At 45.3% G+C, this 60948-nt stretch overlaps 1 protein-coding gene across 1 annotated transcript; it reads right to left on the reverse strand.

Annotated features, from left to right (window-relative positions):
• Positions 1 to 23039: 23039 nt before the first annotated feature.
• On the reverse strand, positions 23040 to 58212 carry LOC127576388 (zinc finger protein 271-like). Its single transcript, XM_052026905.1, has 4 exons — positions 58081 to 58212; positions 56673 to 57389; positions 42136 to 42975; positions 23040 to 24737 (listed from the first exon to the last, which is right to left on the reverse strand). The coding sequence occupies exons 1-4, from the start codon at positions 58210 to 58212 to the stop codon at positions 24204 to 24206; spliced, it is 2223 nt and encodes a 740-aa protein (XP_051882865.1). The 3' UTR covers positions 23040 to 24203.
• Between the last annotated feature and the right edge of the window lie 2736 nt (positions 58213 to 60948).

Consider the following 60948-nt stretch of genomic DNA (forward strand, 5'->3'; position numbering starts at 1 on the left):
GCTTTCCCTATGTTTCACCAAGCAACATCTTTCATTCCCATTGGAAGCACCTATTTAAAATGATTGATTTATCTGGACTATTTGTTCAGAATTATTCACAATGTCCATGATGCCGGATTCTATTTTAACCATTTTCTCAACCTACCCTGCCACTTTCAATTAACTGTGCAAACATATCCACAGGTCTCTCTGATGTTGTACCCCTTTTAGAACTGTGACCCCTCTAGTTTATTTATTAATCCTTTCTGCCAAAATGTAACACTTCACATTTCCCAGTTTCAAAATTCACCAGCTTCTCTATACCTCCTTAAAGTCGCCTCACGCTCACTCGGCCTCTATGAACCCACATGCATTATCTGCGAAATAAAAATGTATATTGCTGAAATATTCAGGAGGTCAGGCGCCATCTGTGGGAAGAGAAACAGTTAACATTTCAGATTGTAGACTTCCCGTCAAACTGGGAAGGAGACAAGAGACGTTTGTTAAGCTGCAGGGACGGTGGCGGACGAGGATGTCTCTGACAGGGTAAAGCCAGGATGACCATGAGGATAAGGTGCAAACAAGGTTACCTGGGAGCAGTTAGAGTGAGGACATACACAGAAGAATATAGGAGTTGCAAACTAGAGCAGGAAGAGGACCCGCGGGCCAGACTGGGTGTGTTCTCCAGTCCCAAAGGAAATAAAAGGGCGGAAAGCAACAAACAATCCGAGCCAATGCCACAGACGGACGACTGATGCAGGCAGAGAAATTAAGTTACCTGAGGTTTTAGAATTCAGGATTAAGTTCAGAACGCTGTATTGCGCCCAGACAGAAGATAAAGGGCTGTTCCTCAAGTTTATATTGGGTTTCATTGCAACAGTGAAGACCTCCTGTACTGTTACAATGAGGTTGGGAGTGGGATGGGGAATTATACTGGCAGGCAACGGAAACAGCACGGTCACCCCTGCAGTCTGAACGCAAGTGCTCTGCAAAGCAATCGTCCGATCTATTTTGGTTCCTCCAATTTTAAAGTCATAGAATTACACAGCACAGAAACCGGCCCTTCATCCCAACTCATCCATGCTAACCAAGCTGCCTAACTGATCCAGTCCCATTTTCCTGCGTTTGGCCCATATCCCTCTAAACCTTTCCTCTCCGTGTACTTGCCCAGATCTCTTTAAAACGTTGTAATTTTACTCGCCTCTACCACTTCCCCTGACAGTTAGTTCCACGTACCTACCACATTCTACCTGTAAAAGGTGCCCCCAGATCCCCTTTAAATCTTTCCTCTCTGACTTTAAGCTAATGGCCTCTAGTTTTAGACACACCCCCTACACCATAAAAAAGACTATGACCACTCTCCTAATCGAAGCCCCTCATGATTTTTACTATACCTTGTCATTGCAGCTGCCAACAAAGTGTCGCCTCTCCCCAGCACCATCTTTAGAAAAATCACTATCGCAATGTAAATCACAAATCACAAGGAAAGCGCGCCAGCGTTTTTACTTTCTCAGAAGGACTAAGGAGGTTCGGCTTGTCACTGAACACTCCAGCAAACTTTTGCAGATGTCGAAACTGTCCTGACTGGTTGCATCATGGTCTGGTACAGCAGTTCAAATGTGCAGAAACATAAGAAGCTGCAGACAGTAGTGGACTCTGCCCAATACGTCATGGGTACATCCCTCCCCCCCCCCCAATCGATAGTATCTACAGGAGGCATTGCCTCAAGACGGCAACGTCCATCATCAAAGATCCCCACCATCCGGGCCATGCCATCTTCTCGCAATTACCATCGGGCAGGAGGTACAGAAGCCTGAAGTCCCACACCATCAGGTTCCAGAACAGCTGCTTCCCTTCAATCATTCGGTTCTTGAACCAACCGACACAAAGACCACTTTGATCACTTTGCACTAAAATGAACGTTTTTTTTCCTTTTGTTATAATTGTGTTCTTTCTTCTAAAAATTGTGTTTAATTTTTGTTTAATTTAGGGTTAGGGTTTTTCTTGCGAATGCTGCTTATATGATGCTATTTGCCTGTGATGCTGCTGCAAGTAAGTTTATCTTTGCACCTGTACATTCATGTACTTGTGTCATCTGACAACAAACTTGACTTTTACTCTTCCAACCAGCTCGGGAATTTTAATTGGGATGTGATATTATATTCATTTTTACTGGTTCAAATGTCACTGGAAGGCCAGCATATATTGTCTTTTCCTATCTGTGCTTGCGAAGGTGATGGTGATCCATTTTGTTGAACCACAGAAATAATTTTGGTTGGGATTCTCCCACAATGCTGTTGGGGTCACTGTTAAAGCAAGAGATTAAGGATCGATGATATTTTTCGAAGTCAGGATGGTGTATGACCTGGAGGTGATGGTGTTTCCAAGTGCTTGTCGACTTTATCATGGTCAGAGTCAAATGCACAGAAACACGCTCTTGGCCCCACCATCACTACATCAACCATCTGCATGCATCCCATTTACCAGCGCTTATTCCATAGACGACCATGCCCTGTTAATTCCAGTGCTTGTCTAGATACTTCATCAATGTTGTGAGTACCCACTTCCACCATCCACTCAGGATGTATGCCCATATTCCAAGCGCCCTCTGAGCGAAAAAGTTCTTCCTCAGGTCCCCTCTAAATCTTTTATTCTAACCCGGTGCTCTCTAGTTTTTGACACCTTTGTTGTGGAGGACAGTTTCCTAACATTCATCCTGTCTATGCCCCTCATAAATGATGTATAGTTTTATCCTTCTTAGTGGTAGGATTGCGACTTTGGAAAGTGTTGTCTGTATAACTGCAACATATTTTGTGGGATTCACGTACTTGGGCAAGTGAAAAGAATTCCATCATTCTCATGACGTACCTGTGGGTGGTGGAAGGGTTTTGGGCATCAGGAGCCACTCGCTACAGCATAACTGCCCTCTGATTTGGTCTTGGGACCCAATATTTGTGTATTGGTCCATTTGAGTGTTTCATCAATTGTGACATCCAGAACATTGACAATGTGGAACTGCATGGTACTTGACATTCAATGGCATTATATATGGTTAGCCTGTCTCTTGCAGGAAATAGCCATTGCATTGTCCGCCACTTGTGTGGCACAGTGTTATTGCCACTATTCATTCCATGTCCAAATGTGCGGGTCTTGCTGCGTGGATTGTTTCATTTGCTGAGGAGTTACAAATGGAAATGAACATTGTGCAATTATCAACAAACTTCCCTAATTCTGCGCACATTATGGAAGGAAGGTCATTAATGAGGTAGTTGCATATGGTTAGGCCTTGGGCACGGCCATGAGATCTCCCCCTGAGGTGCTAGAGGCTGGGATGATAGATGTCCAACAATCACATCTTCCTTGGTGCAAGGTTTGGTTCCAGTCTTTGGGGTGCATTCCACTTGATGTCTATGGACTTCAGTTTGACCAGGCTCCCTGCTACCCTACTTGGTAAAACGGCATCTTAACACCAAGGGCAGTCAGTACTTTTGGAACAAGTATGCAATGAGGTTTGGTAGGTAATGATGCGGGGGAAACATAAATCAGGCACTGGTGAGGAAGTAATGGCGAACAAATGCCAACTAACTGCACTGACGACACTGAAGCTTTTTTTTTGTGTGTTGATTTAGCTCATGTTATTTTTTTTAATTGTAACAGGCTCTAATTACAATGATCGCAAGAATAATTTCCAGGAAAGAGGGAACATAGAACAGTATAGCACTGGACAGGCCCTTCGGACCGCGTTGTTGTGCTGAGCTTGATGCCAATTTTTACTAAATGTCCTCTTCATGTGTGTCATCCATATCCCTCCGTTGCCTTAATATACTTGTGTCTATCTAAAAGCCTCTTAAACTTCGCCAAACTTCCTGCTTCCACTACTACACCCATGTTGCAGCTCTTAAGTAATGTATTGGTGCATTATCTTATCACAAAATAGTTGCAGCACAAAAGTACACCGTACGGTCTATCATGACGACTGACTCCTGAGCAGGGCGACTATCTACTTCTACTATCCTTGCGCTACATTACCCCTGTAGTACATTTCTACTCAATATATATATATATAGTCTCGCCCAGTTTAGGGGGGAAAGCCTGCATGCATTCACTCTATCTATACCCCTCATGATTATATATATTATAGAGTCATAAAGTCACAGAGTACGACAGGACAGAAACAGGCCCTTCGGCCCATCTAGTCCATGCTGCCTGATCTTCTGCCTAGTCCCATTTACCTGCACCCGCACCATATCCCTCCAAACCCCTCCCATCCATGTACCTGTCCAAACTACTCTTAAATGTTACAATTGAGCCCGCATCTACCACTTCCACTGCCAGCTCGTTCCACACTCGCACCACTCTCTGAGTAAAGAAGTTTCCCCTTATATATTTCACCTTTCACTCTCAACCTATGTCTTCTAGTTCTAGTCTCACCCGGCTAAGGGCGAAAAGCCTGCATGTATTCACTCTATCCATAGCCCTCATGATTTTGTATACCTCTGTAACATCTCCCCTCATTTTCCTTCACTCCAGCGAATGAAGTCCTAACCATTTCAACCTTTCCCTAAAACAGGTCCTCAAATCCCAACAACATCCTTGTAAATTTTCTCTGCACTCCTTCAAGCTTATTGATATCTTTCCTGTAGGTAGTTGACCAGAACTGAACACAATACTCTAAATTCGGCCTCACCAACGTCTTATACAACTGCAACATGACATCCCAGCTCCTGTACTGAATGCCCTGATTTCTGAAGGCCAAAGTGCCAAAAGCTCTCTTTACCACCCTATATACCTGTGATGCCACTTTCAAGGAATTATAGATGTGTATTCCCACATTCCTTATTGGATCCACGTCGTTATTATATATAAAATGTTCCAATTTCCTCTTTAAAGCCACAATGGAACCTATCTCCTTCATCACTGCAGGATATATATATTCCACATTTCATCGCTGCATAAATATTCCTCTTTGTGTCACTAAAATTCTCTTCCCCGTTATTTTATAGCTGTGCCCTCAACCCCTCCACCAACAGGTGCATCCTCCGGTTATCCACGATATCCGGTCCCCTCATCAATTTACATACTTCTATCAGATCTCCCTTCACCTTTTTTAAAACTGTCCCATCTATCATTGTAATGTTAGTCCCTCGCCTCAGGCAACATTGTCACAAATCTTTTCTGATCCCTACCTAACATCTTCACGTCCTTCCTAGAATATCAAAAGTGAACTCAATTCTCAAGTTGAGGCCAGACCAGTGTTTTATAAAGGTTTATACATGACATCCTTCCCTTTACACTCTGTTTCTATTGATAAAATCCAATCATATGCCTTATTAACTGCTTTCTCATCCTGTCCTGGCACTTTCAATAACTTGTGCATTCATGCCCCGTGGCCCCTCTGCTCCTGCACACTTTTTAGAATAATATCTTCTTCACTGAGTATCCTCATTCTTCCTACCAAAACTCATCACCTCATTTTTCTCTGCACTAAATTTCATCTGCCACAGGTCTGTCTATTCTACCACCCTGTTTATAGTCTGCTGCAATTGATCACAATCTTCTTCCAAGTTCACAATACTGCCCACTTTTGCAACATCTGCCAATTTAGGAATTGGGGCTTGCACCTCCAAAACTAATTCACTGATGTGCACCAGAAAAGTTAATCAAGGACTTGTATGCAGATCCCACCAGACTTCACTTCCCTTGTCCAAAAAATATTCACCATGCCATTTTGTCATCACTCCTCCAGCCAATTTCATATCCATGCTCTCAATATCCCTTTATGCCAAGTTTATTCAACTTTAATGACAAGCTTGTGATGCTGCATTTATCAAAATCCTGTCCCAGATTAATGTTCCTAAAAGCTTTCCTCTCACTGAGGTTAAACTTGACTGGCCAGTAGTTGATGGGCTCCTCCATACTATCTTTATGATCAAGGCAACAATCCAGTTCTAAGAAGAACTGTAAGTTCGCAGTCAGTGCCATAACGATTTTCTCCCAAGCTTCTCTCAATATCCTGGGATACATCCCATCTGGTCCTGGTGACTTACCCACTTTAACTTATCTCATTTATCAAGAGACCCAAAGCAAACTAAAATTGGAATTCAAAAGTGGCTGACGCACTCCTGAATCCGATCATCCTCGGACTCATGAATGGTACAGAGTGCAAGTTCGCATTCTTACAGCGAAGGGCCAAGGGGTAGAACTAGTTGGAACATGATAGGCCAAATGGCATTCTTTTATGCTCTAACCATTTTGTGATAACTAGGTATTGGTGCAGTAACGACGGAACTACAACATGTTCCCTCTTTCCTGAGGAATGATATTTGGATAATTGTTAAAAGCCTGTTTAGCTTAGTCATAGAATATTCACAAGACAGGAAGTCATTTGGCCCATCATCTCCATGCTATCGAAAAAGAGCTACCCAGCCAGCCAGCGCTTGATCTGTAGCTGAGCTCTTCAAATGAACATCCAGGCACATTTTAAATGTGAAGCAACACACAAAGTGCTGGAGGAACTCAGCAGGTCGGGCAGCATCTATGGAGGGAAACAGACAGTCGATGTTTCGGGTCGACACCCTTCATCTGGACGGGAAAGACAGAGGAGAGATAATCAGTACTATAAGGTGGGGGGAAGGGGTGGAGCAAGAGCTGGAGGGTGATTGCTTGATCCCGGTGAGGGGGGGATTGATAGGCAGGTGGGAGACAGGAAGAGTGGGAATGATGTAAGAAGCTGGGAGGTGATGGGTGGAAGTGACAAAGGGCTGAAGATGATGGAATATGACAGGAGAGGCAAATGGACCATGGAGTAAAGGGAAGGAGGTGGGGAGGGCAACCGGTGGGAGGAATGAGTGGATGATGGGCATCTCGAGAGAGTAGGGGAGAGGAAAGAGATGGAGTGATGGGGGCCGGTGGGATCAAGGGAAAAAGGGGGACAGAGAGGACTGGTTACCATAAATTAGAGAAATCGATGTTGAGGCCGTCAGGTTGGAGATTACCAAGGTGGAATCTGAGGTTATGTTTCTCCAAGTCTAGCCTCAACTTGGCAGGAGAGGAGAATGTGGACAGACATGTTGGTGTAGGAATGGGAAGTGGAATTAAAGTGGCTGTCCACCGGGAGATCCTGGCTGTTGCGGTGGACGGAGCAAAGGTGGTCGACGAAGTGGTCCCCCAATCTGCATCGGGTCTCACTGATGTCGAGGAGATCGCACCGGGATCACCATTTTAGATGTGATGCACTTTGTAGCCAGCAACCTGGGTTCAATTCCGGCCGCTGTCTGTCAGGAGTTTGTTCTCTCCGTGTCTGCGTGGGTTTCCTCTGACTGCTCTGGTTTCCTCCCACATTCCAAAGACATACGGGTTAGGAAGTTGTGGGCATGCTATGTTGGCGCTGGAAGCATAACAACTTGCGGGCTGCCCCCAGAACACTTTACACAAGAGATGTATTTCACTGTGTGTTTCGATGTACATGTGACGAATAAAGAAATCTTATCTTACCTTACCTCTATAAGATGTCCCCTCACACTCCTGCGCTCCCAGGAATAAAGTCCTAACCTTTTCAACCTTTCCCTAAAACTCAGGTCCTCAAGTCCCAACAACATCCTTGTAAATTTTCTCTGCACTCTTTCAAGCTTATTGATATCTTTCCTGTAGGTAGTTGACCAGAATTGAACACAATACTCTAAATTCGGCCTCACCAACGTCTTATACAACTGCAACATAACATCCCAATTTCTGTACTGAATGCCCTGATTTCTGAAGGCCAAAGTGCCAAAAGCTCTTTTTACCACCCTATATACCTGTGACGCCACTTACAAGGAATTATGGATCTGTATTCCCGGGTCTCTTTGTTCTACCATACACCTCGTGCCCTACCACTCACTGTGTAAATCTTACTCTGGTTTGTTATCCTCACAATTGTCTGCATTCCTCACTGTCCATTAAACCTCCAATCTCGGTGTGCTCTCCGCAAATGTGCTGATCCAGTTTACCACATTATCATCTAAACCATTGATATAGATGACAAACAGCAACAGGCCCAGGACTGATCCCTGCGGCACACCACTAGTCAAAAGCCTCCAAACAGAGAGACAACCATCTACTACCACTATTCTTCCGCTAATCCAACGTTGAATCCAATTGACTACTTCACCCTGAATGCCAAGCGACTTAACCTTCTGGACCAGCCTCCCATGCGGGACTTTGTCAAAGACCTTACTAAAGTCCATGTAGACAACATCCACCACCTTCCCTTGATCAACCTTCCTGGTAACCTTCTCGAAGAACTCTATAACATTAGTTAGACATGACCTGCCACGTACAAAGCCATGTTCACTATCCCTAATCAGGCCCTGTCTATCCAAATACTTAAATATCCTGTCCCTCAGAATACCTTCCAATAATTTACCCACGACTGATGTCAGGCTCACGGGCCTATAATATCCCAGCTTTTTCTTAGACCCTTTCTTAAACAACAGAACAACATTAGCGATCCGTCAGTCCTCCAGCACCTCACCCGTGGCTAAGAACGTTCTAAATATTTCTGTCAGGACCCCTGCAATTTCTGCACTGGCCTCCCACAAGGTCTGAGGGGTCACCTCATCAGGCCCTGTGGTTTTATCCACCTTCATTCACCTCAAGACAGCCAGCACCTCCTCTTCTGTAATCCGGATACATGACCTCACTACTCTTTTTCCTCACTTCTATAGACTTTGTGTCTGTCTCTCGAGTAAATACAGATGTAAAAAATTCATTTAAGATATCTCCCATCTCTTTCAGCTCCAGAAGTAGTTGCCCACGCTGATCTTCAAGAGGACCAATTTTGCCCCTTGCTATTCTTTCGCTCTTAATATAGCTATAGAAACCCTTGGGATTCTCTTTCACCTTGTCTGCCAGAGCAACCTCATGTCCTCTTTTATCCCTCCTGATTTCTCTCAAGTGTTCTCTTGCATTTCTAATACTCTATAAGTTCCTCATTGATCCTGCCTACAGCTGATATGCACTTCTTTTTTCCTTTACCAGGGCCTCAATATCTCTCGATAACCAAGGTTCCCTAAACCTCCTAGCCTTGCCTTTTATTCTAACAGGAACATACAGATTCTGTCCTCTCAATATTTCATTTTCAAGGGCCTCCCACTTACAAAGTATCTCTCTGCTGGAAAACAACCTATCCCAATGCACACCTGCCAGATCCCTTCTGATACCATCAAAATTGGCCATCCTCCAGTTTAGAATCTTAACCCTAGGACCAATTCTATCCTTCTCCATAATTATCTTAAAATTAATGGAATTATGATCAGTAGATCCAAAGTGTTCCCCTACACTCACTTTGGCCACCTGCCCTGTCCCATTCCCTAAGTGGAGATACATTATCGCACTCTCTCTAGTTGGGACCTCTGCATATTGATTAAGGAAAACTTCCCGAACACATTTGACAAACCCTATCCCATCCAGTTCTTTAACAGTGTGGGAGTCCCAGTCAATATTTGGAAAGTTAAAATCAACTACCATCACAACTTTATATTTCTGACAAGTGTCAACGACTTTGGGAGGTCGATAATATAGTCCCATTAACATGGTTATCGCTTTTTTATTCCTCAGTTCCACCCAATTGAGCCCTCCAGTAGGTCCTCTCTGAGCACTGCCGTGACATTTTCCCTGATGTGTAAGACCACCCCACCCCCTCTAATACTTCCCCCTCTATCATGTCTAAAATAATGGAACTCCGGAATATTGAGCTGCCAGTCCTGCCCTTCCCGCAACCGTCTAACTAATGGCTTCAACATCATAATTCCACATATGGATCCATGCTCTAAGTTCATCTGCCTTACCTTCAATACATCTTGCATTGAAATAGTCCCACAGAATATTAGTCCCACCACACTCAACCTTTCACTTTCCATCTTTGCCTGCAATCTTAACATCTACTTTCCCCACAGCCTCTCCACTTGCTGCTCTGCCACTCTGGTTCCCATTCCCCTGCAACTCTAGTTTAAACCCCACCCCCACCGCACCCTGAGCAGCACGAGCAAACCTCCCGCAAGGATATTGGTCCCCCTCCAGTTCAGGTGCAAACCGTCTGGATTGTACAGATCCCACCTGCCCTGGAAGAGAGTCCAATGATCTAAAAATTTGAAGCCCTCCCTCCTGCACCATCTACTTAGCCATATGTTAAACTTCACTATCTTCCTATTTCTTGCCTCACTTGCACATGGCACAGGTAGCAATCCTGAGATCACCACCCTGGAGGTTCTGTCTTTTTTTTAACTTAGCACCTAACTCGCTGAACTCACTTTTCAGGACCCCGTCACTTTTCCTGCCTGTGTCATTGGTACCAATGTGTACCATGACCTCTGGCTGCTCACCCTCCCCCTTAAGAATGCTATGGACTCGATCCTACATCTTTGACCCTGGCACCTGCAAGGCAACATTCCAAGCGAGAGTCTCGCTCTTGTCCACAGAATCTCCTGTCTGCTCCCCTAACCAGTGAATCCCCATCACTATCGCTTGGCTCTTTTCCCCCCTTCCGTTCTTAGACAAAGAGCCAGAAGCAGTGCCTGAGGCCTGACTGCTGTGGCTTTCCCCTGTTATGTCGTTCTCCACACCCCCCATCCCAAAAAAATCTAAAATGATATGTTATTTGAGGGAAATGGCCACAGGGGTAACCTGCACTGACTACCTATTCCCTTTCCCACTCCCTACGGTCACCCAGCTACTGCACCTTAGGTGTGACTCCTTCCCTGTAACTCCTGTCTATCATCTCCACGGTCTTCCAAATGATCTGAAGGTCATCCAGCTCCAGCTCCAGTTCCCTAACAAGGTCTGTAAGGAGCTGCAGCCGGATGCACCTCAAAGGTATAGTCATCTGGGAGACTGGAGGTCTCCTTGACTTCCCACGTCATGCAAGAGGAGTACACCACTGCACTGGGAGTCATTCCCGCTGCTCTAACCGTGCAATAATAAAGAAACAAAGAGAACAGAACCTCACCTTCACCTCCGCTTCTATTCGCTGAAGCCTCTTGAGCCAAAGCCTCAGTCCCCCACTCTATGATTACTCCCAATGAACCATCCCTGTACCAGGACAAATGTAGAGTGTAAGATAAGGGCAGAGCACCAATATTGCCCTGCTCACGCTGAACTCCACAACAAAACCACCAGCAGACAGCTAATCAAAGCCAAACAACTGGCGACGTGACTTCTCCATTTCTCCTCACTCAGTCGAACGTCACCCCCTCCAAACGCATTGCTCTCCGCCATCTCCGTACCAATCCCAACCTCATCAACAAACCTGCAAGCAGTTTTATTACCACAAAGCTAAACAACTTCCCTACTTTGCATAAAAATCATGAAAGGAGAAGGTCCTGAGACACCAAATTCAGGGACCCCTTACACAGATACATTAATGTGGGGGTGACTAACATTCTGCCACCTGATACAGGGGCCACCAATGCTGTGACACAAAATCCGAGGAACAATTACACAGAAGCACCAACTGCAGGGACACTGACATTGTGACACCAAATCCAAAGAACAGTGACACTGTTACATAAAATACAAGTAACATTTACTTTAAGACATCCTGTACAGGGATCATCTACAATTACACTAAATCCAGGAACCACTGTCACAGTGACACCAGACCCAGGGACCACTGACACAGTGACGCCAGATCCATGAAGCGCTCACGTGCTCGGTGTGTGGACAAAGTTTTGGATTGTCATCTGACCTGGCATGACACATATGTGGCCATCCCAGGAACAAACCGTGTGGATGTGGGGATTGTGGGAAAGGATTTGGTTCCCCATCTGAGCTGGAAACTCATCAACATACTCACAGCAGGAAGAGAGCTCATGCTTGTTCCATATACGGGAATGGGTTCAGAACATCGAGCTACCTGCAGACTCACAAGTGTGTTCACACAGGAGAGAGGTTGCTCACCTGCTGTGTATGTGGGAAGGGTTTCAAAACATCTGGCTGCTTGCAAAGACATTGACGCAAGGGAGACTGGGCTCACATGCTTCGTGTGTGGGAAAAGATTCATGCAACCTGCACAGGCACCAGCGCATTCACACCAGAGAGAGGCCATTCACCTGCTCTATGTGTGGGAAGGGATTCAATAACACATCTGGCCTGCAAAAGCATGAGATTGTTCACACTGATGAAAGACCATTTGAGTGCCCCAGCTGCGGGAAGAGACTTAGGCACTCTTTCCATGCACAAACACACTAGCGCACCTACACTGAAGAGAGGCCATTCACCTGCTCCGTGTGTGGTAAAGGGTTCACTCAGTCCACTGACCTGCTGGAACACCAGTGGGTTCACAAGGGAGAGAAACCAATTAAATGTCCCGCGTGTGGGAAGAGATTCACTCACTCCTCTCGCATGATGGTGCATCAGTAAGTTCACGCAGGGGAGAGGCCGTTCACCTGCTCTGAATGTGAAAACACCACCATAATCATATGTGTCTTGAGGGATTGCATTCAGCTGCTATTAATCAGTGTTTGTACCTCCTGGTATCTAAATTCCGTGACTATCAAATAAAGAAAACGGTGAAGAGCCTCACTTTAAAGGGATCATTTCTAATCTGCACAATATCATGAATGTGATGAATCTCTGCAAAATGATTGGAAAATAAATATCACGTTCATAGCTGGAGCTTGCATTTGGATCACTGTGGAAACTGGCAGCAGATGGGAACTGTGGCACCACCTGTAGGCCGCCGAGGGCACTGTCGCAGTTTACACTGAGAATTAAGGAGGATGCTTGAAAACAACCCGGAGTCAAACACTGTACAAGCTGTTTCCAACCCCCGCCCCCCACCTCCCATCCCCACCCCCAGCTGGTCAGACACAGAGCAGACCTCTATCAGAACTCCTCTAAGAAGCCCAGTGCTGTCAACTCAAAGCTAGCACTAAATTCAGGAAAGAAATTCACATTTTCCCGTCAGGTTTCATTGACTTGAACCATTAATTGTTTCTCTCCTCAGAGATGCTGCCTGATCTGCTGAGTGTGCCTGGCATTTACTGCTTTTGGTTCAAATTTTCTTTCCTTGCACTTCCTCGCAGAGGGCTGTGCACACACCTGCCATGGCTCTAAGCCCCTGGGATACTCAAGTGTGCGGCTTGCAACACCGAATGCAGCAGAGGATGCTGGAAGTGCCCGGCAGGTTTCATATTTCCTTCCAAGTCAAGCAGCATCAGAACTGGAAAAGTGAGAAAACAAGTAAGTTTTATTTAAAAGGAGGGCGAGGGGGTGTAGAAAACAGTAAGAACGTGATGGGAGCAGACCAATGTTGCTAAGGTAACAATGACTTTACAAGGCGGCAGCTGGAGCAAAGAAATGCAGAAACAAATTGGAACATAAATAACAAAAGGGACACCCACAACTGTCAAGAAGAGGGGTGGGGAGTATTACCTGAAGATATTAAGTTCAAGAATTGTAAAGTGCTTACAAGAAGATGTGGAGACACAAAAAATCCTGCAGATGCTGGAATCTGGAGCAATACATAAAAACTGCTGGAGGAACTCAGCAGGTCAGGCAGCATCCACAGAGGGAAATAAACAGTCGACTTTTCGGGCCGAGACCCTTCATCAGGGCTGCAAAGGAAGAGGGCAGAAGCCAGAATAAGAAGATATCGTGCTGTTCCTCAATGTTGCACTGATCATTGTGGTAGGAGGCTGAGGACAATTTTCCTTTCAAAAAACTGCAAATGCTGGAAATCTGAAATGGAAGCAGAAAATGCTCGAAAATCTCAGCAGGTCAGGCAGCATCTGCGGACAGCGAAACAGTCAATGTTTCAGGTCTGTGACCCTTCATCAGAACCGGGAAAGAGGTAGTTTCCAGTTGGAGAGTAGATGAGGAAGGGATGTGTAGAACAAGGAATATCTGTAATAAAGACATCAAAATGGCTTAGTGACAGCAGTTACCAATATATTAAGCTGCTTGGTCTGTGTAATGAGTTATTAATGGTACGGTGGTAGGACCTGCCTGACAGGCTATAGACTTAAAAGAATAACATAACGAATACTGAGCCAACATGATATAAAAATGGAAAATGCTAGAAAAACTAAGCAATTCAGACAGCATCTGTTGAAAGAGAAGCCGGTAATATTTCAATGAGGGACTCTTCATCAGTTCTGAGAAAGAGAGAAATAAGTTAGCCTGCATAAGAGCAAAATGTGGGAGGAACAAACAGAGGGAAGACATGTGGCAGGTAGGGACATGCTATAATGGCCGTGTAATTTGTTGCTGATGTGGTTCTGGCCTACAGAAGGCCGGACTATACATGGAGAGAACAAGGGAAAAGATTGAAAGGCAAAAATAGTTCATATGTACACAAGAAGAAAAAGCGTGTTATCCGAAGTTAGTGAATTTGATATCGAGTCCAGAAGGATGCAAAGTGCCCAGACAAAGATGAGGTTATTCAGGAGGGGCGGCAAGGATAAACCAGATAATTACAGGCCAGTTAGTCTAACAACAGTGTAGGGAAATTATTGGAAACAGTCCAGAGGGACAAGGTTAATCTACGCCTGGAAAGAGAGGAATTAATAAGGGATAGTCAGCACAGATTTTTTGGTGGGAGATCCTGTCTGACTAATTTACCCGAGTTTTGTTGAAGAGGTAACTGGAACACTGTGGTTGATAGGGTTTACATGGACTATAGTAAGGTCTTTGGCAAAGTCCAACATGTTAGGCTGGTCCAAATGGTTAGAACGTGTGGGATTCAAGGCAAGTTGGCAAATTGGATCCAAAGTTGGCCTGGCAATAGGAGGCGGAGGGTGATGGTGGATGGCTGCTCTTGTACAATACACCCTCTGGGTTGCAGAAGGGTTGCGTTCCTAGAAAACTATCTGTATCGCAAATTTCCGTAACACAAACCCTTAATGAAATTTGTTGTTTCTTTTGCATTTTGTGTTTATTTAATTTACTTTTAACCACATAATTTCACTAAGAGTGAATTTTTGTTCCATTTCTCAAATCTTTTGGTAGTGATTTGTGAATTCTGTAAGGGTGACTTTCCATTACCTGAACTGCCATAATGCAGGGGACTGTAGTAGCCAGAGAGATGTCAAGCAACCCAACAGGTTCTGGGAGGACACCCTGCTACCTAGATAGAGAGAGCTGCTGGGAACCACAAAACAAAGAGCACAGTGGAAGGAAGCTCCTTAACTGATTGCGAGCACAGAACAAGCAGACAAGGATGTTCTGTGAACTGATATCTTGTGCCAGGAACAGTCTGATGAATTGCAAAAGCACAAACTTGCACTTCTTTAATTAAAGAACCAAATGGTTCAGGTAATTGTCTAATGCTACCAGTATGGATTTGAAGGAGTTTACACGTACTTTTATGGATATGGACTGGACTTATAGCTGTATAATTGGCCATAAAGAACTAAGCAATGTCTGGAAGGTATGCAAAGAAATGTATAAAAAGGTGCCTTCTGAGATGACTGGGGTCTGTGACTCCAGAGACCAACCACCCTGAGTCAGGGACTCAGAGAAGAACTCACCTAATATCTAAATACAGGTTCGGAGCTTTGGAAGTTGTGAAACTAACTAAGGAGTAGTTTAACTAAAGGGTTAATGACTCTTGTTTGAAACTACGCAGTGAATCTTTGAGTTGTTTGAACTAATCATCATTAATGAAGTGTTGGGCAAAGTCATTGGCGTGTTCTATCATGTGCTGCATTTAATTGGAAGCAGATACACTGCAAATGGAAGCCTGAGGTCAGTGGAGTACCACAGGGATCAGTTAAGCCTTGCTATGTGTTATATACATTAACGACTTGGATATGAATGTCAGAGGCACGATTAGTAAGTTTGAAGATGGAACAAACAATGGTGGTGTTGTTGACAATGACCAGGGTGGTCAGGCTACAGAATGATATTGATCAGTTGGCAAGCTGCACAGAGGAATGGGAAACAGAATTTTGTCCTAAGCATGAGGTAATGCATTTTGGGGAGTTTAATAAGGATCCGGCGTACACAATGAACAGGAGGTCACCAGACAGCATTGACTAACAAGTGGACCATGGTATACAAGTCCAAGGATCTCTGAAGGTGGCAGCACAGGAAGATAGGATGGTGAAGGCGGCATTAAGAATATCTGCTATCATTAGTCAGGGTATTGAATAGAAGAGCAGGAAGGTCTTGGTACAACTTTATAAAACATTGGTTAGGCCACATTTGGAACATTAGAAACATAGAAAACCTACAGCACATACAGGCCCTTCAGCCCACAAAGCTGTGCCGAACATGTCCCTACCTTAGAAATTGCTAGGCTTACCCATAGCCCTCTATTTTCTCAGCTCCATGTACCTATCCAAAAGTCTCTTAAGAGACCCTATCGTATCCGCCTCCACCACCGTTGCCGGCAGCCCATTCCACGCACTCACCACTCCCTGAGTAAAAGACTTACCCCTGACTTTTCCTTTGTACCTACACCCCAGCACCTTAAACCTGTGTCCTCTTGTGGCAACCATTTCAGCCCTGGGAAAAAGCATCTATCTACCCGATCAATGCCTCTCATCATCTTATACACCTCTATCAGGTGTTCAGTCTGATTGTGTTCAGATCTATTGTGTCTATCAGGTCTATTGTGTTCAGTTCTGATGGCCACACTCCCAGAAGGCCGGGATTGCATTGGAGAGGGTGAGGAGAAGATTCACGAGGATGTTGCCTGGGATTGAATGTTTCTGCCATGAGGAAAGATGAGAGAGGCTGGGTTTGTTTTCCTTGGAGTGAAGGAAACTGATAGATGTATACAGAATTATGAGAGGCACAGAGAGAGTGGATGGCAGGAAATTTTTCCCCACAGCAGAGATGTCCAAGACCAGAGAGATTAGGTTTAAGGTGAGAAGTACGGAGGTTACAAAGGGATCTGAGGAAGTATTGTCTCACCGACAGTGTAGATGAAATCTGGAATGAACTGTTTGAGAAGGTGATGGAGGCAAGTTTAAGAAGTATATCGACGAGCATTCAAATTGCCAAGGACACAGACCAAGTGCTGGCAAATGGGATGAGTATAGATAGATGTTTGATGGTCAGCATATCTATGGTGGGCCAAAGGGCCTGTCTCTGTGCTGTATGACTGTAATCTGTTTCTTTCTACCTCGACGTTATTCTTTATCCCCTTGCCCAGTCTGTTCCCTCTTACATCACTGAGAGCTCTGATATCTTTCAACACCTTGACCTTCATAACGGACATCCAATCCATCCCAACCTAGGTCTGAAGGCGCTTTACTACTTCTGTAAATAGGAGACCAGGTGAGTCCCCCTTCCACAACCTGTCTGAACTCGTTCTTCCATCAATCAACAAGTTCTTCAGCTCCACTCAGTTTCTCCAAGTCAACGTTTTGGCTATGGGAACTCACACGGACCTTGCTTCAGTCCTGCTCTCAACTCTTTTTCTGTATTGGTGTCACTTTCTGCACTCATACAGAACTCAAAATGTCATCACCTTTGCTGCCAATTTTTACCCTATCCTCACGTTCACTTGGTGTGTAAACACAAGTGCTTTAAGCCATCATTCAGAGCTAGAAACTACACAAGGTGTTCATTGCTATGACCAGTACCAGACTGCACACTGCGCTTGCGTGCTGTTTAATCTCTGGTGTCGCCTCCGGCGCGCACAACGCACACCCTGCATTCAGCCCACTCATGCACCTGCGCTGACCTCCAGTTTGTGCGATCAGCCTCTTTCTTCCCTGCTAGGCCTGTTGGGTAAAAGCACCTCCATTGATGCTGATGCCTGGAAATGTTTCTCTATGATCGCTTTGCGTACTAAAACAAGTTCATTCAGGCTGTTGCAATTATTTCACCTAACCTTACTTTTCCATATATTTGCACTGAAGGTTAATATTCTGCATAAATGTTGGAATTTTGGAATCACAGTTATAAGAATATTTGACATTCTGTTGCCGACTAATATATTTGTGTCTTTTCTCACTTAATATTATCTTTGTTTTCAACTAGATCAACTGTTAAATCAAACTCCAAGCTTTTGATTACAAAACTTGTAGACATCACTAAATGAACTACACTCTTCTAAAATTCCTGTGAAACACCTGTTCAAGAACTAACTTGCACGAGGTTAGAAACTTGATATTTCTTTTGTGCAATTTAATAAACATCCTCCAGGCATAATGTATTTGTAAAATCTTTGTGGATTTAATCTTTGAATTCTAGAAATAAACAGGCATGCTAGTGCTCAGTCCCATGTTCCCAATTTTGCCTTAGAAAGTATCTATGGAATCATTTTCCTCCACCTTTTCAGGGACAGAACTCCACATCCTGATAACACTATGGAAAGATATTGTATCCATGATCCACTTGCCAGAACAAACAGATTTTCCTCTATCTCTAATGTCTTTTCCTTGATTAGTTCAACTCTTTAACAAAAAAGAACACAAAAAATGGTAGAAGTACTTAGAAGGTCAGACGGAAAGAGAAAAACTATTAATGACCTTTCATCAGAACTTTCAGAACACCTTTTAACTGACTGTTCCAAGGAGTGAGTATTTTCAATTGCCTGAATAACTGAAATCCCTCGTACTTGGCAATAACCACTGTAATCTTTTCTATGTCTTAATCACCTAGAATATATATTTCATCCTTGCTTGGTGTGCTCAATATGTACTGAGTACTGTATAGCACTAATAGTCAATTCTCAGAATGGAAGAACTTAAGAAACAGGAGCAACATTTGTCCGTACAGCTTTGCAGGCCAGCTCTCCCATCCAATCAGATCATGGCTGATCCGACATTTGGCCTCAACTGCACTTACCTGTCTGATCCCCATAACATTCAGTCCATGAATCTAAACCTGTAGTCAGATATCCAGAGTACTATTGATATACATTCATGATCTCATCTCCTTTGTCTGTGCAAAGCAGAGAACAGGGTACCTCAGAGATGCTGTTCTGGTAACAATTTTCAAAGAAAGCAGACAAATCTGATTATGGTAATTACAAAAGTGTCTTCCTGCTGTCCGCCATAGGGAAAGTCATCACAGAAACCCTCCCCAACCACATCCCGCAAGCTCTTAGAGTTGCAATGATTCTGTCCAAGAACAGGAAGAAATAGATATGATTGTAACTGCGCAATAAATCGCAGAAAAATTAGGGTGCAGCATCAACCACCGGAAATAGTTGTGGTTGACTCACGAGAACTTAAGACAGATTGTAAAGTATCCTTCTCAGTTTTTGCAGCTACTAAAGTTCATTAAGATCTACAACTGCCCCCCCAGTTCTCACCAACATCCTCCACAGAACCAATCCCACAGTAGACTGGGATCAAGCAAGGTCATGTTATTGTACCAACTCCCTTCACAGTCTTTTCTATGATACAATTCATCACTAGAATGGAATTAATCTACAGGATGTGTGGGAAACTGTTCAACCTTCATCACCACCATTTCAGAATCGAGAATATTCAGTCATCAATGTGCAGTGTGTGGATGACACTGTGTAGGCTGCACACTTGGGAGGCTGTGCAATCCAGCATTGATTATTTTGTTGAAGTGTGAGATGGGATAGGCCTCAATCCAACTATCCATAAGACACAGGTCCTTCATCATCCCTGGAAATTAACATCCATGTCAAGGTCCTAGACAATGTGGATCAACTTATACATCTCAAGTGTCAGCTCTCGGTGAGAGCAGACGTTCACTAAAAGATTCACCACCGTCTCCAGTGCATCAGCACAGCCTTCAGTCTCCTGAGGAAAAGTCAAGACCGAGACCTCAGACCTGGCACCAAGCTCATGGTCCACAGCAGCAATGATGCCTGCTCTCCTGTACGTTTCAGAGACATGGACAATGCAAGCACCTCAGGCACCAGTGGCAGAGTCTACAGATCCTGCATGGGTGTCAGCGATGAACTCACAATGCACAGATTTGTAATGAAAGTAAATCATCCTTGATCCCAAGGGAATGGCTAAGAAGAGGACTCTCGTATATCTGGAAAGATAGTCTAGGGACTCCCAGACTCTAAGAGTAGAGACGCAAGAGACTGTAGATGCTGGAATCTAGAGCAACGCAAAAAGTGCTGGAGGAACTCAGCAGGTCAGGCAGCATCTATGGAGGAACATGGACAGCCAACATTTTGGGTCATCAGTCCAGATGCAGGGTCTTTAGCTGAAATGTTGACTGCCCATTTGCCTCCATAGATGCTGCCTGACGTGCTGAGTTCCTCCAGTACTTTTAGTGAAACTCCAAGAATAGTTCCTCTGTTGAATCCTGACAATAAATCTTGGCTCAAGGCAGGAAATACGTTTCAAGTTTTGGTCTTTGGGGCAACAGATTATTAATTATGATTGGGTTAAGTGACAGAGGCTATTGGTTAATGGTTGGGATTGGCGTGAGGGACCATGATACATCAATGGGAAAACAAACTTTGGAGCTAGTGAGCAAGATCAGTAGCCACTTCTGATAAAGCCAATGTTCCTGGAGTCATCCTTTTATCATTTTCATGTATTTTAATCTCACACAGATGATTCCAAAACCACCTCATGAATTAAAAACAGAAAATGCTAGAAACACTCAGCAAGTCAGGCAGCTCCTGCCAAAGAGAAACAGTTTCAGGTCGAAGAACCTTCTTCAGAACTGGGAAAGAGAGAAAACAGGTCAGTTTTTTGTTGCAGAGGACGTGGGGGTAGGGTAAGGTTAGAGTTACTTTGCGGATAAGTATTGGTCCTTGGGTTAATGGCAGCAACCTTGTGGATTGATCATTCAGGGGATTTTTTTTTATTCTTCCGTGCCGACTATTGCTCCTCATTTTCATATTTATATATTCTCCTCAAAAGACTTTGTAATTCTGGGACAAGACTGGAGTTTATGTGGTACGCTGGTTATAACTTAATCATTGGCCTACCCAAAATGGGCTTCTACAATAGTCTGTCACTAAGCCAGACCAGTCTCCAGCTGTTATTACAGACACTTAGTGTCTCAGAATAAGTGAATCTTGGATTTTTTTTAACGTTTTAACTGAATTTCGTTTCTCATCATCAATGGACCCTCAGTGGCAGTAGACCCTGGAATTGGTGGCTCAGTACCAGTGGTCCCTGGAACTGGTGCCTCAGTGTTGGCAAATCCTGGCTTTTGTATCTGTGTTAATAGAACCTGGCTTTGGTCTCTCAACAAGGAAACTCAGTGGTCCCTCCTCCGTAATCCCAGTCTTTCTCTCAGCAGCCTTTAATCTTAACCTAGCACCTCCTTTACCAACCTTTTCATTTGGTCCCTTTGTTGTGAGGTGACATTGTGCACTCTCGGCTGCTGACCCCTGGCAGACATTTCAAGGGAAGTCTGTGCAGAGGAGCGGAGGGCCCACTGCAGACAGTGAAGTGTCTGTGCAGGGTTGAATCCTCGGCCCCAATCGCAAAAGTGCAAGCTTCCCGTGAGAGTGGAGGAGAAGCATCTTCTGACTGCAGAAGCACCCAGGACAAGCAGTGCAAGGACCCAAGAAAGACCAAGAAAAAAATCTTTCAAACAATTTTCTTGACATTTTTGGGGTTTATTAACCTGCTCCCTCCCACAAACTTACCCCCTCCTGTCCAAATGCTCAGGGACAGTGGACTCTCCTGATCCTTACAGGCTGCTTTCTGCTTTGTGCTCCACGCTAGACAGATGTAATCTCCAATGTAAAACCCAAAAATGCAATGGTGGGCAAAAGTGTAATAAATCTCCACTTCTCAAGGCACAGATCCACGGTGTGTTCAAAATATAGCGGATTTATTGGACAATTATCCAGAATGTTAAAACTCCAGCCATTAAGTATTTACAGCAAAGAAGCAGGCTACTGGGCACAACAGGTCCAGCGTTTACACTCCATTTTGTAGTAACAGCTGAAACAAACCCCACCTGACAAAATCAATGTACCTCAGATCAGGACGTGACCAACAGCAGAAGGCAATGCCTGCAGTCACTTGTGAACTTGACTCGTGGGGGTCAAATAGATCGATCTATTCTCCCGTACACAGAGCAAGTGAGCAGCTTTACTCCACATGAATTTGCTGGCATTTCCAGGAGTTCACTAAAGGAGGCTGAATCTCAGTCCATCAGGTCAACACTGACTCTTTCCAGGAGCAGTCCAGTTAGTCCACACCTCCGCACTTTGCAAAATGTTTTCCTCCCTTGAGTGTTTATCCACTTCCGTTCTAATGGCCACAAGGGAAACTTAATCCACCACCTGAGCAAGGAGGACATTGTGAATCCTAACCAATCCCAGTACAAAAATGATTTTCCTCCTGTTGTGTCTGCCAATCACAAACTGTGCTTTCTCATTATCAGCACTTCGACCATTGGAAGCATTTTGTCTTTATATAAACCTTCTGCGATTATCTCTGCTCGATGGAGAAAAATTCCAACGGTCCACATTTATAACACCCAACCCCCGGAATCATTCTAGTAAAGTTCTTCTCAACCCCGCCCCCCCCCCCACCCCACAAAAACCCTGCACATCCTAAATTACTGTGCCAAGAATTGAGCATAATACCCTCACTGGATTGGATCGAACTGAACTGGCCTAACTTGCTGCCCTTTGTACTGTTTTAAGATTTACTAGTCACATGTACATCGAAACACACAGTGAAATTCATCTTTGCGTAGAATATTCTGGGGGCAGCCCAAAAGTGTCACCACGCTTCCGCCGGCAACATAGCATGCCCACAACTTCCTAACCCATACGTCTTTGGAATGTGGGAGGAAACTGGAGCACCCGGAGGAAACCCACGCAGTTTCGTAAGGGGAAACCCAAGAACATACAAACTTCTTACAGACAACGGCTGGAGTTGAACCCGGGTCGCTGGTGCTGTAATAGCACTATACTAACTGCTACACTACCGTGCCTGCCTCGCACGCACGCCTCTGTGGAGCCTTAATCCAGCACCTGAGACCGCTCAGCCACACTGTATCCCATGTTTTATTTACTTTTGAGTTAATCTGTCCTGCAATGTTTGAAGAAAGCAGCGTACAATAAAATCTTTCCATTCTTGCACTTTAAAATTGACCCCATTGGCATCTATGGTCTTGTTACGGACTTGGTGAACGTCCCTTTAAGATTGTGTGTGTGTGTGTGTGTGTGTGTGTGTGTGTGTGTGTGTGTGTGTGTGTGTGTGTGTGTGTGTGACGTGCTTACGTCAACAGAAGATAAAGGACGCAATGACGTTGTCGAAGAGGGCAGTCAAAGTCAGACAGAGAGAGAGAGAAGGGAGAGAGGCACCAGTCTGCTAGTTTTCTCTATCGATGGATGAGAAACAATAACTGTGTCTGTCACTGCAATCCACATATGGAAATCTGAAGTAATCTGGTGGAGTTCACTTTGTTGCTGACCTGTAGAAGGAAACAGGTATTTGTGTGGACAACCACGAGTCGGATGCTTTTCGGCGTGAGTAAGTCACTACCAAGTAAACACTGAGGTGTCGTTTGGGTTCCATCGTGGAACATTTGGACTTCATAATTACTCTATGTTCTCTACATCTACATCTTATCTTCAGACAACGGTGGTTGTTGAAGAAGCCTTTGCTCATGTTTCACCTTATGGCTTGCCAAACTGAACTTTAAGAACCATTCCTGGACTTGGAGTTTGGGACTTTGCCACACACACACACACACACACACACACACACGAAGAGTTTAGTTTTTTGGGTTAATGTTCAAGGTTTAACATTTTTACTTCTAACATACTAACATTTTTACTTTCATTTTTGTTATTATCATAAGTAGTGATTAATAAAATAGTTTTTAACGCTGAATCATGACTCAGTGTGTTCCTTTTGTTGCTGGTTCGTGACAGGCCTCTTATCATTCTTCCCACCAAAACATGTCATAGAAATCTACAACAGTGCAGACCACTCAACGCATCATGTTCAAGCCAGGACAAAACAAAAATATTTCTACTATTCTCAATTTCTAGTTCTTGGTCCTTAGCCTGTTAAGTTATGACATTTCAAGTGGGTAGCCAGGTACTTAAAATATTGAGGGTTTCTACCTACACCATCCTTTTCAAGCAGTGAATTCTAGTCCCCATGACTCTGACCTCACATATTCCTATGTCATGTAATCTTCCCATTCCATCAACCTGTCTTGTCCTCTTGAGGTTTCAGCACTTTTTTTGTGGTTTTAAAACTTTTCTTGCAAGTAAAGTATTTGCAAACACTTGTGAACAAGTTGGTATACAGTGAGATAAGTAAACACATAACAGGACATATTAATAGCAGCATTATTAAACACTTCTAAATGTGTACACGCCGGTGTCTCTGCAGATGTGACGAATGAGTGAATCCTTTTCCACAGATGGAACAGGCAAAAGGTGTATCTCCAGTGTGAATACCTTGGTGAGTCAGCAGCCTAGATGAAACAGTGAAACCCTTCCCGCACACATTACAGGTGAATGGCCTTTCCTCAGTGTGAACCCTCTGGTGTGTCAGAAGATGGGAAGAGTTAATGAATCCCTTTCCACACACAGGGCAAGTGAAGGGCTTCTCTCCGGTGTGCACTCGTTGGTGAGTCAGAAGACGGGAGGAAGAAGTGAATCCATTCCCACATTCAGAGCAGGTGAAGGGCCTTTCCCCTGTGTGAATACGTTGGTGTGTCACAAGATGGGAGGAACAACTGAATGCCTTCCCACACTCAGAGCAGATGAAGGGCTTCTCCCCAGTGTGAATACGTTGATGTGTCAGAAGGATAGATGACTGAGTAAATCCCTTCCCGCACACAGCACAGGTGAATGGTCTCTCCCCTGTATGAATGCGCCGATGAGTTTCCAGCTTGGATGGGTAATTGAATCCCTTCCCACAGTCCCCACATTTCCATGGCTTTTCCATGGCCCAAGTGTCCTTGTCTCCAAGTTCAACAATCAGTTGGAACCCAGTCCAGACACGGAATGGGTGCACAGTCTCTCCCCACTGTGTAATTGGCACAGTTCTCTTCACAGTCAGTGCAGTGGGTCACTGACTTGCTTTTGTATGTCTCAATACTTTTCCAGGCACGCTGAATCTTGAAACCACTCAATACACCTTCCAATATTCAAAGGCAATAATGATCAGGTCCACATGGTCTAAGTCAGCACTTGACATGGCTTGGATTGGTTTTTTTCTGCAAAATGCCTCCAGCACCTATCTTTGTCATACCTGTAAATTGCAATTTACCAGAGGCACCATCGTAAGTGCAGTGAGTGTATTAAAAACGATTCCAGTTTCTAGGGAATATTTACCCCCCGCCCCCAAAGCTGGACACCCGCCTCTCTGTTTCGAAACCCAGACCCACCACACTATTTGCACATTCTCACCTTCTGCTACTCGCCCGCCCCCGCATACGCCCTCAGCAGAGTGTCAATCAATTCAATAAGCCAATCGCTTTCTCCGCTGCTCACCGGCAGCACAAGGTACCACCCACCCATTGTTCCAGAACACGCATGCGCGCTGAGCTCTCCTTTTCCAAGATGGCGGTGGCTACTTCGGACGCTCCAGATGCCGACCTGCCACTGGGCAGAGAAAACGGAATCTGTGGCCTTTCTTGGGTCCCGTGGGTTTTTATTCGGGTCCTGAGGCCTACATCAATTAATCATGAAGATACTCAGCTCACCCGCTGCCTAGTTCCTACCCCACGCTCACGGTTTCCTGCCGGATCCCGACCCTCCCACCTCACCACCGTTAACCGCCACCACACGCACTGCGCATGATCAGAACACTGTCCAGTTCTGCGCCTGCGCGTTCGGCTCCTGCAGTGCTGCATGGGGCAGTTTCTGCGCGCAGGGATTTCTGGGCTCATTGACGGCCATTGGAAGCAGGAAAAGGTAAATACAAAATTATATTTCGTCACAGCCGAGTTGACTGAATCTGTGCTGTATTCTAATGAAGCAAGGGTGGATTACTGCTCCAACCTACGGGACCCTAACCGTTCACTCTATTCCCCAGCCACGAACTTCTTCATCTTCCTGGCCATCCTATCACAATAGTAGTTTGTATTTATATAGCCTCTTAACTCCTTTTTCACACCTAATGTCCACACCAAGCCACATTTGGTCAGCAAAGAGGGGGAAGCCGTTCTCAATAGCGCTGCCAAAGCAGCACTCACCAGTAACCTATTCATTGATGCCAAGTCAGAGTAGCATCAGGAACACACCATTCCAGAGTTCATTACAGCTTTGGCTTAAACATGGACTAAAGAGTGGAATTCCAGAGGTGAAGTGAGAGTGCCTGCCTCTGACACTACAGCAGTTTTTTTTATATATTGTTTATATTATGGCATAGAAAAAGGATATTTCAGAGTCTATGCCAGTTTACAGAACACTCCCATTTTGCCACTAATTTTCCCTGTAACCTATTCACCCCACAGTTAACCACGTGCATCATCAAGAAGCCCTAGTAAAACTGAAGTCAATAGCCATCAAATGGAAACTACTTCAATGGCTGGAGTCAGACCTCACACAAAGAAAGACGCTTATGGTTTTTGGAGGTCAACCATGCCAACCCCAGGAGATCCTCAGAACAGCTTCTTGGGTCCAAATGTTTTCAAACACTTCACCATGAGCTGCATCAAAGGTTGGAAGTGGGCAGTTGGCCAATCATTACAGTCTAATACCATCTTTTGGTATCTGGGCACCCCTGGCAAGATCAGTGTTTATTGTCCATTCCTAATTGCCCTTTGAGAAATCAGTGGTGCCAATCATTTTAGAAGGCATTTAAGAGTCAACCACAGAGGGTGGATCTGGAGCCATACATAAGACAGATGAAGTAAAAATAGCAAACTTCCTGCCCTAAAGAACACTGACGGGCTTTTACAACAACCCAACAGTTTTTGTGGCCATCATTTTCCTGGCTAGTTAGTGGTTTTCCAAATGCAGATTATTGAGAGATTTTTAAACTTTCACGGCTGCTTAGTGTGGTTTGAACTCAGATCATTGGATTGTTAGTTGAGGTACTTGAATTACTAATCTGGTACCTTAACCTCTGCACCACCACCATTTGCAACTCCTCCACAAATGAAGCACTCCATGCTGCATGCAACCAGACCTTGAATGACATCCAAGCATGGTCTGATAAGTGACAAGTAACATGCTTTGCTACAAATGTGCTAGACAGTAATGAAGTCCACCTGGAAAGACACTATCCTTGATACAATCAGCAGTTGCCCCAGCATCAATACTCTGAGGGTTACCATTGACTTGAGCTCAACTGGAATGCCACATAAATAACACAGCTGCAAGAGTTTTCTTCAGAGCTTAATTTCTAATACCCCAGTGTCTCTACACTAGCTCCAAGGCATGTCAGGAAGATGATGGAATAACTTTCACTTGCCTGGATGTGTGCAACTCCATCAGTATTTATGAAGCTCAACACCATCCAAAACAAAGCAGCCATTCTTGACAGGCACTCCATCCATTACACCAAATGGAGGTTAATTCAGATAAGAATCAGGGTAGGCCTTTCTCAGTGAATGGTAGGACCCTGTGGAGTGTGGTAGGAGTACAAGCACATGGTTCCCTGAAAGTGGTGTCACTGGTAGACGGGGTGGTGAAGAAGGCTCTTGGCATGTTGGCCTTCATCAGTCAGGGCACTGCATATGGAAGCTAGGATGTTATGTTGCAGTTGTTCAAGACGTTACTTAGGCTGCATTTGGAATATTGCGTTGTATTCTTTTGGTCACCCTGCTCTAGGAAAGATGCCATTAAGCTGGAAAAGGGTGCAGTAAAGATATATGGGGATCTTGCCAGGACTCGGACTGAGTTATAGAGACAGGTTGAGCAGGTAAGGACTTTATTCCTTGGAACATAGGGGTCTGAGAGGTGATCTTATAGAGGTGTATAAAATCATGAGGGCCATAGGTAGGGTGAATGCACTCAGTCTTTTCCCAGGATTGGGGAATCAAGAACTAGACAACATAGGTTTAAGCTGAGAGATTTAATAGGAAAATGAGGAGCAACCTTTTCAGCTCATTCCATATACTGACCAGAGGGTGGTCAGTATATGGAATGAGCTGGCAGAGGAAGTGGTTGAGGCAGGTACGTTAACAGCATTTAAAAGGTGCTTATAGGTACATGGATAGGAAAGGTTTAGAGGGAATATAGGCCAAATACAGGCAAATGGGACTAGCTGAGATGAGCATCTTGGTCGACATGGACCGGTTGGGCCAAAGGACCTGCTTCCATACTCTATGACTCTAAACATATATTCCCTCCACCCCCAACACACCATAGCTTCAGTGCGTACCTGTCGACAAAATGTGTTCGCCTTGATTCCTCTGACAGCAGCCCCCATCAAACCCACAACGTCCACCATCACGAGTATAAGAGCAATAGAGCCATTGGCATACAGCAAGCAAATGTGTTCTTCAGCCTAACTGGTCTATGCAACCAGGATTTCCACCTAAGCTAGTCCCATCTGCACATGTTTTGCCCAGATCCCTCTAAACCTTTCCTATCCATGTACCTGTCCAAGTACCTTTTAAATATTGTTAACATACCTGCCTCAACCACTTCTTCCAGCAGCTCATTCCATACACTGACCACCCTCTGGGTGAAAAAGTTACTCCTCAGTTACCTATTAAACCTGTCCTCTCTCACCTTAAACCTATGTTGTCTAGTTCTTGATTCCCCAACCCTGGGAAAAAGACTGAGTGCATTCCACCCCATCTATGCCCCTCATGATTTTATACACCTCTATAAGATCACCTCTCAGATTCCTATGTTCCAAAGAATAAAGTCCTTGCCTGCTCAGTCTCTCTATATAAATCAGTCCTGGCAAGATTTAAGATATCTTTATTAGTCACATGTACATCAAAACACACAGTGAAATGCATCTTTCTTGCGTAGATTGTTCTGGGAGCAGCCCGCAAGTGTCACCACGCTTCCGGCACCAACATAGCATGCCCACAACTTCCTAACCCATACGTCTTTGGAATGTGGGGGGAAACCAGAGCACCCAGAGGAAACCCACGGAGACACGGGGAGAACGTACAAACTCCTTACAGACAGCAGCCGGAATTGAACCCAGGTCGCTGGCGCTGCAATAGTGTTTTGCTAGATCCCCGCAAGTCTTTTCTGCACACTTTTCCAGCTTAATGGCATCTTTCGTATAGCAGGGTGATCAAAACTGAACACAATATTCCAAATGCTGCCTCACCAACGTCTTTTACAAGTGCAACAACGTAACATCCCAGCTTCTATATGCATTGCCCTGACTGATGAAAGCCAACGTGCCAAAAGCCTTCTTCACCATCCTGTCTACCAGTGACACCACTTTCAGGGAACCATGTACTTGTACTCTGACAACACTCCACAGGGTCCTACCATAGGGTGAAAAATTTGCCCCTCAGGTTCCTATTAAATCTTTCCCCTCTCACCTTAAACCTATGCAATCTAGTTTTTGATTCCCCAACTCTGGGAAAAAGACTGCACATTCACCCTATCTATGCCCCTCATGATTTTATTCACTTCTGTACGATCACCCCTCATTCCCCTATGCTCCTACGCTGAGGTTTCCCTCCAATAGCAACTTTATCATCAGTCTGCCATCATCATTGGGTCTAAATCCTGGACCCAGCGGCACTGTGGGACAATCTTCACTAGAACAGTTAGAGTGGTCCAAATAGGTAGCTCACCACTGCCCTGCCAAGGGCAATCATGATGGGAAATACATGTCAGTGTTGCCCACATCCCAAAAAGTTAATATATATTAAATAATATGTTGTGAAAAGCATAATTAACTGGTGGTTTTAAGGACCGTCCTGAGGGAAGATAAGGATGAGAAACTAAAGGACATAATTAAAGAGCCTCAATAGTTGTAGAACTGAATGGGTTTACACAAAATCAGTCAGAATTCTGAAAGTTTGTGCAGGATACAGAGAGTTGGAGGGATGAGTCTGTGTACATATTTGAAAATCAGAATGAAAATTTTTACAAAGGGAATAAAACCAGAAAATGTCGAAACACTCAGATCAGGCAGCATGTGTGAAAGAGAAATGTTAACCTTTCAGGTCCGAGACCCTTTGCTTCTCTTTCCACAAATGCAACCTGACTGCTGAATGTTTCCAGCATTCGTGTTTTTGTTTCCGGTTTCTAGCAGCTGCAGCTTTTTTTTATTATATTTTCATTTTAAAATCGTGGTTTTGTCAATCTGGGAATCAGAGCAGGCCAGCAGGGGCAGAGGTAATGGATAAGTGCAAAAGTGCAAGTTAGGATAAAGGCAGCAGCAGATTTTCAATTTAAGGAGAACTCAATTTAAGGAGGGTGAAAGGTGGGAGAGAATTGAAACAGTCACACCCAGAGATAATAAAAATAAAGGAATCATTATGTCTGTGTTGGCTCGGTAAAGGAGCTGCCCAGTTTAGTTTCAAATCCTAGCATCGTTCACATAATTCCTGGAAATTATTTATTCACTTTCATTCCCAATTGTCCATTGAAAGTTACAATGTAATCTTCTTCCACTAACCTTTCAGGTAGGGTTTCCAATCAGTGTAGATAAAGTAATCTTTTTCTCCCACTTCACCAATATTATGGAAGTCTGTGTTGTCTGGTTACTGATGAAGAGGAAATAGTTTCTACAGCTCGTTCAATGAAAATCCCTCAATATTCTGAATATCCCCTTTCAGTCTACTTTAATCTCCTCTACTCTGAGGTGAGTAGTCCCAGCCTCTTCAGTCTCCCAGCGTGACTAACTCCTGCATCCTTGGTATTATCCTGATGTATCCACATTGTATTTGCTCCAAGGCATCGCTATTCCAAATCCGCCGTATAAAGGCTGGAAAACAACACAGAGATAACGAGAGCATGAGACCATGTCGATATATGAAAACCAGAAAGAGAATGTTAAAATGAGGAAAACATACAGTTACAAGGATGCTGACTGGACTGGAGAATTATGGTTATGAAGAAATCTGACCTGGGATTGTCCCCCGTGGAACAATATGGGCTAATGGTAGATTTAATTGGGATTCCCTCATCACTGCAATGGAGTTACAGTCTTAAGTGTTCGTGTTGAAGTATCTGGAATTGGATTTGAATGTGAAATCATCTGATTCAGGGGTGAGAGTGAGTCATAGCTCACATTGAACGGCTGTGGATCAGTTCCTGGCTGAACTCTGACTGCCACCCCTCCCCTCTCCCCACTTTCCACCCCCACCTGCTCCCCAGCAAAGCTCTGCCCATGATTTCAAACCCAGAACAAAACTCATTGTCTACTAGGCAGAAATGGGCCCTGCCCTCCTGTCTGCTTCTGAGACATGGACTATCTGTAGAGGGCATCTCAAACCACCAGATGGACACCACCAGTGACACCTCCACAAAATCCCCTGGCAGAATGAGCAAACCCACCACCGGTGGCACAATCCATGAGTCCCCCACTGCCCTCAGTCGTCTCAGATCTTCCATGAAAGCAAGTCACCCTCAGTCCTGAGGGTTCACTGCTTAAAGATAATGGGGTCACCCATTAAAGATGATGAGAAGTATTTTTTTCCCTTCAGAGTCACAAATCTTTAGAACTCCTCTTCAAAGGCCAGCAAAAGCAGAGCCTCTTACGGCAGAGGCAGATAGGTGCTGATAAGCAAGTGGGTGAACAGTGACTTTGTGGACTGACAAACGTGCAGGGTTGAGGTGAGAATCAGATCAGCCATAATTATATAGAACAGCAGCGAGAGGCTGAATGGCCTGCTCCTGCCCCTGATTCGTATGTTTGTAAACCCTGCCTGATGAGACCAGAACCAACATCAGAAAGATAACAAACCTGCGGATGCTACAAATCTAAAACAGAAACAGAAGGTGCTGGAAGTACGCAGCAGGTCAGGGCTGCATCTGTGGGAAAAGGAATGAAAGTCAACATTTCAGGTTGTAGACCCTTCATCTCCGGCTTGAAACATTGACTCCATTTCACTTCCCCCAGATGGGACTGGAGCCAACTTCCCAGGGCCGTAGGGATGGCAAAATGAGGCAAGTGTGTACGAGAAGGCAGGACAGACCCACAATACAGGTCTAGTCCACTGAGCAACACCCAAAATGCTGGAGGAACCCAGTGGGTCAGGCAGCAGCTGCCTGATGTGGAGATGGCATATTCCAGCATCTGCAGTCTCGTGTGTCTCCTGACCAACTGGCACAACCCCAATCACTACAGTTTAGCAACACAATGACCACTTTGCACTAAAATGGACTTTGTATATTTTTTTTGTTCTTGTAAAAATTATGTATAATTATGTTTAATTTGTTTTTCTTGTGAATGCTGCTCATATGATGCTATGTGCCTGTGATGCTGCTGCAAGCAAGTTTTTCATTGCACCTGTGCACACATGTATCTGACAATAAACTCAATGACTCAGTGAGGACAGCAGGTATTAATAAACCAGGTGGGTTTTTACAAGTGCAGTAGCTTCACTGTCATTATTACCATACTAGCCCTTTAAATTCAAATTTATTAATCATTTGAATTAAAATTCCCCATGCTACTTATTGGCACTTGAAATCATATCTCTGAATAAATGTTCCAAGCCTCCTGATGTAAGTTTGGTAAGAAGCAATATGCTAATCTACACAGAATCCTATGGCCCAATTCACTCAGAATCACCTCTTGGCTAAGCAATCCCTCAGTTTTAAAGGTCTCTCATTTTCAAGTCCCTCCCTGATCACTGTCATTTAGCAGCATTTGAGAGGCATTCAGACAGGGGCGGGAACAGGCAGGGAATGGAGGAATATAGACCACATCCAGGCAGATGTGCAGTTTAAATTGCCATCACAGAACGGCCTGTTCCTGCACTGTTAAGTCCCAAAAATCTCCAAGATTTTGGAGTTTCTCCAGTTCCCAAACCCCAATCGTTCCACTTTGGCTGGCAAGCCATCTGCTACCAAGACCCTAATCCCTGGAATTCTCCCAAAACTTCTCTGCCTGCACACTGATTGGAGGAAGGTATGAGGGGGATGTCAGGGGTAAGTTTTTTTTTTACACAGAGAGTGGTGGGTGTGTGGAATGCACTGCCTGCAGAGTTTGTGGGGCAGATACATTAGGGAAATTTAAGACACATGAATGATAGAAAAATAGGGGGCTATGTGGGAGGGAAGGGTTAGCTAGATCTTAGAACAGGATATAATGTCAGCACAATACTGTGGGCCAAAGGGCCTGTACTGTGCTGGAGTAGTCTACGTTCCTTTAGGATGATCCATAAAAACTGATGCCATGAGCCAGCTTTTGATCATTTGCGCCAACATACAGTTGAGTATCAAATTTAGTTGGTGAAACAGTTTGAATGTTTTCGCCACATTAATGATGCTGTACGAATTCAAGTTGTGGATAAACATGCAAACAACTTGGACACAGATCAGGGACCTCAGAGGCTGGGTGATGCAGTGGGGTCCTGAGAAGAGGAATTGCCCAAACATAGAGCTTATTCCATTTAAGTCGGCTGTGACTAACCTGTGGCCCAACATCATCTTTGCTCCAGATCCATAATTCAGCTTAACAAACATCTGTTAATCTTAGTTTTAAAATTAACAACTGGCTCAGCATTGACTGCAGTTTATGGGAGTGAGTTCCAAACTGCCTTCCGCCTTAGCTGCAGAAAGGCAGTTACGATTTAGACTTCTTTCCCCCAGCCCAAGACTCCCTAAGGGCAAAAGTTTCTCTGTCTCATACTGGGCAGCGCAGTGGCACAGTAGGTGCTGCTGCTGCCAGACAGCTCCAGTGACCCGATATTGACTCTGACCTCTGGTGCTGTCTGTGTGGAGTTTATATGATTTCCCTGTGACCATGTGGTTCCCTCCCACCCCCTCCAATGTTCTGGTTTCCCCCACCACATCCCAAAGATCTGCTGGTCAGTGAATAATTCGCCACTGTAAATCACTCACAGAAACAGGCTCTTTGGCCCACCTGGTCAGTGCCTACCAAGATGCCCCATCCAAGCTAGTCCCATTTGCCTGTGTTTGGCCCATAACCACCTAAACGTTTCCAATCCATGTACCTGTCCAACTGTCTTTTAGAAGTTGTTATTGTACCTGCCTCAACCACTTCCCCTGGCAGCTCATTCCACATAGATCCCACCCTTTGTGTAAAAAAAAGTAGCCCCTCAAGTTCCTAGTTAAATCTCTCCCCTCTCCCCTTAAACCTATGCCCTCAATTCCCCACCCCAGGAAAAGACTGAGTGCACTCACCCTCTCTATGCCCCTCATGGTTTTATACACCTCTATAAGATCACCTCTCAGTCTTCAACGGGAATAAAGTCCTCGCCTGTCCAACCTCTCCCTATAACTCAGTCCCTCAAGTCCTGGCAACATCCTTGTAAATCTTTTCGGCACTCCTTCCAGTTTAATAACATCTTTCCTACAGCAGGGTGACCAAAACGCAACACAATACTCCAAGCATCTTGTATAACTGCACCGTGACCTCCCAATTTTTATACTCAGTGCCCTGACTGATGAAGGCCAGCGTGCCAAAAGCCTTCTTCACCACCCTGTCTACCTGTGACTCCACTTTCAGTGAACCGTGTACTTGTACTCCAAGGTCCCTCTGTTCTACAACCCTCCCCATGGCCCTGCTGTTCACTGTGAAAGTCCTACCTAGATTTGACTTTCCAAAATGCAACACCTCACACTTATCCGAGTTTAACTCCATTTGCCATTCCTTGGCCCACCTACTAAGCTGATCAAGATCCCCCTGTAATTTTTGATAACCTTTATTGTCCACTATACCACCTATTACTCCTAGTGTAGGTGGGTGGTGGGACATGTGAGAGACAATAGATTCTGGGGAAATGAGAGGGGAACAGCATAGGTGGGATTACATTACAGATCAGCATCAACTCATCTGGTCAAAAGGCCACCTTCTTTGTCCTAAAGAGGTATGAAAAATAGCAGGCCATACAACACTTTTCCTACAACCTTTCATAGAACCATAGAACAATACAGCACAATACAGGCCCTTCGGCCCACCATGTTGTGCCGCCCTTCAAACCACACCTAAGACTATCTAACCCCTTCCTCCCACATATCCCTCTATCTTAAATTTCTCCATATGCTTACCTAACAATCTCTTGAACTTGTCCAATGTATCAGCCTCCACCACCACCCCAGGCAGCGCATTCCATGCACCAACCACTCTCTGGGTGAAAAACCTCCCTCTGACATCTCCCTTGAACTTCTCACCCAATATCTTAAAGCCATGTCCTCTTGTTTTGAGCATTGGCGCCCTGGGAAAGAGGTGCTGGCTGTCCACTCTATTTATTCCTCTCAATATCTTGTATACCTCTATCATGTCTCCCCTCATCCTCCTTCTCTCCAATGAGAACAGCCCTAGCTCCTTTAGTCTCTCCTCATAATCCATACTCTCTAATCCAGGCAGCATCCTGGTAAATCTCCTCTGCACCCTTTCCAACGCCTCCACATCCTTCCTATAATGAGGCAACGAGAACTGGACACAGTAAGTGTGGCCTAACCAGAGTTTTGTAAAGCTGCATCATCACTCCGTGGCTCTTAAACTCAATCCCCCGACTTATGAAAGCTAACATCCCATAAGCTTTCTTAACTATCCTATCCACCTGCGAGGCAACTTTCAGTGATCTGTGGCTATGAACCCCCAGATCTCTCTGCTCCTCCACACTGCCCAGAATCAAAACAGTCTTGCCCTACCAACAAAAAGTCTTTGTATCCCTGTCGACATGTCCCCCTTAATCCCTTGTAAACTTTATTCTTAAGTACCCATTAACCCAACTTCCAGGGAAAACGACATCAGTTTCAGTAATCTATTCCATGCAATATTAACCCTTCAAATCCGGGTAACTTTCTATGTCGTGTGCCTTCCAAGGCCAAAGTGTCCTTCTTCAGGTGAGATGTCCCCAGTAGTTCACAGCACTCCAGAAATGGCAAAACCAGCATTATTTTATAGCTGTAGCGTAACATTGACTCAAGTCAATGTAAAGGTCAACATTTTTTTCAGTCTTTTGAAATCAGTCCCCATCTCCAGCACAACAATATTTCCATACACATGGATCCCAAGTCTCCTTGCATCTCCTCTGCTTCTAATCTTCTCACCAGTCACTGTTCCAGCACTTCTGTCCAAAGTGATTGGCCTCTATTCTGAATTCCATTTGAGGCAGCTTTGTCCGTCATTTCACTCAACCTCGCTTTGTAATTTAACGCCGTCATCCACTCTTCTTCCGAGGCCACCAATCTTTGTGTCATCAGCAAATCTGGATTCCCATCTTTCTATCCAATAATTGTGGCCCCAACACTCACGTTATATTGTTAGCCACATCCTGTCAATTGGAATATCCACTCATCATCCCTTCTCTGAATCCCATAGCTCAGCCATTTCCCAGATGGATCGTTTCACCTTCAATACCATGAGCTTTTAATGTTTGCTAACAAACTCCTGCGGACTTAATCAAACATCCTCATGGTCCTTTGGAACTCCAACATCTCTGGCTTTCCACCGCTTGGAAGGTGGTCTGAATTACCCTGGGGAGTAGGGCCTGGGAATAGGAAACTGGCAACTAACATGCAGTTGGGGCTGAAAAGCAGAGGCCTTGGAACTGGCGAAGGTTAAGGACAACAACAAATGGTTAACAGTGCTACTTAGCAAAGAATCTCCCTGCATTAGAACATAGAACGTTACAGCAGAGGAACAGGCCCTTTGGCCCACAATGTCTGCGCCAAACACGATGCCAAATTAAACTAAATCTCTTCTGCCTGTACATAATCCATATCCCTCCAGTCCCTGCAAATTCATGTGTCTAATTAAAGGCTCTTAAATGCCACGGCAGGCATGGTAGTGTAGTGGTTAGCGTAACGCTATTGCAGCGCCAGCGACCTGGGTTCAATTCCTGCCACTGTCTGTAAGGAGTTTGTACATTCTCCCTGTGTGTCTGCGTGGGTTTCCTCCGGGTGCTCCGGTTTACTCCCACATTCCAAAGACGTAAGGGTTAGGAAATTGTGGGCATGCTATGTTGGGGCCAGAAGCGTGGCGACACTTGAGGGCTGCCCCCAGAACACTCTACGCAAAAGATGCATTTCATTGTGTGTTTCGATGTACATGTGACTAATAAGGAAATCTTATCTTATCTACCATATCTGCTTCCACCACCACCCCTGGCAGCCTGTTCCTGGCACCTACCTCTCTCTGTGTAAAAAAAACTTGTCCCACACATCTCCTTTAAACTTTCCCTCTCCCACCTTAAATGCATGAACTCTGGTATTTGAGATTTCTACCCCAGGATAAAAGATTCTGACTGCCTACCCTATCACTGAGTTTCAATAATCGTTCTGGACCTCAGGTACAAAAAAAGCTCAAAATGTTGAGAATATTCCCTGCAGGATGATTCTTTATTGCAACAGTAGAGCTTACAGATTTACTCATGCGTCCTGGGAGGCTCCTCCCTGCTGAGACCCCAGATTTTGTGCTTACAATCTGATTGCATCCAGCATTGTGTGCCTGTGATTTATCACTGATAATCGCCAAGGTGGACAACTGTGGTCACAAACAGATCAGGTGGGAAGTCAGTCAAGACAGGTAATTTCAAAAAGCAAACAAAAAGTACAGATACAGATCCTCCCCAGGTTACGAACACCTGATTCATGGACAGCCTGTACTTGCCAACAAGCGTTTGGGAGACTGGCGGGATTATTGGGGATGGATTTGCCGGCTGCTGCAGGCATCTTCGGCAGGGTGGGAATGGGGCACTTCCACCTGCCTTCTTTCCCCACCTACTCCCCCGCCGCCACCACCCCCCCCCCCCCGCCACGCCGCAACAATCGGGCCTGGGAGCAGCCGAGCAGAGCTGGGAGCGCTGCGCAGACTCACTCACTCACTGTGGCAGTGAGGCCGGCTGGCAGCCGCTCTTCCCACGCCTGCTCGCTCTCCCGTTACCGGTGTTTCCGCGATCCTCTCCCACACACCATTTCCGTTCATTCCCAACTTACGAACAGTTCGGCTTCCGAGCAGTTCTCAGGAACAGGACCCTGTCATAACCTGGGGAACTGCCTGTACTGGAAATCTGAAATATAAACAGAAAGTGCTGGGAATACTCAGTAGGTCAAGCAGCCTCTGGGGAGAGAAACAGTTAATGTCTCAGGTAGGGGACCTTTCATCAGATCAGATGCTCTCTCGACCAGAGCAGCAGTGCTTCAGTGTCAGGGCCTCTCTCAACCCTGTCCTTTCCGTTAGATCCTCTCCTCATATATTTATTTCAAGCGATTCCAACTTTTGTCCCGAAATCTTTTTTTGACACTATTGATTCTAAAATTCTTTCATTTATTTGGCAGAATAAAAACCCAAGGTTAAGTAAGAAATATTTACAAAAACTAAATATGGTGGTTTGGCCTTGCCTAACTTTAGATTATATTATTGGGCAATTAATATCAGTCATTTAATTTTTTGGATACAAGATTCTGATGTAATTCAATGCCCTAAATGGGTATGCCTTGAGCACCAAACAGTTCTTGAATTTTCATTAGTTTCTATTTTAGTTGCTTCACTCCCTTTTGCACTTACCAAGTTAAGTAAACATACGACTAACCCAATTGTTAAACATACAATACGAATATGGTTTCAATTACGTAAATTTTTTGGACTGAATAAATTTGTCAAGGCCCATTCAATCTAAATTTTTTCTTTCATCCATCCAGAGCTGACTCAGCTTTTTCCATATGGAAAAGGAAGGGAATGGTTTGTTTTCGTGATCTTTTCATTGATAACCGTTTTTCATCTTTTGAACAATTGTCTAATAAATATAATTTGCCTAGATCACACTTTTTTTTCGATATTTGCAGATCAGAAATTTTTTAAAAACTACTATTCCCTCTTTTCCGACACCTTACAAAATTGAAACTACGGAAAAAATTTTAGGTCTTAATCCTTATCAGAAGGGCTTGATTGCAATAATTTATGATTTAATTATGAAAATACGTCTGGAATCATTAGAAAAAATTAAGAATGAATGGGAGAGTGAACTCCAGACATCTGTACCTATAGAGACTTGGAAGAAAATTCTTCATTTAGTTAATACACCTTCAATGTGTGCCAGACACTCATTGATACAGTTTAAGGTAGTCCACAGGACCCATATGTCCAAAGATAGGTTAGCTCGTTTTTATAACCATATAAATCCTATATGTGATAGATATAAATCGAATGTGGCTTCTTTGACACATACATTTTGGTCCTGTCCTCTTCTGGAAAAATATTGGAAAGACATTTTTAACATTATTTCAAATGTATTGAAGATTGATTTACAACCTCACCCTATCGCTGCAATTTTTGGATTACCAAGGATAGAGTCTGGCCATTTATCTGCTTCTGCTAACCGTATGATTGCTTTTGTTACATTAATGGCCAAACAATCCACTTTGCTTCAACGGAAGGATCCAATACCCCCTACTACTTTTCAATGGTTTTCTCAAACTATATCATGTTTAAACTTGGAAAAAACTAGGAGTGGTACTGTCGATCCTTCGCTTAAATTTGAAGATATTTGGAGTCCATTTATTCAATATTTTCACATGATGTAGATCCCCTTTCAATAACTTTCCAACTTGGAGGAACAGACTTGATGACATAATATTGCTCTGTTTCTACTGAGAAATTTTAGCCCAGTTTTTTTTTTCTTTTTTTTTGTTGTTTTTTTTTAATTTTTTTTTGTTTAGTTTATATTGTTTACAATTTTTCTTATTGAGTTGGGGTTTTCTTTAATTTATATAATAAATCTTTTTCTTTCTTTTCTGTTATATTCATTTACTAAGTAGGATCTACAGATTTTTTTTATATTTTATTGTTCTTTATGATTATCTATACCATGATTGTTATCCTGATCTCTTTGTATTACATGTATAAATATTGATGCTATATATCAATCTGTATTAATTTGAAAACTAGTAAAAAGATTGAAAAAGAAAGATCCTCTCCTCATGTTCAACACCTATCCCGGGGCAATGTGGTGGGAAGGTTTAAAATTATGGAAGCTGTCACGGGGTAGAATGTAACAACTATTGGAGGGGGGTTAAGACGAGGACATACAGATGTAAGATGACAAGCAGGAGATTTCGAACAAAGGTCAGGGGAAACTTCCTTACACAGAGAATTGTGACCCAGTGGAATTCACTTCCAGGGTTAACAGCCGGGTGGCAAGATTCCACAGTGAGAATTGGTCCTTGTGTAATATCGAGGAGAGCCTTTGGCCCAGTCATTAATAGCTTGTAAACTTTAACCTAAAACTTCTAAGTTCCAGGGAAATCAATCCAAGTTTCTGTCAATTATTGTTGGTAAATATACCCTTTGATTCAGGTAGCTTTTTGGTAAACCTATGCTGCACTCTTTCCAAGGCCACTATATCCTTCCTCACCTGCAGTGTTCCCAACAGCTCACAGCGCTACAGGTGTCGCCTAACCAGCACTTTGTATGCCTGTAGCATAGCATTTGATGTAATAAGGTCAACATTTTATGAACCTTTTGCCCAAGATGTCCAAGCTGAGAGGTGTCATGAGTAAAGAGCCGCACAGGAGTGAATATCAATGTGGTTTATCTTTATCCATTTCTAATTAAGTGACTTTTGACAGGCAAGTGCTACACTATCGCATCAGGCCCACCACAGAAAATGAGTGTGACATTTCAGGGAAAGCAATCTCAACAGTATCCACCTCATCCACCAACCTAGTCACTTAGTCACAAGAGTTGGCAATGATCACTCCCTCTCTGCGATTGTAAACAGCTTTTTTGGATCCCTTTGAGCACCTTCCCTGTATTAAGGTCACACCGAATGGGACTGCAACTCCCAGATTTTCAAAATGTGGAGACCTGAAGCAATCTTCAGGTCCCGGGGAACAATCCCTAAAGTCAAAGTCAAGTTTATTGTCATGTGCACAAGTACATGCATGCACAAGTGCAATGAAACACTTACCTGCAGCAGCATCACAGGCACCAGCGAGCCAATGAAGATAATGGGCCAGGTATTCTCAAATCATCCCTTTCATTTCTTTAAACACCTTCAGGTGGATCTGCTGGGGAGCTGGAGCAATATCTACTCTGAGAGTCTCCAGATTGATAATCTTGTTTCATTTTGTCATCTATAACATTACTGCAAACAGTATAATCAACACCTGGAACCCATGCATCACTCACGGGATGGGGGGGACTGGGAACATACAGGCATTAAGCACCCATGCCAGTGCATGGAAATCTGTTTTAATCTGTCCCAAGCAGTGGCCCTAAGTCAGCTTCAGTAGACTCTGCCACCCAATGAAGCAAGAAAAGCTTTGGTCACCACCACCAATGTAGTGATCCAAATTCTTTCCCAAACTCCTGTCAATTTCTCTGCTGGTTGTATTTATCCCTCCCCTCATGGTGGATAATTAGCCCCCGTCTTCATGTAGCCCAAATCCACTTTGATCGGACTGCTTTCTGTGCCAGTTTAATGGGCAATCAGGCATCATTCACTTCTTGAATGATCATGGTCCAATAGTTTGGTTCCTCATAATATATTTGTCAGTTCAGCAACTAAGAACAAAATACTCTGCAAGTCTTTCATTGTCTGCAGGTCAAGTGACCATTGTACAAATGTACCAGAAATTAACAGGTGACCTCCTCTGCTGCTAACATTTGCAGACTTTAGACCATTTATCTTAATAAAATTAATGATGTAAAACTGCAGAGTCAGCACTTCCATACAAAGAGAATGCATACTCCATAGTCATTTATAGACTGAGAGCTTCAACCCACCGGATCTATCAGAAGCAGATGTTTCAGTCTCTGTGCTCCATCATTCCCAGTGGTTCTTCCTGACTCTTAAAGTTGTAAAAGAGATCTCCATTGTGTCCAGAGGCTCTGAACCACAGAGAAGACCAGCTGGGATGGATTTCTTACACACTTGGGAATGAACCCACAGGGTGACTTGCTCTCAGGTGATGAGGGATGAGAAAAACTGAAGTGCTGTCGGCCTCTCTCAGCATGTCCCTGATGGACTGTGTCCAGGATGAAGTTCTCTTCCCACTGGACTATTCTCCTCCTTATTGTCCTTTCTGAGTTCCAGTCGAGTGATGTAAACACTGAGGCAGCAAAGACAATGGTTTACAACAGTGACTTCATGAATAAAGGCGAGTGATTTCACATCCACTTCGAGTACTAAGAAAACGGGGGCTTTAAACGTCAATAGAAACTGTCACAATCCATCACGGCTGTGTCCTGAATGCAGTCACTTGTGAACTCGTTGGTGAGTGACCAGGTTGGACGATCGGGTGAACCCTTTCTCACACACGGAGCAAGTGAATGGCCTCTCCCCTGTATGAAGTCGCTGGTGCGCCAGCAGGCTGGACCTTTGGGTGAATCCCTTCCCGCACACGGAGCAAGTGAACGGCCTCTCCCCAGTGTGAATTCGCTGGTGCGTCAACAGGTGAGATGAATGGGTGAATCCCTTCCCGCACACGGAGCAGGTGAATGGCCTTTCCCCGGTGTGAACCCGCTGGTGTTCCACCAGACTGGACGACTGAGTGAATCCCTTCTCACACACAGGGCAGGTGAACGGTCTCTCCCCGGTGTGAACCCGCTGGTGCTTCCGCAGGGTGGATGACTGAGTGAATCCCTTTCCGCACTCGGAGCAAGTGAAGGGTCTCTCCCCGGTGTGAGTGCGCTGATGTGTCAGCACTTCACTCCTGCTTTTAAAGCTCTTCTCGCAGTCGGAACATTTAAAAGGTCTCTTGTCAGTGTGAACTCGCTGGTGTGTCAGCAGGGTGGACAACTGAGCAAATCCCTTCCCACACACGGAGCAGGGGAAAGGCCTCTCCCCGGTGTGAACTCTCATGTGGATGTGGAGCTTGGATAACTCTGTGAATCCCTTCCTGCACAAAGAGCAGGTGAAGGGCCTCTCCCCTGTGTGGATGCGCCGATGGATTTCCAGCTGAGACGGGTAATTGAATCCTTTCCCACAATCCCCACACTTACATGGCTTCTCTCCGGTGTGACTGCGTTGGTGAGTTTCCAGCTCAGATGGGTAATTGAATCCCTTCCCACAGTCCCCACATTTCCACGGTTTCTCCTTGGGCCGGGTCTCCTTTTGCCTCTCCAGGATGGACGATCAGTTGAAACCTTGTCCTCACACAGAACCTGTATATGTCTTGACCTCAGTTGTCAATGGTTTTTCAAGCTGTGTAACTGGTTAAAGTTTTCATTTCCCATGTCAGTCCACTGGAACACTCTTAGCTCCAGTATGCATGCTTTTTCTGTCACACTAATGTTTGAGATGTTTTCCACACAGAATAGTTGAATACTTCTCTTTGAATATTCAAAGGGCAAATAATAGAGTCCCTGAAATAATGAGCAAAAGTTAGATCCTCATCTGAAGTTCGGTTTGAGTTTCCTGTTTACAAATCTTCTGTCAATAATACCCTATAAAAGTTTAAGAGACATCACTCAAAGTATTGGAAAGAAATTCAAGATATTTGTAGTTTCTGAGCAGCACTGCTTACTGAATACATCTGCAAAACCTGTAACTCTGTGCCCTTGTCTCTCCTTCCTCCCACAGTTGACATCAATCTACATCCACAACCTTCAATCCACCACGATGGTGAATCCACATTATCAGAGTCCTCCCTCCAACCCAATCCTGGCACACTGAAACCTGCCTCTCCAACACAGTGGTGCAGCTGGCAGAGCCGCTTCCTCTCAGCGCCAGAGACCCCGGTTCAAATCCTGATCTCGGCTGCTGTCTGGATGAAATTTGCACGTTCTCCCTGCGACCGTGTGGGGGGTTTTCTCCGGGTGCTCCGGTTTAGTCCCATGTCCCAAAGATCTGCGGGTTGTTAGGTTAACTGTCCACTGTAAATTATAGATGAGTGGTAGATTCTGGGGGTAGGGGTTGAGGATGTGAGGAGATTATTTTTAAAAAGGGATTAATATAGGATTAGTGTAAAATGCGTCGTTGGTGGTGGTTGCGGGCTCGATTGACTTGTATCTATGCTTTTGAGTCTATTTCGTATATTGTTGTCATATTCGCTAATATTGCCTCCTGTCTGTGCTTGCGTTTCTGCAAAAAGCTTTCGGGACATTCCCATCATTAAAGAGACCAATATGCAAGCTGTTTCCACAACATGCGGTACATTATCCAAGACCTGGCCCGCACTTCGGGTCAATAACCCACCACCCCGGGGAGTCACGAACCCGCCTCCTTCTTACCTGCTGCACCCGCACAATGTCACCGCCTCTTCCGGACACGCATGCGCACCACATTCCGCCCGTAGAAGTGGCCCTACTGCGCTTGCGCCTCGAGCGCCCGCACAATTGATAGGAAACCTTCAAGTGCGCGGTGCATTCTGGGTAGATCGGCCGCCATTGCAGCATTCTGTGAAAAGTTGTTTCCTGTGATGTGGCTAAGTTTGGGGCCGCCGGTGGGATAGGCCGTAGAACGAAGTTAATTAACGAAGTTAATAAGTAAAATTAGAAATGCGGAAAAACGTTTTCAATGACGTGATGATGTTGTAACTGACCAGGTCGACGAACGTTTATTTTCTGACAGGAATTCAAGGACCATCATTCTGGAATCGGGTGAGTCTCTGACCAAAAGAGAGCCCGATAAGAGGCTGCAGGATCGAGGGGGAAACGGCTTCCAATAATCCACCAGAGGTGTGAAAACTCTGGTACCTGATCCCCCTTAGTATCTTAAACTCCACCAGAGCATCGACACCAGTTTCCCCCTTTAGCATACAAATCAATCCCACAGTCACTGAGGCCTATCTCCTAACTGCTAATAAACTAACCCAATAAATTGTGAGATTTATTTAAGTCGGACTGGAGAGCACTAATGACAATCCCTTCCAGTCGGATGCAAATAAATCCCACAGTTACTGGCACCCGTTTCCTTCCATCCGATATAAAACAATTAACTTATATATAAAAAAAAGTTGCATGCACTGAAAATCTGAAATAAAGGCAGACGTGGTTGAAAATATTCGGTGGGTCTGGCAGCATTTACCTACAGACAAAGATTTTCTGCTTTTACTTTTAATGTTTGATCTCTCAGAATCTATAATATCTCATGTTCAATTTCCTCTGCTTAGTCGTTTATGTGGTATAAGAAGCAAATTATTCTGAGCTCCTTATTTCTATCTCATCTAGACAGTGTAAGCTTCTGCCCTATGTACATCGGCCTTACTCACTCCTTTAACACTAGGATATCAATGCTTCCAAAATTATGAGTACAGGATCAATGGGAGGTGGTAACGCCACTAGTTACGTTCCGCCGTTCTGAATCTGTGGCCTCGACTCATCTTGCAATCTAAAACCCGTTCTTTTTTGATCACAGGATTCTTAATTTTATCAGCAGGTTTCCTGTCACGGAACATAAAGTTACGACAGGAGGATGCAACCGTTCAACAACAAAACACTGCAGATGTTTGAATTTTGACATAAAAACACAATGCTCAGCAGGTCACGCAGTATTGGTGGAGAGAAAAATAGTATGAAAGTTTCACGTATCAATGAAAGTTCTCGCCGCAGATGTTTGCCCAAGCTGCTGAATATTTCAAGCGTTTTCTGTTTCTATTTCAGGTGACTCTTTGAGGTTTGAAATAAATCGGGTATGTAAACGATATGGGGTTTTGGACAAGGAGGGAAGTCTGGACTCAGACATGCCTTGAGTATCTTGGCAAAACCTGCAGTGAATAACTCCTGTTCAGAGTTTGGAAGTACAAACCGGCATTCAAAATTCTCACGTCATCTGGCCAAGATAATTTGGTCAATGGAAGGATCAGGGGTCGCGATAACTAACAATGTGCTGGAGGAGCTCAGCGGGTCGAACAGCATCTACAGGGGAAAAGGAATTGTGGACGTTTCGGGTCAAAACCCTGCATCAGGATTCCTCCCACCCACCCTTTCCCTCCTCACCCTTCCCCACCCTTTCCCTCCTCACCCTTCCCCACCCTTCCCCCTCCTCACCCGTCCCCACCCTTCCCCCTCCTCACCCTTCCCCTCCTCTCCCCTCCCCACCCTTCCCAACCCCCCTCCCCACCCTTCCCCTCCCCTCCCCTCCCCACCCTTCCCCCTCCTCACCTTCCCCTCCTCTCCCCTCCCCACCCTTTCCCTCCTCACCCTTCCCCACCCTTCCCCCTCCTCACCCTTCCCACCCTTCCCCCTCCTCACTCTTCCCACCCTTCCCCCTCCTCACCCTTCCCCTCCTCTCCCCTCCCCACCCTTTCCCTCCTCATCCTTCCCCACCCTTCCCCCTCCCCACCCTTCCCCTCCCCTCCCCTCCCCACCCTTCCCCCTCCTCACCTTCCCCTCCTCTCCCCTCCCCACCCTTCCCCCTCCTCACCCTTCCCCCTCCCCACCCTTCCCCTCCCCACCCCACCCTTTCCCTCCTCACCCTTCCCCACCCTTCCCCCTCCTCACCCTTCCCCACCCTTCCCCCTCCTCACCCTTCCCCCTCCTCACCCTTCCCCTCCTCTCCCCCTGCTGGTCGATATTGTTCAACCCGCTGAGTTCATCCAGCAGATTGTTTGATGCCCCAGATTCCACCATCTGCCGTCTCCTGTGTGTTCATCATATATCTTTATTTGTCACATGTACATCGAAACACACAGTGAAATGCATCTTTTGCATAGAGTGCTCTGGGGGCAGCCCGCAAGTGTCACCACACTTCCGGCGCCAACATACCATGCCCACAACTTCCTAACCCGTACGTCTTTGGAACGTGGGAGGAAACCGGAGCACCTGGAGGAAACCCACGCAGACATGGGGAGAAGTACAAACTCCTTACAGACAGTGGCCAGAATTGAACCCGGGTCGCTGGCGCTGTAATAGCGTTACACTAATTTCTACACTACTGTGCCTGCCCATATCTCTGCGGCTGAGCAGGAGTAGGTCCGAAACATCCCCAATGAAATAGGTTAAGGATGCAGTTTCTCTTTGCAACGACCCCTCCTGTGATGATTGCAAAGAGAAACTGCATCCTTAACCTATTGTTGGTGGCCACCCATGTGCTGATGTGCTGATTCTTGTCTGGTCAGTTCAGCCCTTAGCTGAAAATTCGATACCTCTGCCCTGTCCGGCCACTGGGTCGTGGTGGGGGAGGAGTCATTGAGAGGTCAATGGTGGAAAGGGTGAGCAGCTTCAAGTTCCTGGGTGTAACATCTCAGAGGATCTGTCCTGGGCCCAACACATTAATGTAATCACAAAGAAGGCATGCCAGCTGCTCTACTTCATTAGCAGTTTGAGGAGATTTGGTATGTCACCAAAGGCTCTTACAAATTTCCATAGCTGTATGGTGGAGAGCATTCTGACTGGTTGCATCACTGCCTGACACGGAGGCTCCAATCTGCAGGATCAAAAGATGCTGCAGAGGGTTGTAGACTCAGCCACAACCCTCCCTGCCATCGAGGACATGTTCAAGAGGCGTTGCCTCAAGAAGGTGGCATCCATCATTAAGGACCCTCACTATCCGGGACATGCCCTTTTCTCGTTACTGCCATCAGGGAGGAGGTACACGATCCTGAAGATCCACATTCAACATTTCAGGAAGAGCTTGTTCCCCTCCTCCATCAGATTTCTGAACGGTCCGTGAACCCATGAACTCTACCTCGTTGTCATTCTCTTGCATTATTTTATTTATTTACTTTTTGGTAATATAGTAATTTTTTTATGTCTTGCACTGTACTGCTGCCGTAAAACAACAAATTTCACAACATATATCAGTGATAATAAATCTTATTCTGATTCTGGGACCATGACTCACTATGGTCTAGAATGCCCAAGAGATTATTGATACCACTACATCAAGACCTCGTCCCTTTAAACCTGAGCATTAGTGAGGACACCTCCAAGAAACTCACATTTGTTCCCCAAGTCATTGCCAACCCATTCAATGAAGCATGGCCTGTTCATGCATGGTTCAATGAGACTTGGCCTTGCACTTAACATCTGTGAAAGGAAGGTCCTCTCCCAACCTGACACCTGCCCCTCCTCCACATCACATGATCCTCCAACTATAGAAAAGAGACCGGAAAACATTGGCCACTTCCCATATCTCTGGTGTCACCTCTCAATGTTCCTGAAAGCACAAGAAGAAGAAATTGGCCAGGCAGCGCCAAGAGTCTCCTCTGCCTTGTGATAACACCATGGGCGATCTACCTCAACACCATTTTCTCACACAGACCTCAGATCCCCTGATTCCTCTACCACACACACTTCCTTCCATTTCAGTTTTGAAATGTCATCGACTGAGCCTCCACAGCTCAGTGAGTGGAGAATTCCAAACTTTCACCACCCTCCGAGTGAAGAAAGGTCTCCTGATTCCTGTCCTAAATTGCCTTCCTCTTATTTTGAGACTGTGATTCATAGTTCTAGATTCTACTCCCAGGGGAAACATGCTCTCCCTCCTCTCCCTCTCTATCCTGTCAAGCTCTCTCAGAATTTTCACGAGGGCACCTTTCATTCTTCCAGACCACAGAATAGTGGCCTAGCCTACTCTAATAATCCTCAGAACTGGAAGAAACATGTCATGTGCAATTCAGAATCAGATTTATTATCACTGACATATGACATGAAATTTGTTGTTTTGCAACAGCAGTAGAATGCAAAGACAAAATCTATAAACTACAAAACTAAATAAATAATGCAAAAAAAAGGAATAATGAGGTAGTGTTCATGGATTGTTCAGAAACCTGATGGCAGAAGGGAAGAAGCTGTTCCTGAAACATTGAGCATGGGTCTTCAGGCTCCTGTACCTCCTCCCTGATGGTAGTAATGAGAAGAGGGGGTGTCCCAGATGATGAGGATCCTTAATGATAAATGCCACCTTCTTGAGGCAATTCCTCTTGAAGATGTTCTCCATGGTGCTCCAAAGCCAAGTGAAGAACCAGTGAGATTGCATCCACTGTAGACCTGTTGTAGTGGTGGGTAAATTGCAGCAGGTCCAGGTCCTTGCTCAGGCAGGAGTTAATTCTAGCCATGACCAACGTCACAAAGCACTTCATTACAGTAGATGTGAGTGCTAATGGGTGATGGTCACTGAGGCAGCTCACCCTGCTCTTCTTGGGCACTGGTATGATTGATGCCCTTTTGAAGCAGGTGGGAAACCCGACTGCATCAGTGAGAGGCTGAAGATGTCCTTGAACACTCCAGCTAGTTGGTCAGCACAGATTTTCAGTACCCTGCCAGGTACACCGTCGGGGCCTGACACCTTGCGAGGGTTCACCCTCTTGAAGGATGTTCTGATGTCAGCTTCCAAGACAGAGATCACAGGGTCGCCAAATGCTGTGGCAATTCACACAGGTGTAGTGTTATTCTCCCTTTCAAAGCATGCATAAAAGGCATTGAGCTCATCGGGGAGTAAAGCTTCACTGTCATTTATGCTGTTAGGTTTCGCCTTGTAGGAAGTAATGGCATGCAAATCCTGCCACAGGTGTCGTGCATCCAATAGTGTCTCTAACTTCACTCGGAATTGCCTTCTCACTCTCACGATGGCCTTCCGTAGGCCGTACCTGGACATCTTGTAGGCTCTGGATCACTGGTTTTGAACGCCACAGATATAGCCCTCAGCAGACTGCGAATATCCTGGTTCATCCAGGGCTTCTGGTTTAGGAAGACTCAGTATGTTTTCGAAGGCACACACTCATCCACGCAGGTCTTGATGAAGTTGGTGATGGCTGTGGCATATTCATTTAGATCCAATGTGGCTAGGCACAGTTCAAACACCATCTGCAAATTCACAGATGACACCACTGTTGTTGGCAGAATCTCAGATGGTGACAAGAAGACGTAAAGGAGATAGATCGGCTGGTTGAGTGTGTTGCAACAACAACCTTGCACTCAGTGTCAGCAAGACCAAGAAATTGATTGTGGACTTCAGGAAGGGGAAGTCAGGAGAACACACATCAGTCCTAATTGAGGGGTCAGCGGTGGAAAGGGTGAGCAGCTTCAAGTTCCTGGGTGTCAACATCTCAGAGGATCTATCCTGGGCCCAACTGATGCAATCATGAAGAAGGCATGCCAGCAGCTCTGCTTCATTAGTAGTTTGAGGAGATTTGGTATGTCACCAAAGACGCTTGCAAATTTCTATAGATGTATGGTGGAGAGCATTCTGATTGGTATCATCACCACCTGGTATGGAGGCTCCAATGTGCAGGATCAAAAGAGGCGGCAGAGGGTTGTAGACTCAGCCAGCTCCATCGCGGGCACAACCCTCCCCACCATCGAGGACACCTTCAAGAGGCGGTGCCTCAAGAAGGCGGCATCCATCATTAAGGACCCGCACCATCCAGGACACACACTCTTCTCATTACTACCATCAGGGACGAGGTACAGGTACACTCAACTTTTCAGGAACAGCTTCTTCTCCTCCGCCATCAGGTTTCTGAAAGATCCATGAACTCTACCTCATTATTTCTCTTTTGCACTATTTTATTTATTTATTGGTAACTTATAGTAATTTTTATGTCTTGCACTGTACTGCTGCTGCAAGACAACAAATTCCACGACATATGTCAGTGATAATAAACCTGATTCCGATTCTGGTGGGGAGCATTGTGTCTGTGATGGAGCTGGGTGAATCTATAACCCTCTGCAGCCTCTTGTGATCCTGTGCTTTGGAGGCTCCACCAGGCTGTGATACAACCAGTCAGGATGCTCTCCACTGGACATCTAAATAAATTTGTAAGATCCTTTGGTGATATACCAATTCTCCTCAAACTCCTAATGAAGTAGAGCCACTGGCATGCTTCTTTGTGATTGCAATTCCCAGGGACCACTTGCAAAGGCAAAGACACTCATTCAAATTAGTTCAAGGACCCTCCACCCAGTTTCCCTCTGGCTTTTGTACTGGCCCAGAGCTCATGGCAACCACCAGATTTTGACATACGACAATGCCAGGTATCACAAATCTGACTGCTTCACCCAATGAGAATATTTTAAAAAGCTTCTGCAGAAAACAAAATGTTCCTAATGTACGTCGGGATATCTTGGTGATGCTTTTACCCAGATTTCTCTGGGATCTCCAGCTTTATTAGATTTTAACAAATTCCAGTATCACTACCAATCTCCAAACGACTCCACCTTTTCTCTCTGTATCTGTACAAGCGACAAGTGTGCAGGCCTCAGGATGGACCTGAGGGAGTGTCAGGCAATGAGGAAGAAATGGTGAGCGATCAGAGAAGAACAAAAGGAATATCTGGCACAGGGAGGAGGGAAGGAACTATTATGCACTAAAAGGCATCCTAATTTAAGGCAATAGTGGATGGTAATAAATTATGTAAATACAGAGGTTCAATGTACACATGGAGGTCTTTACACAAAAGCCTGGAAGATCTTTAATTGGAAAAGTCAGGATTATGACCAATTGTTACTGTCCTGAACAAAACATGGGCAGCATGAACAGCTGGTTCTATCGGCATGAATATTGAATTCTCCCACTTTAGGTAATCCCCCCACCACCACCACCAGGCTTCTTCTCTTCTTCACTTTCCTAGTCTCTTTTTTTCTACCTTTTTTCCCGCTCTCTCCTTACCTTTGACCCATCCCCCGGTGGATCTGCTCTCCCCTCCTCCCCCACACCTGCCTATCACTACCTCTTACCTGCATCTACCTATCAGCACCCTGTGCCCACCCCGCCTCCCCTCTTTTGTCCACCTATCACTGCTCTGCTTTTCCCTCCTATATATCGGGCTTCCCCTTTTCCTATCTTCAGTCCTGAAGAAGGGTCCTGACCCAAAACGTTGACCGCCTGCTTTTCTCCACAGATGCTGCCTGGCCTGCTGAGTCCCTCCAGCATCATCGTGTTTTTCATCTAGATTCCAGCATCTGCAGTTAGAGATCTGCTGGCAGCTAACATCTCTAGGAACAGATGTTAGCTGCCAGCACGCCTCCTGAGATAGGTACAGAAAGATTCAGGAAAGGGCAGAATCAGAGGAGGTGTGAGAAGGCTGGAAATTGTGGGAAAAGAAATTTGAGTTCTTTATGAGTATTAATATTCAGGAAGCAGCACCAATGCAGTTATCAACATAACTGGAAAAAAACTGAGTTACTGAACCAAGTAGGAAATAAAAGAGAGCAGAGTTTGAAGACAAAGACACTGCTTGGAGATTCTCTGAAAGAAGAAACTGGTCACCTTTAAAACACCTGAACGTGAAGGGTAACCTTTACAAGCCCAGCATCTCCTACAGCTACCTTGACAATACTTCCTCCCACCCTGCCTCCTGGCAGGACTCCATTCCATTCCCACAGTTCCTCTGTCTCCAGAGCATTTGCCCTGATGATGAGACATTCCGCAGAAATACGTTCCTTCTTGAGCTGTGCTTCCCCTCTACCAACAGTGGACAGAGTCCTTAACCTCATCTCTCTCTTTCCTGCACTTTGGCTCCCACTCTCTCTCCCAGACAGAGCAAGAGCAGACTCCCCCTCCGGTCCTTACCTTCCGCTCCACCAGCCTCCACAATCCAATAGGATTCCACAACGAGCCACATATTCCCCTCCATTCGCAACATTTAAGGGATCTCTTCCTTCATGACTCCCAGGTCCGCTTTTCCCTCCCCACCCACTACAGCATGTCGTACGGCACTTCTCCATGAAACAACAGGATATGTAACACCGGTCCTTTCACCTCTACCCTTCCCACTATCCGGAGATCCGGACAGTCCTTCTGGCTGTAGCAGCGATTCATGGGCACTTCCAATCTAGTGCACAGTGCTCACAATGTGGCTTCTTCTACACCAGCGAATGCAAACACAGGTTGGGTGATCCCTTTGTTTGGCATCCGTGCTCAGTCCATAGGAGGGACCCTGAGCTTCTGGTTGCCTTGCACTTTAATTCGCCATCTGTAGTATGAAAGGCCAGGGGTCAGATAACAGTGACAACACTACTGACCCTCACGGTCGGATGACAACATTGCCTATCAGGTCGGAAGCTATACCACTACCAATCAAGGGTCAGGGTCCGGCTCCGCCCCTACCATTAAAGAGCACACCTAAGGATTGGCTTGTAACCCACCTTTGTTCTTGACCCGGAATCATTGGCTTGTTTGAATTACCTGAGCGGGCTCCACCCAGCTACAGCCCTATAAAAGATGGTACACGTGGGCAACTCTCTTTTCCGATCGCTGCCGGGGTTGAGACCACAGGTGACAGGGTGCACTTCCACAGGGGTCTAGGAGCATCCTGAGTAGATTCCCAGTAGCATAGAGCCATTGTTTGTCCCGAATCAGGGGGTCCAGACAACATATTTGTTTGTTCCCTGATCATTTGTACTAGTTCATTGTGTTTGTGAGTGAGCGTGTGTGCACTTCACCCCTGTGTGACACCCCCCACGTTTCGTGATCACCCTAGTGCGAGTGTGTATTTGTTCCTTCACATTCTGTTCCCGCGTCGGTCTTTGTGAATAAAGTCCTCCTTTTAAAGTACAAAGACTGTGTGTCCAGATACCTTCATCTTTAAGATACCAAAAGAACCTTTCTCATAACACCATCCCATTCCCACTCCATGGCCTCCTGAACTGCCACAATATGGCCCAGCACAAGCTCAAGGAACAATGCCTCATCTTCCATCTGGGCACATTGCAGCCTTCTGTGGTCAATATCCAATTCTCCAACTTCAGGTCATTTGCTCTTTTTGTCTCTGAATCAGAACTGGCCACTTCTGCCTGTCATCATTTTGACTCAATTTTTCTGATTCTCATAGAGTTATACAGCGCAGAACTAGGCTCCGGCCCAACTCGGCCATGCCTACCAGGGTGTCTTCCTGTTCATTTAGTCTGAACTGCTGCACACGCCCCACGGCCTCGCCATTTACAACAGATTACACAGACAAGATGCTTAATGTGATTGTAATTGCTCCCTTAAACCCATTTTGACTCATCCTATAACAGATATTCCCTTTGTTCTGGAGAAACACACACAAAATGCTGGAGGAACTCAGCAAGTCAGGCAGCATCCATGGAGGGAAATAAACTGTCGACATTTCGGGCCAAGACCCTTCATCAGGACTGGAAAGGAAGAGGATGGAAGCCAGGATAAGAAGATGTGGTGCTGTTCCTCAATGTTGCACTGAGCATTGTGGTAGGAGGCCGAAGACAACTTTTCTTTCAAAAAACTGCAAGTGCTGGAAACCTGAAATGAAAGCAGAAAATGCTTGAAAATCTCAGCAGGTCAGGCAGCATCTGTGGAGAGCGAAACAGTCAATGTTTCAGGTCTGTTTATTTCCCTCCATAGATGCTGCCTGACCTGCTGAGTTCCTCCAGCATTTTGTGGGTGTTGCTGGAGATTCCAGCACCTGCAGAATCTCTTGTGTGTTCCCTTTTGTTCTGAGCATACTCCAGCCCAACCTTTTCCCCCACACTTCTGCTACTGAAAACTTTTCTCTCTTCCTCAGTTCTGATGGTCTCCAACCTGAAATCTGAAACATTAACTGTTCCTCTTTCCACCAGTGCTGCCTGACCTGCTGAGCGTTCCCAGCATTTTCTGCTTTTATTCCAGATTTCCAGCATCTGTAGTTTTTTTTAATTTTATTTTCCTGGTGGCCTTTAAACTTGTGTTCAATATCCCAGTGCCTTTTTACCAGAACGTTCGGGAGAGCAGTGTTTAAAAGCAGAGACACTGCTTGGAGATTACCAATTGATAACGGTGCAGGAGGTATAGTAATGGATGATAGAGAGATGGCAGAGGAATTGAATGAATATTTTGCATCGGTCTTCACTGTGGAGGACATCAGCAATGTGCTGGTTAGTCAGGAGTCTCACGAAATGGAACTGAGTTCAGTTAAGATTACTAGGGAGAAGGTGCTAGGAAAACTGAATGAGCTAAAGACTAATAAGTCTCCCGGACCGGATGAGGTGCATCCCTGGGTTCTGAAGGAGGTGGCTTTAGAGATAGCGGAGGCATTGGTGATAATTTTCCAGGAATCGATAGATTCCAGCATGGTTCCGGAGGACTGGAGGGTCACAAATGTAGTTCCATTGTATAAGAAAGGTGGGAGGCAGCATAAAGGAAATTACAGACCTATTAGTCTGACGTCAGTGGTGGGAAAATTATTGGAATCTTCAAGGATGGGGTTACGGAATACCTAGAGGCGCAAGGTAAGATAGGTCCTAGCCAACATGGTTTTGTGAAAGGAAGATCCTGCCTGACCAACCTATTGGAGTTGTTTGAAGAAATCACAGGTAGGGTGGATAAGGGAGAGGTGGCAGATGTTGTGTATTTAGACTTTCAAAAGGCCTTTGATAAGGTGCCGCACAAGAGACTGATTAATAAGATGAGAGGTCATAGAATTATGGGTAGGATAGCAGAATGGGTGGAGCGTTGGCTGGTTGGCAGGAAGCAAAGAGTGGAAATAAAAGGATCTCGTTCCGGTTGGTTACCGGTTACTAGTGGTGTGCCGCAGGGGTCGGTGTTGGGACCGCTCCTTTTTACCTTGTACATCAACGATTTGGATAATGGAATAAATGGTTTTGTGGCTAAGTTTGCGGATGACACCAAGATAGGTGGCGGAGTAGGGAGTATTGAGGAGATAGGAAGGTTGCAGAGGGACCTAGACAGTTTAGGAGAATGGGCAAGGAAATGGCAGATGAGATTCAATGTTGAGAAATATGCAGTTGTACACTTTAGAAGCAGAAATAAGCGGGCAGATTATTATCTAGAAGGAGAGAAAATTCAAAGTACAGAAGTACAAAGGGACTTGGGGGTACTCGTGCAGGATACCTTAAAGGTTAACCACCAGGTTGGATCGGTGGTAAAGAAAGCGAATGCTATGTTGGCATTCATTTCGAGAGGTATAGTGTATAAAAGTAAGGAAGTGTTGATGAGGCTCTACGGGGCACTAGTGAGGCCTCATTTGGAATATTGTGCGCAGTTTTAGGCCCCACATCTTAGGAAGGATGTGCTGACGTTGGAGAGGGTTCAGAGGAGATTTACGAGGATGATTCCAGGAATGAAAGGGCTTACGTATGATGAGCGTTTGTCGGCTCTTGGACTGTACTCACTAGAGTACAGAAGAATGAGAGGGGACCTCATAGCGACATTTAAAATGTTGATAGCAAAGGACAGAGTAGATGTGGCTAGGCTGTTTCCCTTGGTGGGTGAGTCCAGGACCAGAGGACACAATCTTAGAATTAGAGGGTACAGTTTCAAAACAGAGATGAGGAGAAATTTCTTTAGCCAGAGGGTGGTGAATTTGTGGAACTCCTTGCCACGTACAGCAGTGGAGGCCAGATCAGTGGGGGCGTTCAAGGAGGAGATAGATGGATATCTAAATAGTCAGGGTATCAAGGGATATGGGGATAAGGCCAGAAATTGGGATTAGAATAGGTTTTTTTTCTTCTCCCCATTCCCCATTTCTTTTTCCTTGGAGCAGACTCGATGGGCTGAATGGCCTGCTTCTGCTCCCTTGTCTTGTGAAGAAACTGCTCATCTTTAACACATGCGCAAAGCAAATTTGAAATTTCCAGCAAACTGATTGAAAGTTATTGAAGAAAGTATCAAGAAATTCTCAAAAGTTGAGGTTTATTTTAGCACTAAAGGAGTTTGATCACATTCTTTCTTCTACGTAATGGAGCAGTATTTGTACTTGTGGTATGTTTGTCTAAGGTAATGCTGTTTGGATACAGAAAAACATTTAATTGACATTTATCCAGAATATTAAATTCCAGCCATTTATAAAGGCCAACTGACATCCACAGAATAGAGTCCCAGCCATTAGAATGAATTCAGTCCTGGATGTCACTCAAAGCAGCAACAATAACAGCAAAATCTTACACCAATCCCTACACATGTACCCGCTGATGTGTCAGTAGATTGGATGACTGAGTGAATCCCCTCCCACACACAGTGCAAGTGAATGGCCTCTCCCCAGTGTGAACGCGCTGGTGGGTCTTCAGGTTGGACGAGCGAGCAAACGTCTTCACACAGTGAGGACATCTGAACGGCCTCTCCTCAGTGTGAACTCGCTGGTGCGTCAAGAGGTGGAAGGACTGGGAAAATCCCTTCCCACATGCAGAGCAGGTGAACGGCTTCTCCCCTGTGTGAACCCGCTGATGTGTCAGCAGGTTAGAAGACTGAGTGAATCCCTTCCCACAAATGTAGCAGATGAATGGTCTCTCCCCAGTGTGAACCCGCTGGTGTTTCAGCAGGTTCGATGAACGCGTGAACGTCTTTGCACAATGGGAGCAGCTGAACGGCCTTTCCCCAGTGTGAACCCGCTGGTGGGTGAGTAGGTGGGAAGACTGACCGAATCCCTTTCCACAATCCGAGCAAATAAATGGTCTCTCCCCAGTGTGAATTTGCTGATGTTTCATCAAATTGGATGATTCTTTGAAAGTCTTCCCACACTGGGAGCAACTGAACGGCCTCTCCCCGGTGTGGCTACGCTGATGTATTTCCAGCTGGGATGGGTAATTGAATCCCTTCCCACAGTAGTCACATTTACACAGTTTTTCCAGGGTGCGGGTGTCTTTGTCTCCCTCCAGGATCTGATGAAACTTAGTCTGCACTATCTATGTGAGAACGTGAATAGTTCAATCCTGTCTCCGTGTAACTGGGGTCTGTGGTCAGTGCACCAGGTCACTTTGCAGTGAACATCTTCAACTGTTTGAACTCTTATCCCTCGGACAGGGCAGAGAAGCATCTGTTCATCGGCAATCAAAGCGCGATGATATTCAGGTTATGGGCAATCTCAGCTTCCCCCTCTGTAAATCCTCTTCCAATGTCCTGTAACAGGAGTTCAGAAACGTCATCACCGTAAACTATGGGAAGAAATCCAACAGGCAATTCCTGTTGCTAGATCATTGACCTGAAACGTTAACTCTCTCCACAGATCCCGGCTGATCTGAAAAACATTTCCAGCACTTTGGTTCACTTTGCTCTGCTTGCCCCAAAGACGCAAATCCCAGTCCTTCCTCAAAGCCGACCCTCCCCTGCTCTCCCATTGCGCCAAGGGAATGTCAATCAAACACCGGCCTCCCCGCCTGCGCCCGCCCACGCCACCGACACGACTGCGCATGTGCACTAGGTATCGCCGCCGCCCCGCCCCCTCGGTAAATAGCAGCCGATGAGGCCGCGCACAGGACAGAAAACGCGAAACGTTTAGGCTGCTACTCGAGGCTTGAGACTTGCACCGTCTGTTTATTTAAAACAAAAGCTCCCAGTCAACTCACACATTCCATTGCTCTCCTGCCACCTCCTGACAAGCCCCTTCCACATCACGCCATCGCTGCCGCTCGCAATGAGCATGCGCAGAGCGCCAGTGTCCTCGGCCCCCATGCTCTTTGATAGAGCGTATTCTGCTGCGCGGGGAACTCCGGGTAAGTATTCCGCCATTGAATGGCTGGGTTGGGAAACCATAGATTCCATACAGCACAAAACAGGTTCATCGAGTCACACGGTACGGAAGCAGGCCCTGCAGCCCAACTCGTCTATGCCGACCAAGCTGACAAATCTACACTCAGTCCACTTGCCGGCGTTTGACTCATATCAATTTAAACCTTAAGCAACAAAAAAACAAGCTGCCGGAGAAACTCAGCGGTTCTGCCAGCAGCTGTAAAGGTAAATGGACAGTCGACGTTTGGAGTCGAGACCCTTCGAGATGTCGACTATCCATTTCCCTCTACAGATGCTGCTTGACCGGCTGAGTACTTCCAGCAGCTTGTTTTTGCTCCATATTCGACCATTTGCAGTCTCTTGTGTCTCCTAAACCTTTATTATCCATGTACCTGTCCATATGTTCAAGTTCATAGTTATGGGCACACATACCCAGGATATAAATGCTATGAAAATTCGCTTTTTACAGCAGCAGCACAGTACATTACAAACATGATGAACATAAATTACATAAACTTAACATAAATTATGCATAGCTTACACAACACATTAAAAATAAACATAACAGTGCAAGTTGAGGGAAATATAGTCCGAGATAAAATTAGGGTTTTTCAGGCCAGTTCAAGAATTGGCATTGTATTGGTATTGGTTTATTATTGTCACGTACCGAGGTACAGTGAAAAACTTGTCTTACAAACCAATCTTACAGGTCAATTCATTACACAGTGCAGTTACATTGAGTTAGTACAGAGTGCATTGAGGTTGTACAGGTAAAAACAATAACAGTACAGAGTAAAGTGTCACAGCTACAGAGAAAGTGCAGTGCAATAAAGTGCAAGGTCACAACAAGGTAGATCGTGAGGTCATGAGGTCATAGGTCATAGTCCATCTCATTGTATAAGCGAACTGTTCAATAGTCTTATCACTGTGGGGTAGAAGCTGTCCTTAAGTCTGGTGGTACATGCCCTCAGGCTCCTGTATCTTCTACCTGATGGAAGAGTAGAGAAGAGAGAATGTCCTGGGTGGGTGGGGTCTTTGATTATGCTGGCTGCTACACCAAGACAACGAGAGGTAAAGACAAGAGTCCAAGGAGGGGACACTGGTGTCCATAATGCACTGGACTGGGTCCACAGCTCTCTGCAGCTTCTTGCGGTCTTGGGCAGAGCAGTTGCCATACCAAGCCATGATACATCCTGATAGGATGCTTTCTATGGTGCATTGGTAAAAGTTGGTGAGAGTCAAAGGGGACAAACCAAATTTCTTTAGCCTCCTGAGGAAGTAGAGGCACTGGTGAGCTTTCTTGGCCACGGCATCCACGTGGTTTGTCCAGGACAGGTTGTCCAGGACAGGACCTGATGGCAGTGGGGAAGAAGCTGTTGTTCAGCTTTGAGGTAGGTCTTCAGGCACCTGAAACTCCTTGCCTGATGGTAGCCATGAGAAGAGGGTATAGCCCAGACGGTGAGTGCCCTTAATGATGGATGTGGCCTTCCTGAGACATCACCTCTTGCAGATGTCCTTGATGGTGGGGAGAGCTGTATCCGTGATGGAACTGGCTGAGTCCACTTCCATCTGTAGCCTCTTGTGTTCCCGTGCATTGGACCTTCCAATAACAGGCCGTGATGCAATATGTTCAACAATGTCTTTTAAACCTGCTTCTACCACCTCCTCTGGTAGCTTATTCCATATGCCCTCTTTATGTGAAAAAATTTATCCATTTAAATCTTTTCTTTAAATCTTTCCCCTCTCACCTTAAACCAATGCCCTCTAGTTTTAGACTGCCCTACTCTGGGGGGAGAAAATACTCCATCGACCTTATTTATGCCCCTCATAATTTTTTATAAACTTCTATAAGGTCACCCCTCAGCTTCCTTTGCTCCAGTCTCTGCCTATCCAATCACTCCTTATGACTCAAATCCTGTGAATTTTTTCTGCACACTCGATCCAGCTCCACCCCATCTCAGATCATCTGCTGCAAAACTCTTCTTCATGCTTGTATTGGTTTATTATTGTCACGTACTGAGGTACAGTGAAAAACTTGCATACCACTCGTGTAGATCAATTCATTACACAGTGCATTGAGGTAGTACAGGGTAAAAATAATAACAGAATACAGAGTAAAGTGTCACAGCTATAGGGAAGTGCATTGCAGGTAGACAATTAGGTGCAAGGTCATAATAAGGTAGATTGATGTCGGAATCCACCTCATCGTATAAGGGAACCATTCAATAGTCTTATCACAATGGGGTAGATGCTGTCCTTGAGCCTGGTGGTACGTGCCCTCAGTCTCCTGTATCTTCTGCCTGCTGGGAGAGGAGAGAAGAGAGAATGACCTGGATGGGTGGGGTCTTTGATTATGCTGGCTGCTTCACCAAGGCAGCAAGAGGTATAGACTAGAGTCCATGGAGAGGAGGCTGGTTTCTGTGATGTGCTGGGCTGTGTCCACAACTCTCTGCAGTTGCTTGCGGTCCTGGGCAGAGCAGTTGCCATACCAAGCCGTGATGCGTCCGGATAGGATGCTTTCTGTGCTGCGTCAATAAAAGTTGGTGAGGGTTGGCAGGGTTTTGCCAAATTTCTTTAGCCTCCTGAGGAAGTAGAGGCACTGGTGAGCTTCCTTGGCCATGGCATCCGTGTCGTCGGACCAGGACAGGCTATTGGTGATGTTCACTCCCAGGAACTTGAAGCTCTCAACCCTGTCGACCTCAGCACCATTGATGTAGACAGGAGCATGTGCACTGC

Source organism: Pristis pectinata, chromosome 12 (genome assembly GCF_009764475.1).
Source record: "Pristis pectinata isolate sPriPec2 chromosome 12, sPriPec2.1.pri, whole genome shotgun sequence".
NCBI lineage: Eukaryota > Metazoa > Chordata > Chondrichthyes > Rhinopristiformes > Pristidae > Pristis > Pristis pectinata.

Excerpts from the sequence above, each read along its gene's own strand:
- LOC127576388 (XM_052026905.1), bottom strand. The coding sequence starts at position 58,212 with ATGGCGGAATACTTACCCGGAGTTCCCCGCGCAGCAGAATACGCTCTA. Across the intron at positions 57,390-58,080 it reads GCGTGATGTGGAAGGGGCTT|ATAGTGCAGACTAAGTTTCA; the intron begins GTCAGGAGGTGG and ends GTTCTCACATAG. Across the intron at positions 42,976-56,672 it reads ATCTACTGACACATCAGCGG|ACCCGGCCCAAGGAGAAACC; the intron begins GTACATGTGTAG and ends AGGCAAAAGGAG.